Source organism: Gossypium raimondii, chromosome 2, assembly GCF_025698545.1.
Source record: "Gossypium raimondii isolate GPD5lz chromosome 2, ASM2569854v1, whole genome shotgun sequence".
Classification (NCBI taxonomy): Eukaryota; Viridiplantae; Streptophyta; class Magnoliopsida; order Malvales; family Malvaceae; genus Gossypium; species Gossypium raimondii.
In genome coordinates, this window is record NC_068566.1 from 24,976,940 (window position 1) to 25,049,028 (window position 72,089).

General features: G+C 33.4%; 1 protein-coding gene across 2 annotated transcripts; it reads right to left on the reverse strand.

Moving 5' to 3' along the window:
* Positions 1 to 5,482: 5,482 nt before the first annotated feature.
* LOC105788308 (pentatricopeptide repeat-containing protein At1g71210, mitochondrial) lies at positions 5,483 to 11,434 on the reverse strand. Of its 2 annotated transcripts, XR_008192852.1 has the most exons (3): positions 8,632 to 11,434; positions 5,591 to 5,692; positions 5,483 to 5,498 (listed from the first exon to the last, which is right to left on the reverse strand). XR_008192852.1 is itself a non-coding variant. In XM_012615132.2 (2 exons), the coding sequence occupies exon 1, from the start codon at positions 11,291 to 11,293 to the stop codon at positions 8,648 to 8,650; it is 2,646 nt and encodes an 881-aa protein (XP_012470586.1). In that variant the 5' UTR covers positions 11,294 to 11,434; the 3' UTR covers positions 5,502 to 5,692; positions 8,632 to 8,647. The 2 variants fall into 2 exon arrangements, 1 of the variants encoding a protein (XP_012470586.1); XM_012615132.2 differs by lacking the exon at positions 5,483 to 5,498 and having other exon boundaries at positions 5,502 to 5,692.
* Between the last annotated feature and the right edge of the window lie 60,655 nt (positions 11,435 to 72,089).

Here is a 72,089-nt window from a genome sequence, read left to right on the forward strand (position 1 = left end):
TTAATTAAGTAAAAAGGACTAAAACGTAAAAAATGCTAAAGTAGAGTTCTAGTAGCTAAAGGTGTTAAATAGCTATGGAACTAAAATGTACGAGGACTTAGATGGTATAGATGATTTATAATGTTAGTGGAATTATATGGCAAGGTTTTATGGAAATTCTTAAAGTTTTTAAAGGTTATTTTAGTAAAATGGTAAATAAGTCATAAAACAAATAAGTAAACAAATATCATCTTCTTCCATTTTTTTTTCTTCTTCAACCAAAATTATCAAAGAATCCATAGCTAGGGTTCAGCTACTCCATCTTTTCTTGCATGGTATGTACTTCGATTCTGTTTTCAATGATTTTTATGTTTTCGATATCGTTGTACCTTAATCTAGCTAGCCCAGGGACTAATTTTCAATACTGTTAAAGATTTAGGGTTTTTCCATGAATATTTTTGTATGGTTTTTGAAGTTTAATGAAAGATTTTGTGTCATTGTTGTTAAATAAACAAGTTTTGTAAAGGAATTTTTGATGAAATTGTCATTTAGGGACCTATTTATAAAAGTGATAAAAGTTTAAGTTAAATTCTTGAAATGATGATTTGTTTGGATTTGTAGAGGTCTCTAATGCATTCGACTAGCATGAAATGTGGATGAAATTTCTTAAATTTCAATTTTTGAGCTTAATGACTAATTTGTAAAGAAGTTAAAATATTAGGGGTAAAATTGTAATTTTTAAAAAATATGAAATTTGGACTGAATTGAATAGTATAAGTATTAAATGGATTGAATTTGCCTATTTAGATCAACATAGACCTCGTACGGATCTGGATCAAGGAAAAGCTAATGCCTCAAATTAGTTTATCTCGTTTCTACATCTTTGTCATCTAGGTAAGTTCGTATGATTAAACAACATTTTAATTTTATATTGATTTATATATTCATGTATTATTTTTCATGAAATGGTGGAAATCCAACGATGTTACGATGATTATCGAGCCTCGATTGAACCTTAGGAATACCTAGGATACAAATGACATTTCATTAAGGTTTTCATGTTTCGGGTGTTGGTCTTAAATGTCCTACCGATGGCTGAGGTCTTGCATTTGTTGCGGATACTCTACAGCTTGTGTAACCAGCATCGTGTAGCTTACATTCCGACCTACAGTTTGTGTGAGCAGACCCATTTCACAAATCATGTGAGCAACGATGTAAAGCAAAAGGAAAGGAAAGGTTATATGTTTAGCACACTTTGTGTGAGCTTTCCCGGGTATCCTATGTTATTTTGAATGGTTCTACAGGCATGAAAAGGGAAAGGAACGATAAGTGTTCAAATTACTTATGTCATGTATCTATGAAAAGGGTTGAAAAGCAAATGTTCAATGAAAGTACATCTATGTTCATGAAAATGATGATTTCAAATGATGTTGTTCATGTATAATGACTTACCTTATGTTAATTCAAGTGAATTATGAGTGGATGCACTAGCATGTGTTGTTGATGATGCTTAGGATTGTGCCAAGCTTATGGTTGGATTGTATCATGTTTAAATTTTAAAGTTATGCATTGAAATGGTAAGTTATGTTCATGATTTACGAACTTACTAAGTATTATATGCTTATGTAGTTTTCTTTCCTATGTTTTATAGATAATCAGAAGCTCGATTGGTTTGGAAGTTCATCAGAGATCTATCGCACTATCCAACGGTTATATCGGTAGTTTTTGATGTTTTGGCCAAGGTTATAATGGCATGTACAGGTGGACTTGTGTTTGATGATTTAGTTTATATGTTTGGCATGTAAATGTTATTTTGGATTGAGGTACTTTTGGTACTTTTGATACCTAGTTGGTATGTGTTAAAATGACTAAGTTTGATGCATGTTTGAATGGCCAATATGGTATATGAGGAAATAGTTTTAAAATGGTCGAGATAGGTTATGCTTTGGAAAGGTATTGAATTAGATGTGTATAAACGAAATATGGTCAAATATGCTTATGTTTATGTATGTTTGATTGATTATGATTGAGGTGGCTTGTATGGCATATTGGTTGTATTTTAATGGTCTATTGAATTGGTCATTTTATGTATATTTTGGTATGTTTTTGATTCCTTGGTCATGTGTTGAAATTGCTTGTAGGTACATGCTTGTAACGGTGATGGAAATGGCTTGAATTTGGCCAATTTCATGTCCACACGGCCTAAGACACGAGCATGTGACTCAACTGTGTGTGACACACGACCATGCGACACGGCCGTGTGTCCCCTGTAGGTTTTAAGGCATATAATTCAGGCAGTTACATGGCCTAACACACGACCTGGCACACGGGCGTGTGGCTTGGCCGTGTGACCCAACTTCAAAAGTTACAGGGGCACGAACACGGGTTGGGGCACGGACACGGGTTGGGACATGGCCATCTGTCCCTATTTCGATTGTTACACGGCCTAAGACACTAGCGTGTGTTTCATCCGTGTGAGTCACATAGCTTGGCCGCATGGTCATGTGACCCTTGCAGTCCAAATTTTCTAACTTTTTCATGAACTTTTAATTGATTCCAATTTAGTCCCGAATTGTTTTTAAAGTGTTTTAAAGGCCTCGAAGGCTCAATTAAGGGACAATATGCATGTAGATGAACGTTTTATGTCATGTTTATATTGAGGTACTAAATGTATATTTTAAGGTTACAATTTTACGGTAATGCTCGGTAACCCTATTCTGACGATGGATACAAGTTAGGGGTGTTACATATATACTTACCTTTAGAACTTTGGTTCGAACCTTATACAATAGCTTATATAACATTTGGAAAATAGTGTTCATAACATATATTCAACATTTCAAAAATTAGAAAAATCATTTAGTTTCCAAAATGGTAGTGTGTAAATGATAGCATCTATCAAGTTCAAGAAATAATTTGTACAATAACAAAAACGGTTTGTGTTCAGCCCATAGTAAGCCTAGATAAATAAAGAGAGGATACTATGAACTAGTAGCCAAAGCCAAAGTAACTGAGACACTAAAGCATGGATGTTTAAAGACCATATTAAAATTGCTCCGAAGTTCTAGTAACAAAAGTACTGAAGTACTAATAACAAAAGTCCCGTATTTGCATGCTAATCGTATCATAACTATTTATCTGAGTTACTACATCTTTGTTTAGTTTCTTTCAGAATATCAATATTTTATTAACTAGATCAAATAACTATTTAGAAAGAATTCTTAGCATTAGCCACTAGATAATAAAATCAGTAGTTTAGTAGTAACAATAATTTATTATTTATAATTTGAGAACTTTCATTAACATCTCAATAAAGAGATTTTAATCAAAAATCAATTTACCTTCTAGTTTTCATGCCATTAACAAACTTTAACATTTTTCAACATATTTTCAACATAAAACAACTCTTACAAAGAGGTCTAAAACACATTTTAACTACGTATCAAATGCCCATATTCAAAATTATATTTATTTATTAAATATCTATTAAATCAATTCTTAATGACTTCCAATATAGTCAAACTTTTTCATACAAGTTTGAAACCACATTACGTGTATATTCAACATTAATATACTATAACTTATTAAATTTACTAACAAGAAATCAATTAAAAGCAATATCAGTTCAAAATAAATATCTTTAGTGATTGTTCATATATCTTACCATACAAAATTACAAAAATAGATGGATGAACTTCCTTTCTAACTTCACACATTAACTTTTCCTTTACCTTGCTTGATCTCTTTCCTTCTTCTTTATAATCTTTCATGACTAACAAAATATCATAAATATCATAACATTAAATAGCCATTAATATGGCTCAATAACACTAAAGTTTGTTATAAACACGAATTTATGCTTGAATGAGATAAGAACCCATTTAATTATTATTTTGTTCATCTCCTTTCTCACTCCTAAAATTTCTCACTAGGTTTTAAACCCCCATTTCATGGGTGATGGAGTTGATAGATAAAATGACTCAACAAAGGTTTTGGTAAGTAAATTTTTCAAGGAAATAATGAAAAATGGTGAAATTTTAAAGAAGAGTGTGTAGAGATGGAAGGAAAATGGAGAAAATAGAAAAAAATGGAGAAAGTTCTTCGCAGTTCAATAATCGACTGGTAATGGGAGAAAATGGAGTCGATACAGGCTCTTTACCCCTATTAAAAGATCAAAAATTGGGCCCATTGCGCAAACCCAACCTTTACAAGTCTTTGTCAAATTATGATTCTTCGCAGTTCAATAGTCAACTGGTAATGGGAGAAAATGGGGTCGATACGGGCTCTTTACCCCTATTAAAATATCAAAAATTGGGCCCATTGCCCAAACCCAACCTTTACAAGTCTTTGTCAAATTGTGGTTCTTCGCAGTTCAATAGTCGACTGGTAATGGGAGAAAATGGGGTCAATACAGGCTCTTTACCCCTATTAAAATATCAAAAATTGGGCCCATTGCCCAAACCCAACCTTTACTAGTCTTTGTCAAATTGTGGTCTAATTCTTTAAAACAAAATCCCGATGATCCAAAATAATTTCAGATACAAAATATCATATTGAAATATTATTTCCATCATAGAAGTCTTAAAAATTAACTAAATTACCCTTTTATGAAAAAATTACCTTTTTACCCCTTTTAGTCGATTCTTCTGAAAATTCGATAATATACCAAATCAAGTTCATAATTCATCCAAAATCTTTGATTATATCTTTGAACAATGAAAAGTGCAGTTTAGCTCTTTTCTTGATAAAATGGAAAAATTACAATTTAATATCTAAACTATTCATTTTATTTCATCACACCAAATCACCTTCCAAACCACTTCATGGAATAGAATCGGTAATAATTAATAATTTTATTTTTGAATAATTTTGCACATTAGTCCTCATGCTTTTCAAATTTTACAATTTCATCCCTTTTTTTTTTGTCACATATTCACTTTTCTAATTCTTTTCACCTGTTCCTGCCTCCAATATCAATTTCCTTTCATAAAATTTCTTATCTAAGTCATCCATAAATCTTCTTTCAATTTTTCAATATTCAAACATAAAATTATGTCATGTGTCAAATCAAAATAACTACTAAGATGATTTAGTATTTATCTTTTTCGGTATAAAATGGCATTATATTTTAATCATACTATTTCAATTTTTTATTTTTAATTTCAAAATATTATGACAAATTTTTCATAAATTTCATTTACATTAGTTAAAAAACTCTTAAAATCATATGTTAAATTAATTAAATATTGTAACAGTATACATTCTTTTAAAAACATTTTAACATTTTTAATGTTTTTTTAATTTCATGCTTAAATAGTTTTTACAAATCAGTATGTTTTAAACTTAAAACAGCAAGAATTATTGTATAGAAAAGATATTTGGAATTTTAAAAGTTAAATTGTATATTCTAATATTAAAAGGTGTTGATTGGCGAGTATACTCCCCCTTCAAACAAGCATCAGATATCATATCGTTTCGCGGCAGTGGCAGAACCATAACATCACACTTCCTAATGTCCACTGTTATTAGAAATAGAGTACATAAATAAATTGGAGCTGGACTCTCCAAAATCAATGTATATATAAACATGCATACAATATGTTATCCTTACCTGAAAATTTTGTTTCGGATATTAATTTGATGAGACACGACCACTTTTTCTCTACGCCTTTGGTTTAGGCTTCTGGTTAGAAGCTACGTTTCACAGAGTAATCTGTGAATGATTGAGAGAGAGGGAGAATGGTAAAACAATTTTTGAATAAACAAACTTTATATAATATTGTTTGCATTCAATTTCAATTAGAATGTAAGTCTATATTCATGGACTTTATTTCTTAAAAAGAACAGAGGCAACAAATCAATCACCCATACCCTTTCTATCACCCAAGCCTAAGATAGTATCAAATTCAACCTGCTCCTTATCATAAGATCATCTAAACAGCTAAAGCCTAAGAAATTAAGATATACTTACATATTAGCAAATAAAAGAATAATCAAATAAACCAAAGAGTTGATCTCTACTTTGAACTGAAATCTCAGAAGTTCAGTTGTTTAGACTAAAACCCTCAAAACTAATTTACTAACTAAATGTTTGTATTTTATTTGCTATATAAATTGTAATAAAGAAATGCGGCTTTTTTTATCAAAATGACCCAATTTTTTTTATTATTTATAAAAATGACTTGCTTTTTCAATTAAGTATGTAAATTACCTGAAATGATTAGTGAATGGCGTCACCACCTTACCACGACAGCCAATGATTGGCCGGTAAAATAAAATAATAAAAAATTTTGGGATGGTACCAATGTATTTGGCGTCACCCGTTATTTCATATAAGGGAAAAAAATTTGGAGGTCACCCATTATTTCATATAAGGGAAAAAAAAATTTGGTGGTACCAATTAGATTGGCATCAATGGTCCTCAGCCTTTGCTTCTCCGTCTTTCTCTATTTTTACTACCTTATATCTCTTTTGCCATTAGCCTTGACTTGAAAAAGCTAATGAAAAATGAAAAGAACAAAAGAAGAGAAGAAGGCAAGGCAAATTAGAGAAGAGGAAAAGTTTTTCAGAAAAGTTGTAGGGAGTAGGGGTGTTCATTCAGTTAACCGACCCGAAATAAAATTAACCGAATTAACTGACCTTTCAAAATTTTTAACCGTTAACCGAACCAAAATTTTTTCAAAAATAATTAACCGAACCGAAATTTTTTCGGTTAATTCGGTCGGTTAACTGAATTAACCGAAAATTATATTTTTTTATTTTTGGTTAAAAATTAACCGAATTAACCGGATTACCCAAATTAACCGAATTACCCGAATTAACCGAATTAACCGGATTGAATCACTACATAATTAAATTATTTTTAGACTTTTAGACTTTAGTTTTAGTTTTAGTTTTAGAATTTTATTTTTATTTATTAAATTATTTGTAATTTTTATGATTGGGTTGGGTTGAGTAATTGGGTTGGGTTGAATACTAGGGTTTGGATTGGGTTTAGGTGAATAGTGGACCTATTTATATATTATAATTTTATTTATTAATTTTTTCGGTTAAACCGAAAAAATTCGGTTAACCGACTGGTTTCGAATCAAATTAACCGTTAACCGAAAAATCAAAAAATAATTAACCGACCCCCTACCGAAAAAATTCGGTTAACCAACCGATTAACCGAATTAGGTCGGTTAACCGAATTTTTTCGATTTTACCCGAATTTTGCACACCCCTAATAAGGAGAGGGAGAGTTTTCTAAAAAAAAAATCGTTGTTTGAATGAGAAAGGGAAAGGTCTCGAAGGAAAATGAAAAATGAGAGAGAGAGAGGGAGAACTTTCCAAAATCATGAAAGAAAACGCTTTATTTCCCGAGGCACCTTCTATGGAAAATAGAGGATTAATTAAATAGAAAAGATATTTTTTATGGACAAATTATGTTTGCCTGCTAAGACTTTTTATTTTCCCAGGCACTTTTAATTAATCCTAAAAAAAAAAAATGTTTCGGCATGCAAACAAAATTTTCCATAAAAAATATCTTTTCTATTTAATTAATCCCTCTCCTTCCCTCATTTGTCTTACCTTCTTCTTTTCATTTTTCATTGGTTTTTTTGAATCAAAGCTAATGACAGAGAAAAAGATATAAGCAGTAAAATGGAGAAAGACGGAGAAGGAAGCGATGACGCCAATCTAATTGGCACCACCAAAAAACTAATATATGAGTATTTATACGGGTGACACCGAATACATTGGCACCATCCAAAAAAATTATTTTTTTATTCTATTGACCAATCATTGGCTGACGTGGTAAGATGGTGACACCAATGAGATTGGCACCACCCATGTTCACTGTTCATTTCAGGTCATGTACGTACTTTATTGAAAAAATAAATATTTTTGTAAAAAATGAAAAAATTTGGGTCATTTTGGTAAAAAAATCCAAATGCACATATTATACACAAATTCAACTAAAATTCACTATGTCTACATATTTCAAAGGGTATACCAAGGCAAATTTCTAATTTACAAATACCTATAGCCTATAGGTATTTCAAATTCATAAATAAATTGGACCCCGATAAGTCAATGAATTTGGAAACAACAATGAAAGTGATATTTACATGTTTTTATTACACGATTTATACAAATTTGAAATCAAAACTCCTAAATTCAAGTTACCAAATGCAATCTAGCTGTTTTTCAAACTAAAATGTTACAACTAGGAAGTGCACGGTAGTAATAACTCCCAAACAGAAATCCAATAATATAGTAGAACATGAAATGAAAATCAAAACAAAACAAAAGGTAGAACTTGAACAGAGTCCAGTGTTGGACACATGTTCAAGTCTACATACAGTAAACAATACAATAATATAGGACACAACGTACAGCCAACTAACCATATCATTTTAATTTTTTGCATCTCTTTAGGAGAACTCAATTATAAATAGTAGCAAAGCAAAGTTCTGAGTAGTGACATTAGAAATTATATTTCATTCTTTTTCATGCAATGAGCAACACCACAATGAAAAATAAGGTTTGATAAAAATATTTAGAGCATATTTTCCACATAATCAATCAAATAAAGGTCTCGAACACATTCATTTCTCTACAACGTAAAAAAAAAGGTCTGAATTTTAGAAATTTCTCGCTACTATTAAATACCTGGCTTGTGGCTTTATCAGATTAACAGTTTGGTACGCTCCGTTAGGTCAAAACCTTTCTCAAACATCTCCTCCAACCATCTCTGAGCTTCAGCTCTCCTACCCTTTCTGAGAAGACAATGTATTATGATGTCATACGTCCATCGATTTGGCTCATACCCTTTCTCGCATATCCAGTCATACAACTCAAAAGCAAGATCCACTTTGCTTTCACTCAGTTTCCTCAATAGTGTATTGTATGTGTAGACGTCAACTGGAAAACATTTTGCAATTATTTCTTCCAAGCTCTTGATATCTTGGTTTGCTTCCATGCAACCAGAAAATATTCCAATTAGTTGTCCAAGCAACGAAATATCTGATGTCTCATCTTGCCCTTCTCTAAATTGAACCCAAGCCTTATACAACTTTTTAGTCTTTAAGGAGTGTAACAGAAGTACATTACCAATAAAAGATGTAATATAGCCCCTAGTTTGCTCCAGCTCATTAACAAGACTTACAGCCAAACTGTAACTTTCCTTCCAGCAGAACAACTGTATAAGATGCTCATAGCATTCCATGCCCGGAAAAACATTATTATTCCTCATTTCTCTCATGAAATTCAAAGCGTAATCTACCTTGTCTGCTTTGCAAAGACCAACTACGATGGAACTATATAATTTTCTCCCTATTTGTCTTCTCTGGCGTACATCATTAAAGAAGTTTAAAGCATCAGAAATTCTATCATTCTTTAGGTAACTATGCAACATAAAGATGTCAGATCTTAAGGAAGGTTTAATCCCACTTCTTAGCATCATCTCAAACACTTCTCTTGCTAGTTCAGGCTTTTTGGCATGACCAGCTCCAGCAATGAAGAAGTTAAAGACATGAGAGCTTGGTTCAAAATGAGACAACTGCATCTCTAGCAATTTGAAAAACTGGTTTTCCAGGTTTTGCATATCGCACAGGCAACAGATAACATATCTAAACAATTTTCTGGTTGGTTTATGACCCTTCTCCTGCATTTCAAGTAGAAGTGCTGCAGCAATATCTCCCCTATTTGACTTGCAAAAACCATGAATCAAGTGAAAGTAAGTTTTACTTGACATGTCTTTATTTATTCTACTAATTTCACCGTGTAATAAATAGGCATCTTCAACCCTATTTGCTTTACACAAAGCTACAATAAATGAGTCACAGACATCATAGCAGGGCCTAAATTTCTGCTCTAGGGACGAAACTACCAGCTCCTTTATTCTGTCAAATTTTTCCTCTCTGCACAAAGCACCGGCAAGAATACTGAAGGTCTTTTTACTAGGGAAGTAACCTTCACGAACTGAATTTCTTAACACACAATAAGCTTCATCAATAACTCCATTCCAACATAAGTTATTGATTAAATCACTATACGTCATTCTATTAAGAGAGAGTCCAAACTCTGACCTGGAGTTATACAACTCAATGGCAACATCCACCATCCCAGCCTTGCAAAAGAAACACAAAACAGCATTCATGGTGACCTTATCAGGGGAAATTCCATCATTCTCCATTTCAATTAACAAATCAAAAACATCATTCAGCCGGTACTCTCTTAACAGTCTCAATACCAAAACATTGTACTGAAATAGGCGCGGAACATTCCTACTGAATAATTTCTTCCTATTGATAAAGTTCAAGTACCAGTTTAACTTCCCACGTTGCACAACATTCTGAAGCCAGATACCATAAGCTTGTTCCATAGGCACATTAAGCTCCGTAAACTCCTCCAACAAGGTGGCGGCATGTTGGAACCTGTTGCCCTTGCAAAGCGCACTCACAATAATACTCACGGCATGCCCACCAACTGGCTTCCTGCTTTCGGCCAAACCGCGCAAATAGGCCTCCGCCTCCTCCAACTTGTTCTGCTTGCACCAGCACTTGACCAGGATGCAGTGGGTGATGCCATTGTCAAAACCCCTCAATGAAATCTGCTTAGCTATCATGTCAACGGCGTCAAAGCAACTCTCGTCTACAAGAGCATTCAAAAGCACGTGGTAGGCAAAGGTATCCAAGTCAAGACCCTGGAATCGCATTCTACCGAACATCTGGAGTGCCATCGCCGATTTCCCTGCAAGGGCATAACCCAAAACTAATGTGTCGTGGAATCTGACCCTGTAACTGCACCTATGCTTCATAAAATCCTGCAAGAACTCAAGCATCAAGGGCACTAGCTTCGCTTTCGAGAGAATCTTGAAGATGGCATGGAAGGTGGCTCGGGTGTGGTGGAATCCCGGCTGGCGGCCCGCCCAGTCGAAGAACTTGAGGCATGAGAGAACGTCTTTGGAGGAGGAGCGGCCGTAGGAGAGGACCTGGAGGACAAAGGTCTCGGAGAGATGAAGATTAAGGTGGGAGAGAGCAAGGTCAGCGGCATGCCTCGAAGATTCATCGTCCCGGGCGACTTGGTCTTGGGAGCTTAGGATGCTGAAGATGCGGTCAAGAAGATATGTGTTTGGGGCCTTGAACCAGTCTTTCAAAGAGGCCACCACGTCCTTGGCGCTTAGATTAAGGCGATGAGCTGATGGGGAATCGATGGCAGATGGTGAGATAAATAAACAAGAGTAGGAACATGAATTACCATTACGATTTTTCAACAGGAGAAATGGACTGGATTTGGCTACATGTTTAATTGAACTTAAAAGCTTGATCATATCTTTTTATTTCGCAGGGATTGGATTCGTCTCTTTCAAACTCACACCCCGACCCCAAACCTCCAACAGCTGCCAATGGCGTCAGTTCTGTTAAAACTTCAGTACGAATAATTTACTACCGGATTCGGACTTTTGCTCTAGAGCCCGGAAACACACGTGAACGTCATAGGCCTTGCTTAGTAATGGGCTTATACTTGGCACCTCAATTATATCAAATTTGTTCTTTTTAAAAACAAAATTCCATTTCTCAAAGATATGAAAGTTGTTGACACTTAAATCAAATACCAATGAATAGAAGGAATACTAAAACTGGAGCTAGCAGGATTATCTAATATACTCTTCTTAGAACTTCAAATTTATTGGTATTGCTTGAAGAAGCATCAAAATCTAAAATAGCAGAAAGATCTTAAGGAACAACATTCCAAATTGAACAATTTGCTTAAAATTAAGATTGTCTATATACAAAGCTCGACGGATTTAAAGGAATGACAAATGCTGGAAAAAATATTTCAACAATAAGCAATCGTAAATCAATATGTCAAACTCATAAATGTATTTAGTAAGTAAAACCACGTGACCTCCATGCAAATCTTATTCAATTAAGACTTTATCAAAGTTCAAAGATTCCAAATATGATAAAGCTATTAACGTAGGAATATAATATATAATCCCATTTACAAAGCTGTCATTTTTGTTACAAATAGATGCTTACATTACATTTTAACCAATCAACATTGGCTTTACCTAGTTCATATGTAATAATTCAATTTTTCGTTGATGTCAAAAAGTTCGGTTTTAAGGTCGAATTACTTAAATTAAGTTAGTCAAAATTTTAATAGAATGGTTACAAGTCGATCCGAATTAGAAATTAGAATTTCTAAGAGATTAATTAGATAAGTTGTTAAAATAAAGTACAAGACTAAATTACAAGGTGGCTAAATTAGAGAATATTAGATGGGAGATTAAACCAAAGACCTAAGTACTAATAAACCATCCTTAAATCAAGGTTAGTGGCTTGTGTTGATCGTTTCCATTCATGTCCATTAACCATTCTTTAACACAATAATAGCCATTAGATTAATATTATACATATATATGAATGATAATGGGAAAGAGAAGGAAATATCATCGTTCAACTACATCCTTTCTGAACCGTACAAAGAAAGAAATAAATGAAAATTCCTTTGGTTTACTTTCCATGGCCGTCTACTAATTATCAAGGCGAGAAGATTAATTCTTTATAATTTTGGTTAAATTCTCAACATATGATGGTGGATCTTTATGACTCAGTATAAATTGATAATTACTTAAGTTTATGTGATGAATACGGAATTTGAAAATTAGAATTATTAAGCAAATGTCTAGATAAATTAATAATTAGTATAAAAGAGGGTTAAATTGCAAAGAGGATAGAACTTGAAAAATTAGGTGTGTATTTTAACAAGTCCTTAACTGATATTAGTCCATTGTTAAAACATGGTTAGTGAATGCTTATGATCCCATCCATTCAATTCCATTAACTTTTCTTAAGATAATCTCAATCATTAGATAATTATTAATTAAGTTAAATTTAGCTATATTAAAAGAAGATTTCATGAAAGAAGAAAACCATCTTTATCATTTCTTTTACAATGAAAAGAAGTTCCATGCTCTCATCCCCTTGTGCCGTGAGCTCTCCATAGCAATTTAGTGTGAATGTCTTTGAATTTTTGGTAGAATATTAGCTTAAGTCAATAGTTAAGTAAGAGCCATTCAATATACATGAAATTATTAAAGTTTTTGCTTAATTCATATTGCTGGAAGCTTAGAAAACTAGGAGATAGAAAGCTTGAATTACGAATATAAATTTGTTTTTAAGCTTGATTCATAGAAGAAGCATGTTGGCAAGGTAGTGGGTTTAGTAGAGAATGAGGTTTTATTAAGGTTATTCAAGTAACCATTTATGAGTGTTTTGCATGCTTGAGAGAAGTGATACAACTTTGCGAAATTATATATGTTTTAAATAATTTGGGACTCTTAGATTATAGTAATAGGGTCAGATCTCGGTTTAGCCCAAAAAGCTTTCCAAGGATGAAATTATTTAAATTATAGAAATAAATTAGATGTAAGACGAATAAGTATGTGTCAAATGAGGCTCTGCTGAAATTTTTGGAATTCGATTATGCCTGAAAAATAAGATCGAAACAACCATAAAAATAAATGTAGTGGAAAATGAAAACATACAATGAATTGGATTCCACCAAGAATCAATTATAACGATTTTATTACGTCATCATACATGAAATAAAATAAAAGAATTTATACCTTGAAAAAGGTTCGTTGTCATGCTCGTTTAATTCTTTCTCCGTTTTCGTACAAAACCAAGCTTAGTTGTCGATCCAAGCCTCAATTGGTAATTCATTCCAGGTTTTAGAGTATCTTTATAAGATCGAGATCTACTCTATCAATATAGTGCTACTTATCTAATCACGCGGATCCATATCCTTTTCTGTCTCAATCTTAACACCGAAAAGAAAATTAGAAGCAAAAATTTAAAGAATATTTTTTTGTTTTGTTTTTGTTTGTCCATGAAAAAAAGAGACAAAAAAAAAATAGCAACTACTAGAGATTTGTGGCTAAGTTAGAATATACAAGCTAGGGTTTTAATTAATTTTTAATTAATTACACTTTAACTCTTAGACTTTGTTGAAATGTTCAATTTTGTCTTTTCTCGTTTTAATTTTCAAATTGCATTATCGTGTGTGACCCATTATGCTTCCAATTATGTTGGTATCAAATATAATTTATTTCAATCAAGAAATAATTATATTTGTTTATTATTAGCGAGATCTAGCAGCTCATTATGACCCCAAATTATTGGAAGAGTCAATGTATACTTTTGACAAACCCTTTTAGTTTTCAATATGCATGTGTAATTCGATCCTTCCATGATGCGTCTTGAATATGTTAAAAGTCATTGCATGGTGTCTACCTTTACTTATCCATGTTAGTCTTGCAACTCCTTGTATTAACCCTGACTAATTGCCTTGACCAAGGACTTGCGGTTAATACAAGTCAACAACATATAGGTGTTCTATTTGATGCCCTAAGTGTAGTATATTCGTCTATGTACACTTGTATTTTTAAAGCAAATTGGTTTAAAAAAATATCCATAAATTACACTTATACCCTTCTATTTTGTTCTCAATGGTTTTTTCACACAAATCAAAATGAAAGCAGCTATTGGCTCACTAGTTATCTAATGTTTAACTAATACTAAGTAGTATTACGTGGTAGGATCATAATACAAAAAGACAACTTATATTAGTAGATGAACTAAACATGTCCTTTGTCAAGTCAAAAATGAGTAAATTAATTGAAAGACTAATATGTGAAGTCTAATTGGGGAGATGCTTTGTCTTGAGTATCGGAGCAAATGACTCCTAGAAGATAGAAACATATATGTGATTGATTGGACTGATAGTAAATCGGATAAGACTCAATTAGAATAGATCCAAAATCTGTTTATAGATTTATTCACTTATAACGTTCATAGTGTGACATACCTAAATCCTGAGTGGATGACGGACTATGTATGTGTGACTCGTATACTTTGATGTAAGTAAAAGCCTAAGTTCAAATAAATTAGGAACTAAAAGATGGTGCGTTGGGTATATTACTTCTACAGTATGTAGCATCATTCACAATAGTGGAATTCAAGCCCAATACATGAGTAAATGATATCCTCTCATTGGCACTACATGGTTGATGAAAAGTAAACGTAGCAACGGGTCATTTGACTTTGTGATGAATAACTTGATTACTATTTGATAGTAATTGACTTTTCATGAAGAAAGATGTAATGGTTAACATGAGCTAAAATAGAATCATATTGGGAGAACATGTATTATCCCAAAAAGATTAAGGATATCCTTTGAGGGTAACACACTTATGACAAGGTTATTGGACGAGAACTGATCGAGTTGCTTTCGTAATGGTATGTCGCTGGGGAGAGCTCAGTCACGATACTATAGTGGAATGATTTCAAGACTAGAAGAGTTTATAATTAATAGGCGAAAAGATGAAACTTAATTATAAATCATTTGAGCCTTAATTATATATGTCCAATCAGTCCCTCCATTAGCTCGTTGAAATAATAAATGAGTTGCGCAAAGAATCAAATGAACATAAATGAATGGAAATGATAAAGTTAAAGAAACGAGTCACATTTGGAAATGAATGTGTTTTCTCTCTATGTATGGAAATGACTTGAGAATTAATATAAATTTTTGAAATATTATTTATTTAAAAATTTACGTTAGAAAATAGAATTAAATTAATTAGTCATTATGAATTTTTGAATATAGAAATTAAATATATTTCTCATAGATTCTTTTAGGTAAAGTTGTCATGACTTTAACAAAATTAGAGTTGTGTTGAAATATTATTTAATTAAAATTAATTTATCTGATTAAATTAATATAATAAATAATATTTATTTTGAGAAATAGAAAATCATATATTTTGTTGGATTAAATTATAAAGTGTTGGGATAAAAGTCTAAGAAACACATATAATTGGAGCCAATATAGGTGAGGCCTAAAACCACTCATAATACATATGCGGGGCGACAACCCTATTATATTTAACTAGGGTGTGATGCCCTATTCTCCTAGTTAAACTAGAAGACTAGTTTTTCTATTAGGTATGTATTATTTGTGTTTTACTAATTCAACCAAGACTGTTCTATCTCGCCCTATAAATAGATTGCAATGGTAGAGGTTAAATACACAACTTTGAGATTTTGTTATTCTGCTCGAAAATAGTGAGAATTTATTTTCTAAGTATAAATTCTATTTTTTGGGAATAACAATTCTACAAGTTTCTATTGAGAGAGAATTACTTTCCTACTGAAAGTAAGAAATTGTTTCTTGTTCTATTTTTGATTCATGATTGTTTTGTTCTGTGTTTGATTCATGATTGTTCAAGCAATATTCTAAGTGGTTCGTGGTACGAGAATAGTAGAGAAGATTGATATTTTGAAAGGTTCCTTATGCTTCAGCAGTACAGAAGTCTCATGTATGCTATGTTGTAAGGAAGTATCTTTGGTGAGTCTATATCAGACAAATCCCAGACCAAGACACTAGCAAGCAGTTAAGCATGTAATCAAGTATTTATGAAGAATAAGGGATTATATGCTTGTGTATTTCGGAGGAGATCTCATTCCTATTGGATATACTAATTTTGACTTCCAAAGGTGTCGAGATTCAAGGAAATAGACATTGGATTTTGTTTTGTCCTAGATGGCGAGTCCATAGTATGAATTTTTGTCAAGCAGGGTAACACTGCTAACTTCACCATAGAATGTCGAATATGAGGTATGGAAAAGTTGTGGCACTATAATAGTCCGAATATAGCTAAACCCTAAAAAACCACATAAGGACAAAACACATTTATAGAAAGTATCATAATGAAGACGTTAGTGTTTGACGGAATAATAGTTGTAGTCAAAGATCACATCTGTGGACAATCCCCGGGGATTGGTTTTACCAAGACTCTGCTAGCTAGAGAGTTCTTTGAGAAACATATAGAAGGTATAGATATCTAAAGCATAACTCATCTACTTTATTAGGGTAAGTGGGAGACTGTTGGATCTGGTTCCCTAAGTGTTTTCAATAAAATTGGTTAATAAAATATTTCATCAATTACGTTAATATACTTTGGTTTTTGCATGCAAAGAAAAATAGAAGCAAATATTAGTTTATTGGTTGTCTAATATTTAAACTAATACTAAGCGGTACTACGTGGTCAGGTCATAATACAGAAAAGCAACCTGTATTAGTTGACGAACCTAAACATGTCCTTAGTCTAATAAAAAATGAGCAAACCAATTGAAAGACTAATATGTTGTCTATCAAGTCCAATTGGGGAGATGCTTTCTCTTGGGCATCGGAGCGGATGACTCCTAAAAGATAGAGACAAAGTTGTGTTTGATTGGACTGACAATACATCGGACTGGACTCAAGAAGAATAGACACTGAATTCATTTATGGATTAATCCACTTGTTAAGTTCATAGTGTGGCATACCGAAATTTGAGTGGATGACGAACTATGTATGCGTGACTCATATACTTTGATGTCAGTAAAAAATTGAGTTCAAATAGATAAGGAACAAAAAGTTGGTGTGTTGGGTATACGGCTTTTGAAGTGTATTGTGTCATTCAAAATAGTGGAATTCATAGCCCGAGACATGAGTAAATAATATACTTTCATTGGCATTACAAGGTTGATGAAAAGTAAATGTGGCCACAAGTCATTCGTCTTTGTGATAAATGACTTGATTACTATTTGATAGTAATTGAATTTTTATCAAGGAAGATGTAACGGTTACCATGAGATAAAATAGGAGCATATTGGGAGAATGTCTATGTAACACCCTTAACCCGTCTCCGTCGTCGAATTAGGGTTACAGAGTATTACTGTACAAAACAGAATCTTAAACTTCAAAATAAAATAATAATACAATTTAATATTAATTACTAATAACTCAATACATTCATGGAAAATATACACATTTGGGCATTAAATCGAGTCTTTAGGATCTTGGAAACAAGTTGGGAATAATAAATGATCAATTTGAAACAAATCAAAAAATTTTGGAAAAACAAGAAAAATTGGGAAACAGGGGGTCACATGGCCATGTGACATAGCCCAGACCGTGTGGACATTCGAAGTAGGGACACACAGACATGTGGTTTTTGCATGCAAAGCAAAATAGAAGCAAATATTAGTTTACTGGCTGTCTAATATTTAAACTAATACTAAGCGGTATTACGTGGTCGGGTTGTGATATGGAAAGTCAACCTGTATTAGTTGACGAACTTAAATGTGTCCTTAGTTTAATAAAAAATGAGCAAACTAATTGAAAGACTAATATGTTTTCTATCAAGTCCAATTAGGGAGATGCTTTCTCTTGGGCATCGGAGCGGATGACTCCTAGAAGATAGAGACAAAGATGTGTCTGATTGGACTGACAATACATCGGACTGGACTCAAGAAGAATAAACACTGAATTCATTTATGGATTAATCCACTTGTGATGTTCATAGTGTGACATACCTAAATCTAAGTGGATAACGAACTATGTATGCGTGACTCATATACTTTGATGTAAGTAAAAAATTGAGTTCAAATAGATACGGAACAGAAAGTTGGTGGGTTGGGTATACGGCTTCTGAAGTATATTGCGTCATTCAAAATAGTGGAATTCATAGCCCAAGACATGAGTAAATGATATACTTTCATTGGCATTACAAGGTTGATGAAAAGTAAACGTGGCCACTAGTCGTTCGTCTTTGTGATGAATGACTTGATTACTATTTGATAGTCATTGACTTTTTATGAAGTAAGGTGTAGCGATTACCATGAGATAAAATATGAGCATATTGGGAGAAAGTATATGTAACACCCTTAACCTGTCTCCGTTGTTAGATTAGGGTTACGGAGCATTACTATACAAAACAGAATCTTAAACTTCAAAATAAAATAATAAAACAATTTAATATTAATTACTAATAACTCAATACATTCATGGAAAATATACACATTTGGGCCTTAAATCGAGCCTTCGGGACCCTAGAAACAAGTTGGGAATAATCAAGGATCAATTTGAAACAAATCGAAAAATTTTTGAAAAATAAGAAAAATTGGGAAATTGGGGGTCTTACGGCTATGTTACATGGACATTCGAAGTAGGGACACATGGCCGTGTCCCAGCCTGTGTGGTTATTCGAAATAGGGCTACACAGCCGTATCGCAGGTCGTGTGCCAAACCATGTGTACATTCGATGTTGGGTCACACGGTCGTGTCGCAGGCTGCATGAAACCTACACCTAAAATATAAATGACACACGATCGTGTAGGGTGATCGTGTGTGGCACACAACCGTGTGATAGCCCGTGTGCTCCAATTTTAGCCCCTAAAACAAGCCATTATATGTAACACCCCTTACCCGAGACCATTGCTGGAGTCGAGCACAAGGCGTCATCTAACTTAACTTACCAATTCGGAGCATAAAAAAATTGCTTTTAAAATTAATTTCATTGTTCACAACAAAACTATCCACTTGCGTGACTGTCACTAATTTAATTATAACTCGAGTTACGAAAATTAGAATTTAAATCCGTAAATTTTACCTAAAACTAAACTCATATTACTACGTACCATAAAATTTTTAGAATTTTTGGCTTGACCAATTAGTACATTTTATTCATTAAATTTTCCCCTATTTCACTACTCGACAGTTCTGATCTCCTGGCAATAAAAATCAATTATCTCATTATACAGAATTCATATAATTTTATGGTTTGTTTCTTTTGAAAATATACTCACTAAGGAATCTAGACATATAAATTATAAACCATAATTATTTCTGTATAATTTGTAATGATTTTCTAAAATCGTAACAGAGGACTTCAAAACCATTCGACCATGTATCACTAAAATTCAAATATCTCAAAATATAAATTTTTTTCCTACAATGTTTCTTTTATGTAAAAATAGACATTATAAGATTTAATTATATATCTCATTCACTATCTAATTCCATTTTACTATTTTGGTGATTTTTCAAATTCACATCACTGTTGCTGTCCAAAAACTGCTTCTTTGTATTAGTTACCACGTTAACATACATAACACCAAAACATATTCTTTACTAACCATTTCAATAGATAATCTTAGCCATATCATTTGAACATACTCAAAATGATTAAGACTCTATACATGCCATAGCTTTAAACATTTTGAAAACACATAATACTGAGATAGCTGTGATAGTGTGATACGAGCTCCGACGATCCCCAATTCGAGCAAGCTTAAAACACTCAGATGCAAAACGACTATTTTTGTAAATTAGTCGATAACCTTCTCTTTTCCTCGATCACTTCCACTATTTCTTCTTTCTTGATAATTAAGCTTAGAAAAATCAAGAACCCTAGCTTATAGAACATGAAAGTTTAGGCAGCAACTATTTAATTTTTGAAGAAGATGGACACTTATTTTCACTTTATTTTGAATACCCTTGACCCATTTAATTAGATATTTTTCTAGAATTACCCTTTTGTATCCATAACACTAATTTATGGTCTATTTTCCACATAAACACTTTCAATTTCATGCAATAATTCAATTAAGTCATTTAATCACTAATTAGACACACTTTGCAATTTTCTCAATTTAGTCCTAAAAATTCAATTAGGCACTAAATCATTAAAATTTTCCTATCCATATTTTCACACAATATTTCAATCAATCAGTAATTAATAAAAATTTATAAAATTAAACTATTTCACTTCAAATTTGTGGTTACGAAACCACTATTCCGATTAGGCCCTATTTCGGGTTATCACAATTCTCCCCATTAGGGATTTTTGTCCCCGAAAATCTTACCAGTGAATAAGTTGGGATACTGTTTCCTCATAGCCTTCTCGGTTTTCCATGTTGCCTCTTCCACTCCATGTCGTTGCCATAACACTTTAACTAAAGCAATTTGTTTGTTTCTCAATTGTTTTACTTCTCGTTCTAAGATTTGAATTGGCTCTTCTTCATATGTCATATCCGATCGAATTTCCACTTCAGTCGGTGAAATCACATGCGATGGGTCCGATCGATATCGCCTCAACATAGAAACATGAAACATGAAACACATTATGAATTCTTTCCAATCCGGTGGTCAAGACAATTGATAAGCCACTGGACCGATTCTTTTTATCACTTCATACGGACCAATAAATCTTGGACTTAATTTACCTTTACGGCCAAATCTCAAAATTTTCTTACATGGAGACACTTTCAAAAATATTATATCACCCACTTGAAATTCAATCTATTTTCTTTTCAAGTCTGCATACGACTTCTGTCGATCCGATGCAGCTTTCAAACAATCACGGATTATCTTCACTTTTTTTTATGTCTTTTACCAAATCGACTCCATGTAACTGATTTTCATTAAGTTCAGTCCAATATAATGGAGTCCGACACTTTCGTCCATACAACGCTTCATAAGGTGTCATTTTTATGCTTGATTGATAACTATTATTATATGCAAATTCCACCAAAGGTAAATATCATTCCTAATTACCTTCAAATTCCAGTACACAACATCTCAACATGTCTTCGAGTATTTGAATTACTCTTTCAGACTGTCCATCGGTTTGGGGATGGAATGCTGTACTAAAATTCAATTTAGTACCTAATGCCTCTTGTAATTTCTTCCAAAACCTTGAAGTAAACCGTGGATCTCTATCAGATATAATAGATATAGGCACACCATGTAATCGGACTATCTCAGCAATATACAATCGGCTAACTTGTCAACTGAAAAACTCATTTGCACAGGAATGAAATGAGCCGACTTAGTCAATCGATCAACTATCACCCAAATTGAGTCTTTCTTTTTTGATGACAATGGCAATCTGGAAACAAAATCCATAGTAATTCTATCCCACTTCCACTCGGGCATCATAATAGGTTGAAGTAACCCTGAAGGTACTTGGTGTTTAGCTTTTACTCGTTGGCACACTAAACACTTTGTCACATACTCGGAGATATCTCGTTTCATACCCGGTCACTAATATAATTTCTTCAAATCATTGTACGTTTTTACACTACCGGGGTGAACTGCCAAACGACTATCATGCGCTTCTTGCAAAATTTTCTGGATTAAATCAACATTTTTTGGAACACATATTCTGTCACGAAACATTAAACATCCATCTGAATTAATCCAAAAATCAGAATTATCATCTACTGCACACTGAGTCTTTCTTCTTTGCAATTCATTATCCATTTTTTTATCCTCAAAAATTTCTTGAAGAAACAATGGTCTAGCTTTTAACTCTACAAACAATGATCCATCTTCAGTCAATGTTAATCTCCTAATCAAAGCTCTCAAACCAAAGAGAGAATTTCTGCTCAAAGCATCAGCAACTATATTGGCTTTTCCCGGATGATAATCTATCACAAGTTCATAATCTTTCAACAATTCCAACCATCTTCGTTGCCGTAAATTCAGATCTTTTTGTGTCATAACATATTTCAGACTTTTATGATCCGTATAAACACGACATTTCTCACCATATAAATAATGACGCCAAATCTTCAAAGCAAAGACAATAGCAACCAAATCTAAATCATGGGTAGGATAATTTTGTTCATACGGTTTCAATTGTCGAGAAGCATACGCTGTCACTTTTCCTTCTTACATCAATACACATCTGAGCCCACTTAACGACGTGTCACTATTAACAACAATTCCTTTCCTGACTCAGGTTGCACTAACACTGGTGTCTCAGTTAAACACATATTTAATTTCTCAAAACTTTGTTGACACTCCTTGGTCCATTCGAACTTAACATCTTTTTGCAACAATTTTGTCATCGGTGAAGCTATCATCGAAAAACCTTCTACAAATCGACGGTAATATACGGCTAAGCCCAGAAAACTCCTAACTTCAGATACATTTCTTGGAGGCTTCCATTCAACTATTGCCGATATCTTATTCAGATCCACTCGGATGCGATCTCTCGAGACAATATGTCCCAAAAATTCAACTTCACTGAGCCAAAATTCACTCTTGCTAAATTTAGCAAATAATTTCTTTTCTCGCAGAGTCTGTAGTACAATTCTTAAATGTTCAAAATGCTCAGCTTCACTTCGGGAATAAATAAGAATATCATCTATAAACACCATAACAAATTTATCCAAATAGGGCCGGAAAATCCGATTCATCAAATCAATAAAAATATCTGGAGCATTAATCAGACCAAAAGGCATTACAAGAAACTCATAGTGGTCATACCGGGTTCTGAAAGCAATCTTTGGCACATCTATCTCTTTAACTCTCAATTGGTAATATCCAGATCTCAAATCAATTTTGGAAAACACTGTGGCATCCTTTAACTGATCAAACAAGTCATCTATTCGGGGCAATGGATACTTATTCTTCAGTGTCACTTTGTTAAGTTGACGATAATCAATACACAATCTCAATGTTCCATCCTTTTTCTTCACAAATAACATGGGAGCACCCCACGGAGAGTAACTTTGTCTTACGAATCCATTATCCGTCAACTCTTGTAATTGCACTTTTAACTCTTTCAGTTTAGTTAGTGCCATTCTGTAGGGAGCAATCGATATTGGAGCAGTACCTGGCATTACTTCAATACCAAACTCTACTTCTCTGATCGGAGACAAACCTGGCAACTCTTCTGGGAATACGTCTAAATATTCACATACCACTGGCACTAATTCGATCTTTATTTCAAACACTTTTGTATTCAACACATAAACAAGATATGCTTCACAACCATTTTTCAAACATTTCTGAGCAGACATGGCATAAATCACAAATGGCATCACATTTGACTTATCTGTTTCAACCCGAAGAACTTTACCACTACTACAATTCAACTCAAGAATTTTCTGACTACAATCTATCTTGGCCTTATGTAATGTCAACCAATCCATTCCCAAAATAACATCAAATTCATCAAATGGCAACAACATCAAGTTGGCAGGGAAACACTGACCTTGTATCATCAAAGGACAATTTTTCCATATTTTATCAACTACCACATGCTTGCCTAAAGGATTCGACACTTTAACCACATACTCAGTCAATTCAACACATAAATTCTTATCAGACACTAAGTTCATGCATACATACGAGTGAGTAGAACCAGGATCAATCAATGTAAGAACATTAGTGTTGTAAAGAGAAAATATACTAGTGATCACATAAGGGGAAGATGCTTCCTCTCTAGCTCGGATGGCATAAGCTCTCACTAGAGCTCTCGCTTCGGGTCTTATGGTAGTGTCTTTTGTTACACCTTTACCACTAGTTCCAGTCCCTACATTTCTCGGTGGTCTTCCTCTAGTAGTCATACTGCTCGATCTCACATTCTAAAAGTTTTCTATCTCTTCTCTTTCTGGACAATCTTTCACAAAATGATCTTGAGATCCACATTTAAAACATGCTTGGCTGATTAAATAACATTCCCCCAAATGTCGTTTTCCACAATGTTGACATTCTGGTCTAGTAGGTTTAACACTACCTATACTTGCCATAGAAGTCGCTTGAGCTTTAGAACTTGAATATTATTTTCCTCGATCTCTTTGAAAATTCACACTAGAAGCATTCGAGTGAGTATTCATTTCTCTAGACTTCTTCGCTTGAGACTGAAATGATTTACCCATTGATCTTTTTCTTGCATCTCTTGCTTCACTTTCCACCTTTCATTTCTCTTTGCTCAATTCTTCAGCCTTGATAGCTCTTTCAACTAGTACCACTAACTCTTTAATTTTAAGGATTCCTACTAACAATCGGATATCCTCGTTTAATCCATCTTCAAACCTCTTACACAATGTAGCTTCATTAGATACACAGTCTTGAGCATACTTGTTTAATTTGACAAATTCTCGTTCATATTCGGCTACTGTCACGCGCCCTTGTTTCAATTCAAGAAACTCTTTTCTCTTTTGATCAATGAAACGCTGATTACATACTTCTTCCGAAATTCCTCTTGAAAGAAATCCCATGTAACTTTCTCTTTAGGCACCACTGACACTAAAGTTTTCCACCAATTATAAGTTGAATCCCTCAACAATGAGATAGCACATTTGAGACTTTCTTCTGGAGTACAAGATAATTCATCCAACACTCTGATAGTATTTTCAAGCCAGAACTCTACTCTTTCAGGATCATCATTTACATTAGCTCGGAACTCTTCGGCTCCATACTTTCGAATTTTGTCCACTCAAGGCTTTGAAAATCTTAACACTTCAGTTTGTTGAGGAGTCATGGGAACAGCTTGAGGAATAGGAGGGGACGGAGGAGGTTGAGCATTAAGATTAGTTCTAACAAACTCAGTATACCAATTGCTCATCATATAGAGAAAAGCTTCCCTAGCCTCATCTCCTTGACCCTAAGTCTCGGGTCAACTTTCAACTGGCACCATCCCTTGCGCGAAAGCATGTGCATTACTTTGAGCATCATCAGTTGTATCTCGATTAGGATCCATTACTATAAAAAACATTTTAAGATGTCAAGAGTCGTCACACTATCATTATTCAATTATGGCATGTATAGATAGTCTATTACAATCGCTACGTTAGTCAGAGAATCGACTAAACTGTAGCTCTGATACCACTAAATGTAACACCCCTTACCCGAGACCATTGCTGGAGTCGAGCACGAGGCGTCATCTAACTTAACTTACCAATTCGGAGCATAAAAAAAATTGCTTTTAAAATTAATTTCATTGTTCACAACAAAACTGTCCACCTGCGTGACTGTCACTAATTTAATTATAACTCAAGTTAAGAAACTAAAAATTTAAATCTGTAAATTTTCCTTAAAACTAGACTCATATTCCTACTTACCATAAAATGTTCAGAATTTTTGACTTGGCCAATTAGTACAGTTTATTCATTAAAGTTTCACCTATTTCACTACTCGACAATTCTGACCTCTTGGCAATAAAAAACAATTATATTATTGTACAGAATTCATATAATGTTACAGTTTGTTTCTTTTGAAAATAGACTCACTAAGGAATCTATACATATAAATTATGAACCATAATTCTTTCTGTACAATTTATAATGATTTTCTAAAGTCAGAACATGGAACTTCAAAAAGCATTCTGACCTTGTCTCACTAAAATTCAAATATCTCAAAATAGAAAATTTCGCTTCCTACACCGTTTCTTTTTTGTAAAAATAGACTTGATAAGATTTAATTATATATCTCATTCACTCTCTAATTCCATTTCTACTATTTTTGGTGATTTTTCAAATTCACGTCACTGCTACTATCCAAAAACTGCTTCTTTGTATTAGTTACCATTTAAACATACATAACACCAAAACATATTCTTTACTAGCCATTTCAATAGCTAATCTTAGCCATATCATTTGAACATACTCAAAATGATTAAGAATCTATACATGCCATAGCTTTAAACATTTTGAAAACACATAAAACCGAGATAGCTGTGATAGTGTGATACGAGCTCCGACGATCCCCAATTCGAGCAAGCTCAAAACACTCGGATGCAAAACGACTATTTTTGTAAATTAGTCGATAACCTTCTCTTTTCCCCGATCACTTCCACTATTTCTTCTTTCTTGATAATTGAGCTTAGAAAAATCAAGAACCCTAGCTTATAGAACATGAAAGTTTCGGCAGCAACTCTTTAATTTTTGAAGAGGATGGACACTTATTTTCACTTTATTTTGTGTTTTATTCACTTTTGACAAAAATACCCTTGACCCATTTACTTAGATATTTTTCTAGAATTACCCTTTTGTGTCCATAGCATTAATTTATGGTCTATTTGCGACATAAACACTTCCAATTTCATGCAATAATTCAATTAAGTCATTTAATCACTAATTAGACACACTTTGCATTTTTCTCAATTTAGTCCTAAAAATTCAATTAGGCACTAAATCATTAAAATTTCCTTTCCATATTTTCACACAATATTTCAATCAATCAGTAATTAATAAAAATTTATAAAATTAAACTATTTCACTTCATATTTGTGGTTACGAAACTACTATTCCGATTAGGCGTTATTTCGGGCTATCACATTATAAAACCAATTCTTGCACAGCAAGACACATCATTTGCTCATACATTGCCATTATCAAAACACTTTCCTAACACACAAAAAAAAATAGCAAGTCAATCAACCTATAAGTTCTAACCAATATGTGATTAAAAAGAACCACAATTCATACCAATTCAAAATCACATTACGCTAAACATACATCACCACATCCACACACCATTCAACCATTTCAATCACTTATAAACATGTCACAAGTCATATATTTACAATGCACTTAAAAGTGACAAAAAGAAACATACTTGCTAAAGCATTACAAGTCCAAACAAACATGTACACAAAGCATAAGCATATCAAGTTAACCAAATAGCTTATTGAAAACACCTATTACATTTAACCCTATACGTTCCATTTATAACCATAGCCAAAGCAACAAAAACTACCAAAGTGATTGCTGGATAGTGTGATAGGACTCCGACAAGATTACAAAATAGAGAAAAAAAAACAACTACATAAGCAACTAATGCTTAGTAAGCTCGTATAGGAGAAACTTAAACTTACCAAACATTAAACAACAAATCATTCAACCATGCTCACTAAATCATTTAGACATTACGCTTTCCTATTCAATGCAATCGACATAATTAGTAGATAACTTGAAAATATAACATCTATGTACCATAAGACATAATATGAAATGAATTCCATACATCTATCCTTCATCAAATGATAAATTCTCTTTCTTTTAAATTCATTTACACATACCATCTTTCCATCTCGTATGATCATTAGTAACAATAAGTTTTCAAACATGCCTTTCCATTAACCTTAACTTACCCGTTGAACCATATAGAATAACAACAGATACTCGAGAATGCTTACACAAAGTGTGTCTTTTTATGTAATCATAACCTTTTCAATAGTGCTCACGCGAGCTATGACATGGCATTGTTCACACGAGCTATGGAGAATCCACAACAAATGTAAGACCTTAGCCATCGGTAGAACATCCAAGACCAGCACTCAAAACCATATAACCCCTACTGACATGTCATTTTTATACTAAGCATTCTCTAAGTTCAAATGGGATTATTAAACCGTCAAGTATTCAAGCCATCGTAATATTATCGAATCCAATTATATCTAACATATCATTAACTAATAATCAATCCAGAAAATGATTAATAACCATATCACTCATACGAGCTTACCTTAATCACCACGGTTGTTACAGCTAAGTCAAAAATTAATACGAGATTTTTGCTTTCCCTCGATTCAAGTCTGGTTGATTCTTTTCTTGATCTAAATATTAATTTAACTCAATTAAGTATTTCAAATAGTCAAGAATCATTAATTCTAGTTCATAACTCATTTTAATGTGAAATTACAAAATCACCCTTAATATTTCACCCTTTGTGCAATTTAGTCCTTAAACCCGAAACTCGCAATTTAACCATTTCTTTAACCAAAACCATGATAACCAATTTTATTAAACATTCCATACAACCCATTTTTACCAATGTTTCACATTAATACCAATAAATTTTACACTTTCAACAATTTAATCCCTAATACTCAAAATCACCAAAAATCTCTTAACAAAATAAACTTATTCAACAATCAACCTTAATATTCTATCAATCAGCTTCACAAACACATCAATTTTATTCATGCAAAGTCCCTTAACCTTTAACATTTTTGCAAATTAACCCCTGGACTAACTAGACTAAGCTAAAACAAGCTCAAAAACAGAAAAATACTAAAAGTGGGGCTCAAACACATACGAATAACCCTAGCCAAAACTTCAAGCTCCTTCTTTAATGGTGTTTTCGGTTGAAACAAAGTAAAAGAAAGAAGATGATAGCATTTTAGCTATTTGTTTTGTGTTTATTTAATTTAATTACTATTTTACCCTTAGTTTAAAAGCTTATAAAATAACTAAATCATGTCCAACATTGTCCACCATTAATATATATATATATGAAATAATTACCATCTAGATCCATTAGTTTTTATTTCCAAAGCCATTTAATCCATTTAACTAATAGAAACAAACTTTTTATCTTTTAAGATTTGGTCCTTTTACCTAATTAACTATTTAAACTTTAAATTTTCTTAATGAGAATTTAATAAGACCCTAATATAACCCTATAAACATTAAATAAACATTAAAATCTAACTCACTTATGGAATCGTGATCCCAAAACCGCTGTTTCTAACACCACTAAAAATGGGTTGTTACAGTATATTATCTTAAAGAGATTAAAGATATCCTATGAGGGTAACACACTTATGACAAGGTTGTTGAATGAGAATTGATCGAGTTGTTTTCATAATGGTACACCATTGGGAAGAGCTTAGTCACAATATTATAGTGGAATGACTTAATGAGTAAATAAGTTTATGTAACGACCACAAACCCAACCCAATTCACCAAGCTGAATTTCGGGTGGTACTACATAAAACTTAATCAATAACGATTTTTTTACGATTTCCTATTTCCTTAAACATGTTATTTATCATTCTAGATTAAAAATTTATTATAAGAAAACAAGGGAAGTATTTAAAATATATTTGGTTACATCAATCTTGATACTTATATTTACAAGTTGAAAGTTTATTCCAGACAGACTCAAAAGGCATATTCAAATACTACGCCACATATCCACTGTATACATAATAGCCCACTCCGCCACCACCTTGGCGTACTACTGGCGTTGTCCTTCCAAGCGAAGTCTCATCTCAAATACGTTAAAAGTAAAAATAGATCTTGTAAGTACAAGGATACTTAGTGAGCTTATTAACTATACCTTAATGGATACTTTGCAATCTTGCTCGATTTACTATGTCAACCATCATTCTACAACATTTATTCCGGTGCATACCACCTCAATTTTATCATTCTCTTATACACCAGTTATCATGCTCTTATCATACTAAATCTTCCTTATTTATCTAATTGAGGAATCCGTCCAATCATTTCATAAATATCTTATCCCATAATAAATTCTTAACAGTACATACCCTCAGAAACCACTTCTAATAATCCTTGCATTAATTCATACTTTTATCTCAAGCAGTTGTTCACTGATATTTATCATGGGTGAATACATATATGTTTGTAAAATTCTTACGTACAATATAATACTATCAATTCATACTCAATCATATCCTGATTCAGTATCACACATATCCATACTGATAAACCATTGTATATCTCACTCTGACGAATTCCAAGTCGTGATACATCAGGATCCCATAATTTAAGATAACATTAACTCTGGTTCAAAATAATTTTAAAATACGATACAATACCCCTCACTTTTCACATTTACAGATCATTATAACGGATACCCTTCTTGACATATAGATACACATATCTTTTTCATGGAAAACCTTTAAGGCTTAGTCCCTTATAACCTAGAACATAAAAATACTTCACCTCAGTTGTACTTATTACAGAACTAAAGAATTTACTCATATCTTACCATAATGATAAACTTTTAGATTTAACACTTAAGATTTAACACTTACTAGAAATTCCCTATAGTTCATGCCATAAAGGTCTAACAAAACACGCCATGCTAGCAGTCATGCAAAGTCTCTTGTTTACTATCCTGGCGAACTTCGTAGAACACATCAAAGGCAGACAAACAATATACCACACACACCATAAGACCTATTACAAAATATGCCACAAAGGTTATTCATTCATAGAACGCCATAAAGGCTATTCATTCAGAGTACGCCACAAAGGCTATTCATTGCTATCGTGTTTACGATATGGATTTGCCTAAACTCACATTACGTGAGGTTTGCCCATCGTCGTCCTGGGGCAAGCAGAGAACTCCATTTGGAAATCACCATTCATTAGTTTCTTTTTACAGGGTGCCACGATCATTAAATTTTCCTTCAGAGTTTCATATCAGAGTTCGTGTTTTCTGTCCCAACAGACTCCATCAGATACCCCTTGGTGACTAGACACAGACTCTTCATGCACTGACACAATCTAAGCCCAATATTTTAATTCACTAACATACACCCAACAAAACATACATCTCATAGCATACATTTTATGTATACATATACAACTATAGTTTAACGTTTCAATACTCATACACCAATCATCACATACTTGAATTTATCAGATTAATTACCAATATACTTACTATAATTTTCATAGTTTCATATTCATAGTTTAATCGATTTCCTACAGTTGTACAATTTGTATACAATTTAATATCAATTCGAACACTGAAAAATCTTATGCAAATCCTTATACTTACATCTTACTATTCATGCACCTTTGCCAGACTTAATATTTTAAAATTTAATAGAAAAAATAGTAATACTTACCCTTGAATGGAATAACCACTGATCATAATATAACCATAGACTCTAAATTATCGGAGTAGGATACATTTAGATATAAAGAGGCTTTCAATGTAACACCCGTAACCCGTATCCGTCGCCGGACTAGGGTTACAAAGTATTACTGGAGTTTACAATTCAAACGAACACATATTTATAAAAATTTCATATCATATCAATAAACATATTAAACCAAACCAAAATCATTCATATTGTCCATTATACAAGCCATTGAGGACCTAAAAACACGTTAGAAATAAGTTGGGACTAAATTGGAAACTCAAAGAAATTTTCAAGAAACAAAGAAAATTTTTAAAACTGCAGGGGTCACACCATTCGAAGTAGGGACAGTTAGCCGTGTCCCAACCCATTTTTATGCTCGTATAACTCACTGGCTTGGGTCACACGGCCAAGCCATACGCCTATGTGCCAGACCGTGTCTAAGGCCGTGTAACAGCCTAACTTGTAACCCTTTGAAAGCTATAGGGGACACATGACCATGTGTCACACACGGCTGAGACACATGCCTATGTCTCTGCCCATGTGGGCAAAAATAGGCCACTTTACAAGCCATTTTTCTCACCCATCTTGGCATGTACCTACACCCAAAATTGCACATATATACAAGCCATAACAAGGCACCAAAATCATGCATAAACAAGTTATATACATAGGGTATAATAACATACAACCAATATGCCCATAGGCACCTCAGATGACAACATGTAAACATGTATAACCATGTACTCAATTTGGCCAAATTAATCAACTAACTTCTAGGCATATTGCATCAATACATACTATTGAATTTACTTACTAAAACATACCAAACGGTACCAATTATACCATTCAATCACTAGCATCAATAGTCATACAAGCCATTCAAACCAAAGTACCAATTCACAACATCTCTAACAAGTTACAAGCCATATATAATATGCATATTCAAACTATCATTTCATCTTCCATAATTCAAACATATTAAGCCAAACATCAACCATATCAAGGCTAATATTTACATACCAAAACTAAATTCATTTCATCACCAAAATACCACAACACAACAAAAACACATGGGCCAACATTAACCAAAAACCTATACATGTGATTATAACAAAAATTAAACCCCCGAAAGTATTGATAGAGCCGATGGATAGTGTGATATACCTCTGACAAACTTTCAACCCGAACGAGCTTCCGACGCACTATAGACACAAAAAATAACATAAAGTAAGCATTTAAGCTTAGTAAATTCATATAACTTAAAGCATAACTTACCATTTAATCACATAATAGGTAAGATAAACATGGCATAATCCAACACAATTTGGCCAAATCCCTAAGCATATCAATCAAACATGTAACCCCCCGAATTTTAGGCCTAGAAGAAATATGTTTTGAACAAGGGAACAGTTAGGAGACTGCACATAAATATTTAGTTGTGCAAGGAAGTGACATAAGGGAATGTCTGCTTTAGTAGTTAAGTGATTTAGGAGTGTTTGGAAATTTCTGAGAAGTCAGGGGTTCAAGCCTTAGCTTATGCAAAATTTTTATTTTAAGTGAATAAAATCCTTGGATCTAGATAGTAGGTTCTTAAAGTATTTTGGTTAAAATATGATACAAAGGAGTTGTTGGTCTAGTGGTAAGGGGTGTGTGGAGTGTACATGGGGTCTAAGGTTCGAGTGGTGGCGCATAAAAAAAGAGAGTATTTATTTTGCTGCCTAATTCATGTGGGTGGTAGAGGTGGATTGAAATACTGCTAAATGGAGTTTGAATTGGTCATAGAGAGATTTGAGGAGGGAGATTTGGAGAGATTTGAGGAGAGAATATTGGGATTTAGGGAGGTTGTTGTTGTGGAGAGATATATATCATCTCATTTGTTCCTTGTTCTCGATGGGAGATCGGCGAGGTTTTCAAGGTTTTCGTAGCTTTCTCCAACCTGTATTGCTTCCATTCCTAACTGGTGGTGGTCTAGAACGATTGCCACATTGCCTGGGAACCGAAGGTGCAATGATCATTGATTTTCGGAATAAGAGTGTTCGGAACGAAAGGAATCTGTAAATCGCATCAGGTGTGTAACCACCCCATTGTAACTGTAGAACGACAAAAGTCGAAAAGTCGAAATACTATGTTTGAGACCACACGAGCGTGTGATAGCTTGTGTGGTAAGCCAAACCTGCGAACATGGGCGATAGACTGTAGAGGCCTCCATGAGCATTTTCCGTGGGCTTAGGCCGTAATGGGCCATGTTAGGCCGAAATGAGCTGTGTGGGTTCAATGGGCTTGTGGGCCCCACATAGATGAAATCCACGATTTGTGGTAAATTCTTGACTGGGTTGTGTAGATCTCATAACCGTGGCAAAATTTGGGCTAAACGGGCCACACGAGCATGTGGGCCCCCTTAGGCCAAGTAATGGGCCTTGGTCCCATTTACACTGTTATGACTAAAATACCCCCACAGGGTAGAATGACCGAAGGACCCCCATAAGGTAAAATGACCAAAATACCCTCATAGGATAGAATGACCGAAACAGCCTCATAAGGTAGAATGACCGAAATACTTTCATAAGGTAGAATGACCGAAATACTTCTATAGGGTAGAATGACCGAAATACCCCCATAGGGTAGAATGACCAAAATACCCCCATAGGGTAAAATGACCGAAATACCCCCATAGGGTAGAATGACCGAAATACACCCATAAGGTAGAATGACCGAAATACCCCCATAGGGTAAAGTGACCAAAATACCCCCGTAGGATAAAATAATTGTTATACCCCTAGGAGATGAAATGACTGTTATGACCTTATGTTATGTATGACTAATTTGCTTTATGATATGTATGACTATGATTGAGCATGACATTTTGCACACACGTATGATATTATGTCACGATATATTACATTGGGATGGGTTGTTATATTTGGAGAAAGTGTACCGTACTGATAGGGTTGCACGGGTCACCCAAGACGACTGTGGATCTACTGATGGCTATATGCCGTTTATTTTACTAGAGCCTTTGTTGCAATACTGTTTAGTGCCGCAACCGGTGCTAATCTTGGTGTGTCTGGCTGGGTGGGTCGATTTTATGCCCACATGATGTGTTTGGCGGGACGAAGTGATGTGTAGAGGCTGGATTGGGTAGGATTTCTAACGCATATCGTCACGATTAATGATTTTGTCTTTATTCTTGCATCGATTAATGATATTACATACTGTTCACTACATGATTGATATCTGTTACTGTTATGGGCCAAGGCCCCACTGATAATATTTCTGAAATTGGGAAAATGCCTTACTGATTACTGGCATTGTGATGGGCTCAAGCCCAATCGTTTACTATTACGAGAAAGGGCTTAGGCCCACACTAAAATGGACTGCTACTGTAACGGGCTCAGGCCCAAACTGCCTTTTCTACTATTTAATTGACTGTTTGCTTATTAGGGGATTACACACTGAGTTTTCGTAAACTCACCCCTCTGTTTAACTGTACAGGTATTCCCAAGTTGTAGGGGGGTCAGTGTTGCGAGGGACTTTGAGATGGCCACACAACTACAGCTATTCTACACTTGCTTTTATTTAAAATTAAGGTTTGTGTTGGGTTTTGTTTATGTAATAAGGCCATTTATGTTTGTTTAAATTTTTAATTGGGCTTTTGCTTACTTATTTTAAACTGCTAGTATAGCAGAAGATGAATTTTCAAAATAATTACTGTTTTCAAAGACATGCAATTTAAACATTAGAGTTTTCAAAAGCTTCCACAATTTTAGATCAACCTTTTATAACAATATCAGATAACAAGGTAAACATTTTTGACTAGATGATTTGTTAAATAATAATAAAGGGGTTTTTAAACCTAGAAACGAATTTTTACCAACGAGTTCAATTTTCGCTAAACACCTCAAAGTGACACCACCAGATTCGGCCATAACTCCTAGGCCGGGTTTGGGGTGTTACAAAACATGTTAGTCATGTAAATGCATGTATAACCAATATACATGCATGAGCACAACCATTGGTTAAGTTTCCTATACATGTATCATCCATTTCATTTCTCAATATACCTAGTATCATTATTTCAATGTCATGTATCCCTGTAATAGTTCGTATCAAATTGTCACCATGCTATATCAGAGTAGTGCCCGTTGAACCATTTAGAATATCGTTGGATACCCGAGATAGCTCACACAGAGTGTGCTAACTCATATAATTGTAATCCGTCAAATCCTGTACATGTATGCTCACACAACCTGTAAATTAGAATACTCACACGAGTTGTGAAAATGGGTTTGCTCACACGAGCTGTGGGTCAGAATGTAGCATCACAATGCTACTCACATGAGTTGTGGAGTATCCGTAACACATGCCGGACCTCATCCATTAGTAGGATGTTCAGGACCAGCACCCAAATCATGTAAACCCTAATGACATGTCATTTGTATCCTTGAATTCCTAAGGTTCAAACGAGGCTCATAATAGTCGTACGTCATTGGATATGCATTTGGTATGTATGTATAAAAATTCACAATACAAGTATAATTCAATTAAAATATACATGCATGATTTAATTACACGAACTTACCTCAACGTGTATACGTAGATACGAAGGCGATTAATCCGAGACTTTCTCTTTGCCCCAATCTAAAGCCGTACGAGGTCTATCTTGATCTATACAGATAAATTTAACTCAATTCAATATATAATTTATTTAACTTGACCCAAAATCATATTTTGGAAAATTACCATTTTGCCTCTATACTTTTAATTTTTTTACAATTTAGTCCCTATCTCATAAAAGTGGAAATTTATGCAATTTCACCACAACCTACCACAGCTAAATATCAATTAGGTCTCTAGCAAGCCCTATATTTCATTTATTTCACAATTTCACCATAAATAATTTTCTATTTTTCAATTAAATCCCTATTTGACATTTTCATCAAAAACCTCTTTACAAAAGTTGTTTATCTAACAACAACTATCCATTTTCTTCCATCAAACATAAAAAATAACCTATATTCATTCATGGAAAAACTTAAATCCTTTAACAGTTTTACAAATTAGTCCTCGGGCTAGCTAGATTAAGCTACAACGATCCCAAAAACATAAAAATCATTAAAAACGGGACAAAAATCACTTACCTATGAGCAAGTTGAAGTTACCGAAAGATTAAGCTCAACAATGGCTTTCCCCAAGCCCTAATTTCGGTTGTAAGTGAAGAATAAAGATGAAAGCTAGTTTTTATTTTATGTAATTTATCATTTAATTACCTAATTACCAGTAACCTTTAAAAAACTTTAAAATTTACACAAATGCTAAGTCATGTACATCCACTATCACTATTTATGGTCTAATTACCATTTAAGGACACTTACTTTAAATTTCTATAGCTATTTAATACCTTTAGCTACTAGAACTCAACTTTTGCATTTTACGCGATTTAGTTCTTTTTATCAAATTGAGCATATAAACGGTAAAATTTCTTAACGAATTTTTTATATGATACTACTATCATGCTGTAGGCAATAAAATAATAATAAAGTAAAATTTTCAACTTCGAATTAGTGGTCCCAAAACCACTGTTCTGATTTCATTGAAAACGGGTTGTTCTCTCCCCCTAAATAGATTTTCGTCCCCAAAAATCTTACCAGAAAAAAGGTTCAGATATTGATTTCTCATAGCTTCCTCGGATTCCAAGGTGGCTTTTTCTATTCCATGTCGCTGCCAGAGAACTTTTACTAAAGCTATGTTCTTGTTCCTCAATTCTTTCACCTCTCATGCCAGAATCCTGATCGGTTATTCACTGTACAATAAATCAGGTTGAATCGCAACATCTATCGGAGAGATAACATGTAAAGGATCAGATCGGTATCGTCGTAACATAGACACGTGAAAGATATTATGAATCTTTTCTAATTCTGATGGTAACGCTAATCGGTACGCAACAGTTTCAATTCTTTCAATAATCTCATACGACCCTATAAATCGCAGACTTAGCTTTCCTTTGCGACCGAACAGAAGAACTTTCTTCCAGGGCGATACTTTCAGAAATAATCTATTGCCGACTTGAAATTTTGTGTCTTTACGTTTAAGATCCGCATATGATTTTTTTCGATCTAAAGCTGTTTTCAAACAATCTCGGATCACTTTTACTTTTTCTTCAGTCTCACGAATCAAATCAATCCCGTGTATCTTTCTTTCACTGGGCTCAATCTAGTATAACAGAGTTTGGCATTTACGACCATACAAAGCTTCATACAACGCCAACATTTTGCTCAATTGAAAATTGTTGTTGCACATAAATTTGACCAACGGTAAATATTTCTCCCAGTTGCCTTAAAACTCTAATACCAACAACGAAGCATATCCTCAAGAATTTGAATTACTCGCTCTGACTGACCATCGGTCTGAGGATGAAATGTAGTGCTAAAATATAACCATGTACCTAGAGCTTCCTATAACTTTATCTAGAATCGTGATGTAAATCGTGGATTTCTATCCGAAATAATGGAGACTGGCACTTCTTGTAATCTAACAATCTCAAAAACATATAACTCAGCTAATCTCTCAAGAGAGAAATTTGTACGTACCAGAATAAAATGTGCTAAGTTCATTAAACGATCAACAACAATCCAAATGACATCTTTCTTCCTTGGACATAAGAGTAAACCCGATAATAAATCCATAGTAACTCTATCTCATTTCCACTCTGGTATCGTCACTGGCTGTAATAATCCAAAATGTACCTGATGTTTAGCTTTAACTTGCTGACATACTAAACATTTAGATACAAAGTCAGAAATCTCACGTTTTATTCCTGGCCACCAGTACATCTGTTTTAAATCCATGTACATCTTATTACTTCCAGGATAAAAAGAAAAGCTACCACTATGAGCTTCGTGTAAGATTCTCTAAATGAGCTCTGGATTCTTTGGTGCACAAATTCTACCTTTGAATAATAAGCAACCATCGGGTCCTATTTGAAATTCTGAATCAGAAGTTGACTCACACTGTTCCTGTTTAGCTAGCAACTCAACATCACATTTCTTAGCCTCGCAAATCTGTTGTAAAAACATCGGTCTAGCTTTTAACTCGGCTAAGATCGAGCTATCATCAGATAAGGTTAGACGCGTATTCATTGCTTGCAAAGGAAATAGAGACTTTCTACTCAGAGCATCTGCAATTATGTTTGCTTTTCCCAGATGATAATCAATGATCAACTCATAATCTTTTAATAGTTCGAGCCATCTGCGCTATCTCAGATTCAAATCTTTCTACGACATAAGATACTTCAAACTTTTATGATTGGTAAAACTATGATATTTTTCACCGAAACAAATTGTGTCGCCAAATTTTTAAAGCAAACACAATAGCTACCAACTCTAAATCATGTGTCGGATAATTCTTTTCATGTGGCTTTAACTATCTTTGCAATTTAGTGATTATCTCATAAAAGTTGAAATTTATGCAATTTCACCACAACCCACCATAGCCGAATATCAATTAGGTCCCTAGCAAGCCCTATATTTCATATATTTTACAATTTCACCACGTATAATTTTTTAATTTTCAATTAAATCCCTATTTGACATTTTCATCAAAAATCTCTTTACAAAAGTTGTTTATCTAACAAAAATTATCCATTTTCTTCCATCAAACATCAAAATCAACCTATATTAATTCATGGAAAAACTCAAATCCTTTAACAATTTTACAAATTAGTCCCCGAGCTAGCTAGATTAAGCTAATTTGATCTCGAAAATATAAAAATCATTAAAAACGGGACAAAAATCACTTACCTATGAGCAAGATGAAGTTACCAAAAGCTTAAGCTCATTAATGGCTTTCCCCAGGCCCTAATTTTGGTTGTAAGTGAAGAATAATGATGAAAGCTTGGTTTTATTTTATTTAATTTATCATTTAACTACCTAATTACCATTATAACCTTTAAAAAACTTTAAATTTTACACAAATGCCAAGCCATGTACATCCACTATCACCATTTATGGTCTAATTACCATTTAAGGAGTCTTTCTTTAATTTTCTATAGCTATTTAATACCTTTAGCTACTAGAACTCAACTTTTTCATTGTACGCGATTTAGTCCTTTTTGTCAAATTGAACATATAAAACAGTAAAATTTCTTAACGAAATTTTTATATGGTACTACTATCATGCTGTAGGGAGTAAAATAATAAAAAAATAAATTTTTTGACTCCAAATTTATGGTCTCTAAACCACTGTTTCGATTTCACTGAAAATGGGTTGTTACATTCAATAAATATCACTTAAGGAAGAGGAAGAAGAAAGAAGAACCCTTTTGGAACTCATCTCTCACACTTATATATATAACTTAACTTACTTAGTAGAGTTTAACAAGTGTCATATGTTTTACAACTTTCCTTCTCAATGGCCTACAGTTTCCGAAAGAAGTATAAATAAATACCTTGAAATCACCATTACCCAACTTAGCTATCTCGTTTATTTCTGAGCAAAATACTTAAAATCTAAGTAGCATAGTATTCCAAACAAATAAGGCGTAGTTTGCCTTAGGCAAATACTTATTCCTTACTTACCATTTATCTCTTAACACGAACTTCTCATTAATATAACAAAATACCTTGAAGTCAAGTCATTACTTTCTTATGTGGTAGATATTATATGCCCACACGTATACACCAAAACAATCATTTGGGTGGTTAACACTACGTCAGACAAACTATTTACAACTATACGCCAAAAATTTTGACCCATCAAATCTAGGGTGTAAGAACTCTTCTCCCCTTAATGGAATTTCGTCCTTAAAATTTCCATCTTTTGTGAATTTCAATCGTATAACTAATAACTAACTATCCATGTTAGTCGCGTACCATGAGTTGCACGAATTCAAGATTCGACGATTACTGTATAAATTTAAACGTTAGATACTTACCCCTTATGACAAATGTCAAAATTATATTAGAGAACCTGAACAGTCTGCATTAATTTTGCTTCTAGCATACATTTATCTCTATAAAACGGATACTTAACTTCCCCCCTAAACACTTCCACTGAATTGGTCAAAACCCTAATTTACTTTTTCTATTTAATCTTCATACTCATCGTCTTCTTTAAGCTTCACATTTCCTTAGAGGTAACATTTGCTTATTTCTTTCTTCACTTCATATCACTATTAATCATAGTATGGTCAAAACTGTTACTAGAGGGAGGGGCCAAGGCTAGGCTAATTGAATCATTACTCCCTAATTCCACTGATGTTATTAGAGGCATGTTTCCATTTGCCACTCAACCCTTTCTTTTTTTCTCTACTAAATGGATATGGTATTGCACCAAGGATTATCAGCATTATCCTGGTGGACACTGATGGCATTTTACATCAACTGTTGTATGCACAACGAGTTACCACTGCTGGGTGTAATCCAAAAATTCTATCAACTAAAGACAAAAATTATGTATATACCAAAAATAATATTAAAATAATTTTTTGACCTCAGATTTGTGGTTCTGAAACCATTGTTCCAATTTAACTAAAACCGAGTTGTTACAACTTTCCCCCTTTAGGGATTTTTATCCCTGAAAATCTTACCAGTGAATAGGCTTGGATATTGCTTTCTTATAGCATCTTCGGTTTCCCACATAGCTTCTTCTACCCCGTGTCGGTGCGATAATACACTAATGCAATTTTCTTATTTCTTAGCTCTTTGATCTCACGAGTTAGAATTTGGATCGGTTCTTCACTATATGATAAATTTGACTGAATCTGAACTTCGGTCGGGGAAATAACATGTGAAGGGTCGGATCGATAACTTCGAAGCATCGACACATGAAATTCATTATGTACTTTTTCTAATTCAGACGGTAATGCTAACCGATAAGCCACTGGTCCAACTCGTTTGATAATTTCATACAGCTCGATGAATCTCTGACTTAATTTGCCTTTACAACTGAATTGAATTATGTTCTTCCACGGTGACACTTTTAAAAACACTTTATTCCCGATATGAAACTCAATATCTTGTCGTTTCAAATCTGCGTAAGATTTCTGTCGATCTGACGTCGCTTTCAAACTATCACGAATTAATTCACTTTTTCCTCTGTCTCTCTAATTAGATCAACCCTGTGAATCTTATTCTCGCTTAACTCAATCCAGTACAATGGTGTTTGACACATACGACTGTATAGAGCTTCGTATGGTGCCATCTTTGTACTCCATTGGAAACTATTATTATACTCAAATTCAATCAACGACAAATAATTTTCCCACGTAATTTCAAACTCAAGAATGCAACATCTCAACATATCCTCGAGTATCTGTATAACTCGCTCAGATTGAACATCTGTATGCAGATTAAAAGCAGTACTAAAGTGTAGCTTTGTACCCAATGCATCTTGCAATTTCTTCCAAAAACTCGATGTGAATCTTGGATCTCAATCTGAAACAATGGACATAGGTACTCCGTGCAACCTCACAACCTGAGAGATATACAACTCATCTGATTGATCAAGTGAATAATCCATGCGTACCGAAATGAAATAAGCCGACTTAGTCAGTCTATCGACAATTACCCAGATCGCATCTTTCTTACTCAGTGACAGAGGCAAACCCGATACAAAATCCATCGTGATTCTGTCCCATTTTTACTCGGGAATCATAATCGGCTGCAGTAACCCAGATGGTACCTGATGCTCAGCTTTGACTTGCTGACAATTTAAACATGTCGAAACAAATTTTGAAATATCATGTTTCATGCCATGCCACCAATAGAGCTGTTTCAAATTATTATACATTTTCATGCTTCCCGGATGAACAGATAAATGACTACTATGTGCGTCATTTAAAATCATTTGAATCAACTCTAAATTTCTCGGAACACATAATCGACCTCTAAATCTTAAACAGTCATCGGAATCAACTTGAAACTCTGAATCAGGGTTTGAATCACATTGAGCTTGTTTTGCTAATGTTTCATTATCAACTTTCTGAGCTTCACAAATCTGCTGCATAAACAACAGTCTCGATTTCAACTCAACTACAATCGAGCGGTCATCAAATAGAGTCAACTGTGTATTCATTGCACGAAGAGCAAACAAAGATTTTTGGCTTAATGCATCAGCAACAACATTTGCTTTTCCCGGATGATAGTCAATTACTAACTCATAATCGTTTAGCAACTCTAACCATCTTTGTTGTCGCAAATTCAAATCTCTCTGAGTCATTAGATATTTCAAACTCTTGTGATTAGTATACACATGACATTTATCACCGAACAAATAATGGCGCCAAATCTTCAATGCAAACACAATGGCTGCTAACTCTAAATCGTATGTCAAATAAATTTTTTTATGCGGCTTCCACTGTCTCAAGGCATAAGCTATGATTTTGCCTTCTTGCATCAAAACACAACCCAGGCCATTCAACGATGCATCACTATAGATTACAAATTCTTTACTCAATTTGGCTGTACTAACATTGGAGCTTCAGCTAATAGGGCTTTCAATTGATTGAAACTTTTCTGGCACTTTCCAGACCATTCAAATTTTACATATTTCTAAAGCAATCTCGTCAACGGAGTCGCAATCATTGAAAAGCCTTTCATAAATCGTCTATAATAGCCTGCGAGTCTTAGAAAGCTACAAACTTTGAATACATTTCTCGGAGGTTTCCAATCCATTATTATAGAAATTTTGCTCGAATCAACTCTCATACCCGATGCTGACACTATATGTCCCACAAAAATAATTTCTCGTAACCAGAATTCACATTTACTAAACTTTGTAAATAACTATTTATCTCGTAGAGTCTGCAACACGATTCTCAAATACTCGGCATGCTCAGTTTCATCTCGTGAGTAAATTAATATATCATCAATAAATATGACAATAAATTGGTCTAAGTACGGTCTAAAAATTCAGTTCATCAAGTCCATAAAGACTGCAGGAGCATTCGTTAATCCAAAAGGCATAACTAAAAATTCATAATGTCCGTACCTCGTTCGGAAAACGGTTTTTGGCACATCGAATTCTTTTACTCGAAATTGATAGTAACCAGATCTTAGATCTATTTTTGAGAACACAACAGCCCCTTTCAACTGATCAAACAAATCGTCTATTTTAGGTAGAGGATACTTATTCTTGATTGTCACTTTATTGAGCTGTCTATAATCAATGCACATTCTCATAGTTTCGTCTTTCTTTTTCACAAATAATACCGGAACACCCCAATGAGAGAAACTCGGTCATACAAATCCTCTATCGATTAATTCTTGCAACTGAGATGTCAATTCTTTTAACTCGGTCGGAACCATTCTATATGGATTTATTGATATCGGAGTAGTTCTCGACACGAGTTCAATACCAAATTCAACTTCTCAAATCGATGGTAATCCTGATAGCTCTTTGGGAAATACATCTGGATATTCACACACAACTGGTAGAGATTTAATATTCTTTTTAGTCACTTTTGTATCAAGAACATAAGCAAAGTAAGTTCCATACCCTTTTCTCACATAACTCTGAGCTTTCATCGATGAAATCACAACCGAAAACCCATTCAGATCATCTGACTCAATCTGAATAATCTCATTATTCTGACATCTCAAATCGATCGTCTTCCGTTTGCAGTTCACAATCGCATCATGCAACGTTAGCCAATCCATATCCAGAATTATATCAAATTCATCAAATGGTAACATCAAATCAGCTGGAAAATAATAATCTCTTATCATCAATGGACAGTTCGTACACACTTTATCTACCAATACACACTTGCCTAAAGGATTCGATATTCTAATCACAAATTCAGTAGACTCTACAGGAAAAGTCTTACTAGATACTAAATTCATACATATATAAGAATGAGTTGATCCTGGATCTATTAATGCAATTACAATAGTATCATAAAGAGTGAAAGTACCGGTAATAACATCTGGAGACGAAGCTTCTTCGCGAGCGTGTATAGCATAAGCTTTGGCAGATTCGCGAGCTTCAGATCTAATAGCAGTGTCTTTAGTTCCCTTTTGGCTACTACTCACATTACCCGTGTTTCTGGGTGGTCTACCTCTAGTTGCCATGTTACTCAGTCTCGTATTCTGCACAGTGTCTTTTTCAACCAACTCGAGACAATCACGAATGAAATGATCTAACGATCCACATTTAAAACATGTCAGATCATTCAATCTACAATCACTGGAGTGACGTTTACAACAATGTCTGCACTTGGGTCGATTAAGTCTGATGTTATTAACACTAGCTATTGAGGTCGCTTTCGAACTCATAGGTGGTCTGTCTCGATCTTGTCTAGAATAACCCACAGTAGCCTTTGAACGGCTAAAATCATCTTGGAACTTCTTTGATGTCAACTGAAATGACTTACTCGATGATCTTTTTCATGAATCTCTAGCTTCAAAGTCAGTTTTTCTTTTCTCTTTCCTGAGTTCTTCAGCTTTGTATGCTCGCTTGACAAGTACCACAAACTCTTTGATTTCTAGAATCCCGACTAATAACTTGATGTCTTTATTTAAACCATCTTCGAACCACTTACACATGATTACTTCGGTCGGTACACATCCCCGAGCATATCTGTGAGTCTCACAAATTCCCTATACTTTGTCACTGCCATACGACCTTGTTTTAACTCGAGGAGTTCTTTATGTTTCTGATCTATAAATCTCTGACTGATATATTTCTTCTGAAATTCAAACTGAAAGAACTCCCAAGTAACACGTTCCTTAGGAACCACAGATACTAAGGTATTCCACCAATGGTGCGTGGTATCTCGAAGCAAGGAAACATCACACTTGATGTATTCATCGGGAATGCAAGATAATTCATCAAACACTTGGATAGTATTATCCGACCATAATGCAACTCTCTCAGCATCATCATCAACAGTAGCTCTGTACTCTTTGGCCTCTTATTTACGAATCTTATTGACAGGTGGCTTACTCGAGCGTATCAGATCAATATCTTGGGGAGCTATAGGAACTTGCGGGGGTGGAGGTTGTTGAGCAGCTGGATTCGTTCAAACAAACTCTGTAAACCACTCATTCATCATTTGGAAAAATACTTGCTTTGCCTCTCCTTCATGGCTACTAGCAACAACTCTAGAATCATATTTCACTACCCCTTGCGTGGGAGTGGGTGCATTACTTTCAACATCGTCAGCTACCGCTTGATTGAGATCCATTTGCTATACGTAAACACATTTTGAATTGTCAAGAATTCATCACACTATCGCAGTATATAAATATGACATGTATAGCTAAACTCTCACACGCTATTTTAGTCCTAGAATCGACTAAACCGTAGCTCTGATACCAATTAAAATGTAACATCCCTAACCCACGTTGGATTAGGCTTACGAGGCATTACCTAATACAACACAGTCTAATGCAATAATTTATTACAATTCATGTCTACTAATCATATCTCATATACAAACCATACTTCTTTTCTGTGCAAACCAATTTCACAATACAAATCATACTCTAAAATTTAACCAAGTCATAACCATTCTACTATTCAAATTTTCGAACCAACTAACATACGTCTAATCATATTACATTATAACAAAACACATCCACCAACTAAATCATTACTCAAGCTGAATCTTATAACCAATCATTATCATACATATATACCTCGAAACATACTTCCCAAAAGAGCTTATAACATGGCCGAATATACATAAAAATTAGTATCTCTAACAAGCCATTTCGCATGGCAACTTATATACAATTCAAAATTAGCCATAGTCTATACATGCCATATATCATAATATCAAGCTTTCAAATTACCAAAATGGCGATTGATAGTGTGACGATAATCCTTGACGATCCCCGAGCTCGAGCTAGCTTTATATATCTATAATACAATGGAATGATGCACAAAGTAAGCTTTGGAAGCTTAGTAAGCCATAAGCAAATAAATCATCTCGATGATATTTATAATTCAATTCAACTAGGTCGAATTTAAATAAATCTCAAACACATATACATTTAACTGTCTCATATAAATTCATATTATCCCATTAAGTACTAAACTTTCCTTATTATTTCATAAAAATATAAACTTCACACATACCTGAACCATTTAGCTCAAATTCATATTCAGAATTGTTAAGAACACACGGATATCATATAAAACTCATACAATGCCATATCCCAGATATGGCCTTACATGTTAATGCATATCGATGTCACTGCCCCAGACAGGGTCTTATACGAATCATATACGATGCCAATGTCCCAGACATGGTCTTACACGTTTTCTCACTTCGATGCCAATGTCCCAGACATGGTCTTACACGAAGTCACACCTCGGAAGTCCTAATATCATGGCATCAATATCCTATACATTTCTTAAGATTCATCCAGAGCTTTCGACTTCATAATTAAATTAATTCATGCATGAAACTAGTCATGCAATGCTTAAATCAATTTGGTAATATATATGTATACATATACAAATCAATTCAGCAACGCATATATCTATAATTAAATCAATTTGGCAATATATAAAGCATATACATTTGAATTCAAAAGAAATTATTTACTTATGAACTTACCACATACGAAAATGAACAGATCGGATCAACTACTCGTCAACTTTCAATTTCCCCGATCTAAATATGATTTCTTTTTTTCTTGATCTATATGATTTCAAATTTAACCCATTTAATCACCTATTCATTCAATTTCATCTAAAAATACCTATTTGAGCATTTTTACACTTTAGACCCTAAAATTTCATATTTATTCAATTTAGTCTCTGTTTCATAAATACACAAAATTCACACAATTCAATATAACTCAAGCTTAGCTAAATTACTATAGTGCCCCTAGCAGCCCAAAATTTTCATTTATTTCACATTTCAACCACTCAATTTGCATATTTCACAATTTAATCCCTATTTGACATTTTTGTCAAAAATCACTTTACAAAACATATTAATCTATCAACAATTATTCATTTTCCATCATCAACATTCAAAAATATCAAGCTATCATCAATGGAAACTCACAAATTCATCAACCAATTCAAAAATTAGGGTATGGGCTAGCTAGGACATGAAGCAACGATCTCAAAAACGTAAAAATTATCAAAAACTGAGATCAAACCGTACCTTAATCAAGCTATGTGTGTGTCGAACCCTAAGTGTTCATCAATGGTGTCTTTCTTCTTCAATATTCAGCCAAGGAAGAAAAGATGGACAAAATTTTAGCTTTGGTTTTATTTATTTTATCATTAATTTACTTCTTTACTATTTTACCATTAAAAAAACTTTACTAATTTCTCCAAATGCCACTCCAATATCATCCACTAACTCATAAATGTCTTATTTACCACTTAAGGACCTTTATTTTAATGTTCTATATCTATTAGACACCTTTAGCATATAGAACACAACTTTTACGCTTTACGCGATTTAGTTCTTTTTACCGAATTAAACATTCAAATAGTAAAATTTCTTTACGAAACTTTCACACATATATAACCACATGCTGTAAATACTAAAAATAATATTAAAATAATTTTTTGACCTCAGATTTGTGGTTCCAAAACCACTGTTCTGATTTAACTAAAACCAGGCCATTACACGTCTTACCATTCTGACATTACAAAACAATAAGCTTTCGTCTACAATTCACAACAGCGTCCTATAGAGTTAGCCAATCCATGCCCAAAATCACATCAAATTTATCAAACAGTAACAACATCAAATCAGCCAGAAAACTATAACCCCGAGTCATTAAAGGACAATTCTTGCAAAGTTTATCAACTAGCACATACTGACGTAGGGGGTTCGACACTTTAACCACGAACTCAGTGGACTCAATAGGTAAATTCTTACTAGATACTAAATTCATGCAAACATAGGACTGGGTTGACCCCGAAATCAATCAAAGAAGTAACATCAGTATGAAAAATAGAGAAAGTACCAGTAATGACATCTGGCGTAGAAGCATCCTCTTGTGTGTGAATAGCATAAGCCCCAACTGGTGCTCGTGCCTCGGATCTCACTACAGAGTCTTTCGTTACACCATGACTACCACTCATATTTCTGGGATTACGATGTGGTCTACCTCTCCCAGTAGTGTTGCTCAGCCTCGTAGTCTGAACTTTTTCTTTCTCGGATTTCTCAGTACAATCACGAAAATAATGTTCAAAGGAACCACACCTGAAGCACTATCCATTCTTCATTCGACACTCACCATAATGTGGTCTTTTACAGTGCTTGCACTCGGGTCAGACATCTCTTACACTACCCACAGTTGCTACAGATGTAGGCTGAGGTTTAAAACACGAACGTTGGTTGCCTCTGTCTCTACTGGAGCACCCCACTGAAGCTGTAAAATGGTTATGATGTTCTTTTGCTCTCTTTGATGCTGACTAAAGTGACTTCCCAGTCGATCTCTTTCTCGAGTCTCTAGCTTCAAAATTAGCATGTCTTTTCTCTTTACTCAACTCTTCGACTTTGTGTGCTCGATCAACTAGGATAGCAAATTCTTTCATCTCAAGAATTCTGACCAGAACCTTTATGTCTTCGTTCAACCTTTCTTCAAACCTCTTACACATGGCAGTCTCGACTGGAATACATTCACGGGCATATCTACTCAATCTGACAAATTCCCGCTCGTTCAGTCTGAGAATCGACTAAATCGTAGATCTGATACCAATAAATATAACACCCCTAACCCGTATCCGTCGCCGGACTAGGGTTACGGAGCATTACTAGAGTTTACTATTCAAACGAACACATATTTATAAACATTTCTTACCATATCAATAAACATATGAAAACCAAACCAAACCAAACCAAACCATTCATATTATCCTTTATATGAGTCCTAGAGGCCCTAAAAACATGTTAGAAACAAGTCGGAACTGAATAAAAAGGTCAGAGAATTTTTCAAGAATCAAGGAAAAATTAAAAAACTGTAGGGGTCACACGGTCGTGTGGCCAGGCCGTGTGACTCATATGGCCAAGAGACACGCCCGTGTCTCAGGCCGTCCATGCATTCGAAGTAGGGACACACGCCGTGTCCCAACCCGTGTCCGTGCTCATGTAACTCACTGACTTGGGTCACACGGCCAAGCCACATGCCCGTGTGCCAGGCCGTGTACCCTTCCAAGTAACCTTACACGCCCGTGTGTCAGGCCGTGTGTTAGGCCGTGTAATAGCCTAACTTGTAACCTTTGAAAGCTACAGATGACACACAGCCGTGTGTCACACATGGCTGAGACACACGCCTGTGTCTTTGCCCGTGTGGACGAAAATAAACCATTTTACAAGCCATTATTCTCACCTGGCAAGTACCTACACCCAAATCCTGCACATGTATGCTCACATGAGCTATAAATTAGAATGCTCACACGAGCTGTGGGTCAGAACGTAGCTACATGATGCTGCTCACACGACCTGTGGAGTATCTGCAACACATGCCAGACTTCAGCCATTGATAGGACGTTCAGGACCGGCACCCGAATCATGTAAACCCTAATGACATGTCATTTGTATCCTACGAATTCCTAAGGTTCAAACGGGGCTCGGTAATAGTCGTATGTCATTGGATATGCAATCGGTATGTACATATAACAATTCACAGTACAAGTATAATTCAACTAAAACATATATGAACAATTTAATTACACGAACTTACCTCGACAAGTATACGTAGATACGGAGGTGAATAATCTGAGATTTTCTCTTTGCCCCGATCTAAATCATATGAGGTTTGTCTTGATCAATACGGAAAAATTTAACTCAATTGAATTGGTAATTTATTCAATTTTACCTAAATTCATATTGTCGCAAATTACTATTTTGTCCCTACACTTTTAATTCCTTTGCAATTTAGTGCTTATCTCATAAAAGTTGAAATTTATGCAATTTCACCACAACCCACCATAGCCGAATATCAATTAGGTCCCTAGCAAGCCCTATATCTCATATATTTTACAATTTCACCACGTATAATTTTCTAATTTTCAATTAAATCCCTATTTGACATTTTCATAAAAATCTCTTTACAAAAGTTATTTATCTAACAACAACTATCCATTTTCTTCCATCAAACATCAAAGTCAACCTATATTCATTCATGGAAAAATTCAAATCCTTTAAAAATTTTACAAATTAGTCCCCTGGCTAGCTAAATTAAGCTACAATGATCTCAAAAATATAAAAATCATTACAAATGGGACAAAAATCACTTACCTATGAGCAAGATGAAGTTTCTGAAAGCTTCAGCTCATCAATGGCTTTCCCCAAGCCCTAATTTTGGTTGTAAGTGAAGAATAATGATGAAAGCTTGGTTTTATTTTATTTAATTTATCATTTAATTACCTAATTACCATTATAACCTTTAAAAAACTTTAAAATTTACACAAATGCCAAGCCATGTACATCCACTATCACCATTTATGGTCTAATTACCATTTAAGGACTCTTAATTTAATGTTCTATAGCTATTTAATACCTTTAGCTACTAGAAATCAACTTTTGCATTTTACGCGATTTAGTCCTTTTTATCAAATTGAACATATAAACGGTAAATTTTCTTAACGAAATTTTTTTACGATCCTACTATCATGCTGTAAGGAATAAAATAATAATAAAATAAATTTTTTGACTTCAAATTTATGGTCTCAAAGCCACTGTTTCGATTTCATTGAAAATGGGTTGTTACATTCAATAAATATCACTTAAGGAAGAGGAAGAAGAAAGAAGAACCCTTTTAGAACTCATCTCTCACACTTATATATATAACTTAACTTACTTAGTAGAGTTTAACAAGTGTCATATGTTTCACAACTTTCCTTCTCAATAACGTATAGTTTCCGAAAGAAGTATAATAAATACCTTGAAATCACCATTACCCAGCTTAGCTATCTCGTTTATTTTTTTAGAAAAATACTTAAAATCTTACTAGCATAGTATTCCAAACAAATCAGGCGTACTATGCCTTAGGCAAATACTTATTCCTTACTTACCATTTATCTCTTAACACGGACTTCTCATTAATATAACAGAATACCTTGAAGTCAAGTCATTACTTTCTTATGTGGTAGATATTATATGCCCACACGTATACACAAAAACAATCATTTGGGTGGTTAACACTACGTTAGACAAACTATTTACAACTATACGCCAAAAATTTTGACCCACCAAATCTAGGGTGTAGGAACTCTCCTCCTCTTAATGGAATTTCGTCCTCAAAATTTCTATCTTTTGTGAATTTCAATCGTATAACTAATAACTAACTATCCATGTTAGGCGCGTACCATGAGTTGCACGAATTCAAAATTTGACGATTACTGCATAAATTTAAACGTTAGATACTTACCCCTTATGACAGATGTCAAAATTATATTGGAGAACCTGAATAGTCTCCATTAATTTTGCTTCAAGCATACATTTATCTCTATAAAAGGATACTTAACTTCCCCCCTAAACACTTCCACTGAATTGGTCAAAACCCTAATATACTTTTTCTATTTGATCTTCGTACTCATCGTTGTCTTTAAGCTTCACATTTCCTTAGAGGTAACATTTGCTTATTTCTTTCTTCACTTCATATCACTATTACTCACAGTATGGTCAAAACTGTTACTAGAGGGAGGGGCCAAGGGTAGGCTAATTGAATCGTTACTCCCTAATTCCACTGATGTTATTAGAGGCATGTTTCCATTTGCCACTCAACCCTTTCTTTTTTGCTCTACTAAATGGATATGGTATTGCACCAGGGCAATTATCAACACTATCCTGGTGGACACTGATGGCATTTTACATCAACCGTTGTATGCACAACGAGTTACCACTGCTGGGTGTAATCCAAAAATTATGTATATACCAAAAATAATATTAAAATAATTTTTTGACCTTAGATTTGTGGTTCTGAAACCACTGTTCCAATTTAACTAAAACCGAGCTGTTACAACTCTCCCCCCTTTAGGAATTTTCATCCCTGAAAATCTTACCAGTGAATAGGTTTGGATATTGCTTTCTCATAGCATCTTCGGGTACCACATAGCTTCTTCTACCCCGTGTCGGTGCCATAATACACTAATGCAGTTTTCTTATTTCTCAGCTCATTGATCTCACGAGTTAGAATTTGGATCGGTTCTTCACTGTATGATAAATTTGACTGAATCTCAACTTCGGTCGAGGAAATTACATGTGAAGGGTCGAATCGATATCGTCGAAGCATCGACACATGAAATACATTATGTATTTTTTCTAATTCAGAGGGTAATGCTAACAGATAAGCACTGATCCAACTCGTTTGATAATTTCATACGGTTCGATGAATCTCTGACTTAATTTGCCTTTACGACCGAAACGTATGTCATTTGGATAATGTTATGCTTCATGAAGCTTTATGAGATGCATGACTGCTATTTTTGCCCACATGTTGGAATAAGGGCTTGATGTATTCATGGATGATTTTTTAGTATATGGGGACTCCTTCCGAGAATGTTTAGATAACCTTAAGAAAGTTCTGAAAAGATGTGAAGAAACCAACTTAGTGCTAAACTGGAAAAATTGTCATTTTATTGTAAAAGAAGGATTGATTTTAGGACATCAAATATCAAGAAAAGGGTTGGAAGTGGACAAAGAAAAAAATTAAAGTCATAAAGAACCTTCGCAATCCCACGACAGTCCGGGGAGCACGAAATTTATTGGGACATACTGGGTTTTGCAGATGGTTTATAAAGGACTTTGCTCATATATCCAAACTGTTGAATCAGCTTCTTCAGAAGGAAACACCTTTCGTATTTAATCAAGAGTGCATTCAAGCTTTTGAGGTAATAAAAGAAAAAAAATCATTTCTGCACCTATTATCTTTACTTCTGATTGGTTGAAACCTTTTATTATAATGCACGATACTAGTGATTATGTTGTAAGAGCAGTGTTGGGAAAAAAAGGAACAATATATTTTGTGTCATTCATTATGCAAGTATGTCACTGAATTAAGCACAATGTAATTACATTAAAACTAAAAAAGAACTGCTTGCTATTGTGTTTTCATGTGAAAAATTTTCCTTATTTAATGGCAAATAGATTTTATGTCTACATCAATCACTCTACACTAAAACAAGCGATGAAAAAGAAGGAAACAAAAGCTAGATTAATGAGGTGGGTGCTATTGCTTCAAGAGTTTGATCTGTGGATAATGGATAGGAAAGGAATGAAAATTTAAATTACAGACCACTTGTCTAGAATAGAAAACGAGCTGGAAGAAAAAAGCTCTAAAGAAATAAAAGAAACCTTTATAAATGAGCAGCTATTCTGAGTGGACATACATTATACAGTGTGTAGGGATAATAAGATATCGTGGTATACAGGCTATGTGAATTATACTGTCAAAGGATTTTTCTCGATAAATGCATCATGGCAACAAAAGAAAAGAATCATGCATGAATCGAAAAAAAATATATATTTGGGAAGAACCATATGTATTTCAAAAGTGCGCTGATCAGTTAGTACGAAGATGTGTAGCTGAAGAAGAAATAAACAACATATTACAAGGATGTCATACTTCACCATGTGGTGGATATTTAGGAGGAAAAAGAACTACCCAAAAAATATTGCAATCGGGATTTTATTGGCCAACAATGAATAGAGATGCTTACGAACTTGAGCAGGGGTGTGATAGATATCAAAGGACCAGAAGTATATCTAAAAAAGATGAAATGCCACAAATGGGAATCCTTGAAGTAGAGCTATTTCACGTTTGGGGAATCGATTTTATAGGACCTTTTCCAAGTTCTTTTGGAATCAATACATCTTGTTAGTTGTAGACTACGTTTCAAAATGGGTGGAGGAAATATCACTACCTACAACGGATACAAAGTCAATGGTCCTATTTTTAAGAAAAAAATACTTCCGCTAGATTTGGAACACCTGCTCTGGTAAGTGATGAAGGGTCCAACTTCTGCAGCAAGCAGTTTGGAACAGCCTTAGCCAAATATAGTGTGAGAAACCAAATAACTACAACATATAATCCACAGGCTAACGGCTAGGAAGAGGTGCCTAATCGAGAGATTAAGAAAATACTAGAAAAAATTGTCAATCCAAATAGGAACGATTGGGAATTAAGATTAGATGATGCATTATGGGCTTATAGAACAACATACAAAACCCCTTTAGGAATTTCCCCTTATAAATTGGTATACGAAAAAATTTGTCATCTGCCAATCGAGATAAAAAAGAAAGTATATTGGACAATAAAAGAATTTAATTTAGATCTTGAGCTGGCAAAGAAAGAAAGATTATTCCAGTTGTAAGAATTGGAAGAATTTTGATTTATGGCCTACGAAAAGGCAAAACTATATAAAAAGAGAAGCAAACTCCAGCATGACGCTAGAATAAAAAAAAACGAGAGTTCTTACCAGGACCAAAGGTACTCTTGTTCAATTCAAGATTATAGTTATTTCCTGATAAAATAAAATCAAGATGGACAGGTCCATACATTATAAATCAAGTGGCACCTCATGGTGCAATTGAACTTAACGGAAACGGCAGGCAAACTTTTCTTGTAAATGGTTAAAGAGTTAAACATTATTTCAAAGGGATGGCTAAAGAAATAGGCGAAACACAAATGCTGCAATGCATGGTTATAGGTGTTAGAACACTGGTGCACCCCATGGCGCAGTGTAAAAAAATAAATCCAATGATCACATCTAGGGATCCATGTGCGAGTAACAAATCGGGATGAGAATGGTATGAACGGTTGACTTTAATCATCTAGAAAAACAAAGATAACTGTTGTGAAACTGATTATGCAATTGTATGTCAATTCCAAGCCGCTACGAAAAGTTTTGGCCTTTACGTAATCCACTCGGTGTGACAAGGAACAACAAGAACTCTCTTAAACTTTTTCAAAGAGAAAAATCTATTTAACGACTGCTAAACCTCATTCTATATATATCAGGTATATTTTCTTAAAAACCCTATATTTCCTAATTCAAGAATAGTTGATGTTTTTAATATGAATAAAAATTCATTATAATAAATAACCGAATATAATAATTATAATTGCCATAATTATAATAATGTTTGACCAAAAAATTACAATTACAATAATTATAATAATATTCGATCATAAATTATAATTACAAATTATAACAAGGATTTTGCTAAATTATGTTTAGTTAAATTTTATACGAATCAAATTCATATATATTATGTTCTCATTATGTGGACAACATGCTTGTACATATAATTCGTTCGATATTTAACTGCCCAATTAAATAAATTCTATAATCAATTTAATTGTGATAGCTAAAAACAATACCAACTATATTTGGATTTGGTTCGTTTCAACCATAGGGTGTGACCCTGTAGGTTCTTGTAACGTTAACAATAGTACTAGAACGATTCTAATATTACAAATAATGAGTGGCATCTAACAATCTAGCAATTCATCATTGCTACCTAAGTTACAAGAAGTCATGATTCGACGTAACCTTTCTGTGATTAAACTTTCATGTATTAAATCATTTTGTCCTTTATATCTAGAATGGACACAAGTCATGGAATAGTCACACTTGCATAGTCCATCTAATGTTTCTTGATATCCTGAGTAGACTATGATAAACAAATAAGTATTATATCTCATATCAACTTATTCAAGCATGGCCATGCATTTCTAGTCTCACACAATCAAGTTGCCTAAGATATTGCTCCCATTATGTAGGAGGGACAAATCCTATATTGATCAACCATATCCCACTATATAGATTGTGGTATATCCAACATCAGCCTTTATAGAACAATCAATTACGGTGGACGTTTGAGTTTATCAAAATATATGACTCATGATGTTGGGATAATGATGATCTCAAGTCTAAGGATCGTATACATAGTAATCACTATGAGTAATGTTGTGACTATTACATAATAATCCAAGAAACATACTCATAACGGGTCATTCCAATATGTTGTTCTCTAACACACATACTCATGTATTGATTTTGACATCTCATGTCAATGACAACACTTTGTCATCAATAAACTACACATTAGTCTTAATGCATTATTGTTATCCAAGCCCACAATAATATTCAACTAAGGACCTTTTAAGAATAATCATATTATTCTCTGGACATTATTATAAAATAGTTTATTTATATAAATAGAAAGGAAATTGAAATAACAATGGCAATGCCTTATATTAATAAACGAGGTAAAACAAGTATGTTATTACAATCATCTCATGATTGGTCTTTAGGCATACTCTAACAATATAGACTCAACACAAATAAGGAAAGACTATGGAACAAGAGTTGGAGACAGATGAAGAGATTGGAACCAACTGGGAAATAACTGAATTAAGGAATGAAAGCCTAACTGCAAAAATAAATCAAGTCAAAAATTGCTCACTGTGTTGTGACACTAACATTGCCTCATCATGTTGCGACACTAACATTGCATGTCACGAAACTGAACAAAAATCGACACAATTACTTTGCCCTCGATGTCACGGAACCCCTACGCAACCTGCCGATCCAAGTCTACTAACTTAGGACATGTTTGTAGTACAGTTTTAGTAGAATTAGGACTAATAACTTAATCTTCCTTTATAAATAGAACCTATAACTCACCCTTAACCCTTGACTCATATTATCACTCATCCATAAGAATTTGTAGGGTACAAAAAAAGCCCCTCCCCTTTTTCAAATTTGTAAAATTTGTAGGTATTGAAACCAAAGTTTGTAGCAAATCTTCAAAAGAAATATCGCAAGCAATTTAGCAACAACAAAAGAATTTACATCGAATTTAGGTTTGATTCTATTACAATTTTGTTTACAATTATGAATACATCTGTTGAATTCCAAAGAAAAGAGGTAGACAAATACCTACAATAGTTGCAACCCAACACATTAATCCAAGAATAGGGTTTTGATCCTTTAAAGAGAAATTGCAAAGAAGTGTGGAAAATTACAACCGAACACGAATGGACTACCTTCTTCTTAACACTAGAAGAATCGTCAAGCATACCAGCTGTGCTGGAATTCTATCTTGCATTAAAGGAAAGAAAAGCAATGAGACCATACTAGAGATGCAAACACATGTTAAAGTTAGAGGGGTAGATGTTTGAGTAACTGAATGAAGTATTTGTCAATTTTATGATGCTCCATACTATTAATGTGATTTCATGTTCAAAACAAACCCCAACCAATTTAAATACATAGACATGGAGGAAGTATTCGGATCATTAATTGAAGGAAAAGAGGAATAGACCTATCAGTCAGGCACCAAGCTCCCAATAACATTCAACTAAGCACTAATGACACCAATGGAAAAAAATTTGGATGAAGTTTATTTGCTCAAGAATTTTACCTACAACAGATATCTCCAATATCAGTTCATCACAGGCTATTCTGGTGTACACAATTTTACATAAAAACATATATGCATCGGTACATGGATCTATCATGTATGCTTGAATGTGTATAGGATCAATCAAAAGGGACATTCTTCCTACATTTAATAACAGTATTATGCAAAAAAAGCATGAGTACCTATGAAACCAATGGAAAAGCAAATGAGTCCTCCAAGAAAAAATTAGAAGACAAAATATACAAAAAAAATTGTAATAGTCCATAGAAAGTAAAGAGAATAAGGGAAAAAATGGGGACTACAAGAGGGGGATGAACGAGTTAGTTCTTCTTTAAAAAAATTCCTGTACATATATTGTTTTGGAATTGTAAATTAGGAAAAGTTATTTAGGATTAAGAAAAATAGTAGATTTAGGCATAGTTGATATTATTATTTTTTGTGTGAAAACCTCACATGAAAGAAGCATGACAATTACGAGGTTACAACGAATATGGAAGGAAGCACCCACCATTAGACTACAACAATGTCACAATCAATCGGGTAACTTCTTTCCTTGTATATTTATGGGTCGCACATTAGGGACAATGTGCTAGGAAATTTTGTTTTTTGCTTTTTTTCTTGTTAAAGTGTGTTTGATCTTGTAGAAATACAAGTGATTGGTTAGGAACATGTATATAGGTTAATTGTGTTTACTGTAAAATTAGAATGATAATGAACGCTTTTGAATCCTCAATTTTTAGACTAATAAGTTCTATATTACACTGTAAATAAGCATTAATTAATTGAATATACCAAATAACATAGAAAATATAGGGAAACGAGCATGCAAGTATTAATGGTAAAGAGTTAAATTTGTGATTACTTGATTGATTAAATTTATCAATATTGAGATACCTAGGGATGCCCTAAGGTCTTGTCTGGTATAACCCAGAGCCAAAAAGCTAACCCTATTCATCAATCCTTAGAACCAATTTGAGCCAGAAAACTCTTCTTGATTAACCTTCATACAAAAATTGAGCCAAAACATCAATTTGTACTAACCTTATTTCTTTGGTCCTAGAACCGTACGAATTTAGACGCCTGGTCATATGTATTGAGGGTTAAATAGATTCATCATGACAGGTTTTGTAAAAATTAGAGTGAAATAGGAAGAAGTAGTTTTATATAGTGGCTATAGGTTAACCAATATCTGTAAAACAAATGAAAAATTCACAAAAAGGTAAAACGAGTAGAAAAAGTACTTGAGCAACAAAAGCATTATACGTGAGACGTGTTGAAAAAGTAAAAATGTGAAAAAGTCACAAAAGTGGAAACACTTAGTCATTAGTACAAAAAAACTATTTTGACAATGTGACTTCCTATGTAGAGAAATAAGGAAGATGAGAGAAGGAGAAATAAGCCGATGAGCGGGCAAATGTTATTAAGAAGAGAATATGGAACAATACGATGTGTCAAACTACTTTCATGCTTCAAACTATTTTGACCCTTCATGTTCTTGAATTCCATACTTGTCCTAAGCCTCAGAACGTTAGAAGCGGAAAAGACTTAGGTGATCTAGGTAAATCTATTCATGAATTGACCTCATATTGAGTAAATACAATTAATTTTTTGTATTCTGTTAGGATAATCAAATTACTGATATAATTTATTAATGGATTTATATATTTCAGGACCTTATTGTTAGTATACTTTGTAATATAATGAACTTCTGTGTTTGAGATTGAAAATAGTAAGTCGTTTACATATCATGCTAGAATTATGTGTAGATATGAATATGCCTAGTTATGTGCTCCAAAACTAATCTTTTTATCACACTTGTTCAAGGGTCATTTTATTTTTCATTTTTATCTTTCTTTACTTAAGGACAAGCAATGACTTAAGTTTGGGGGAGTTTGATCTATCGTAATTCGTTGTAGAAAATTAAACTAGTTTTCATACTTAAGGAGCTTGAATACAAGCAATTCTATTATGTTTTAGTTTCAATTCAATAAAAAGTGTAATTTGTGCCGTTTTATGACCTTAAGGGATGAAAGACGCCTAATGGACGACTAACGTACTTAGTAAGTGTGTAGGACACCATTTAAAGGCATAAGAGCTCAAGGCTAGTCACAATGTTGTAACACAAGAGTCTAATGTTGCAATATAGTGGACAGAATGGGAAAAATTCCAAGATTGCCTTTGGTGTCGTAATACAGTCAGTGGATGTCGCGACACACCCTTAAAGCTGAACCTGAAGCCAAGCAAATTGCATTTGATGTCATAACACAAGCACTAAATGTCACGACACCGGCCTTGTACATGAAAGTATTACCGAGTTGAATGTAAAAACGTTACTCAACATAGAGTTAAGGACAACAGCCAACCCTAACACTATAAATAGACTTATAAGACACTTAAGAAGCACAACTTTTCATAACTAAGAATTTTATTTGTAATTTAGTTTTTAGTTTTCAGTTCCTTTTAGGCTTAGGATTTATTTTTCAATTGTTTCATTCGTGTTCATCGAAAGATCTAATTTGTAGATCAAACACAAACTCTGTGGATTTCTAAGCATCAATTATTAAATACAATTCAAGATTCTTCTTAAGCATTTACTCTTGATTTGTTCTTTATGTTTATCTTATTTATCAATTTTATTGTATTTTTGGAATCCATAAGGAACTAATCCTCTTATGGGGAATTAGTGAGTGGAAACGTGACTAATTAATTTTTTTGTAAGGTTTTTTTAGCAGATCAACTATTTTGGATAATAAGAACTTAATCCCTAGGCCTAATAACCCTAGGAAGTCATCTAGGTAGGAATTAACCCAAAATTGGTATTGCTTATCAATGAATCCCTTACCCCAATCCGGTCTGGATTGGGAGATTAAGAGATAAGTAGTTCTTGTCGACTCGTTAGTTTAGTGGAAGATAGGAGATCCTACTAGGGTAATAACTAGTTGATTGAGTAGAAACCCAAAATGGGAATTAGTTATGATCACTGAAGCGAGCTAATCACCCATGCCTTAGATTTGGTTTATTTACATTTTTGTTTTCAGTGTTCACTTTATTTTGCATATTTATTTATTTGCTTGTAAAACCTAAATTCTTTTTATTTATGTTTAATATAATATAATTTATTTAAAGTACTAATTAGATATATTTTAATTTAGGTTAATATTAATTTAGTAGTCACCTACCTTGGGTAAGTTCCTCAGAGTACTTACCGACTCCGTTGTAAACTAGATTACAACCTGACCCGTATACTTGTGGACACCAACTCAAATTTCATCTATTTAGTTGCAGTATTCACACTTTGGACATTAGTATGTCCAAAGGCAGTCACCCACCACTGTTGCAAGCCAGCGAGGAATAGGAGGAGGAAGAAGACAACGACGAGGAAGAAGAAGAAGAGTTGGCCCTCAAAGATGATCTTGATGAGATGTTTCCACTGGTGCTACCATCAGTCAGAGAAGTTCAGATCTGCACCCCGCACCGCACGAGCCCTACTAGTTTTGCAGGTGTGAGGGCTGCCACACCTGATATGGGTTAAAGGAAGGACTCGATGATTGATGAGAGTAGACCAAATGCCAATTCTGATTAAAAACTTCCAAAATTTTAAGTTTAATTTTTTGGGGGGACTTGTAATTTTTTTTACTTTAGGATGATTTTATTTTGTTTCGACTTCATTTATTTATTTTTCTTTAGTTTTCTTTTTGCTAATTTCTATGTAGGAACCCCGTATGATATGAGGCACTACATTTTGGAGCTACATCGACACGAGGAAGACCATCTGACCACATCGAAGGACCTTTAACACTAAAACTAGGTAGTTTCTTCACCTATCTTTGGGACGCACATTAGGGACAATGTGTCAAATAAATTTTCGGGGGTAACATAGAAATGTTTCAAAATGTTATGCTTTTATTAGTTGTTTTTCGTTCATTTTTTTTATTTTTTGTTTTTGTTTTATGTGTGTTTGTTTGTGCTCAAGCTTGCAGCAATACAAGTGATTGGTTAGGAGCATGTAAATAGGATTGTGTGCTTGGACTGTAATCTTAATTTGATAGCAATTGATTTTAGGTTGTTCAATTTTACACTATTAAGTTCATTTTATTATAATTTGAATAGGTGATAGTGTATTAGGTGCATCAAGTGATTAATAGGTACATGAAAAACATATATGTTTGTTTGATATGTCACAATTCGTTATGACAAATTCAAGTCTTTCTAGCACTTAACGAGGTTGTTTTATAGTGTGTTTATGTGTTTTTATTTCATTTTTAGTTTTTATTGGTTTGTGTTTCATTTATGTTAAATTAGTGTTTTTATGTAAATTTTAAGTTATGTTATGACCTAATGGGTCATTATGGGTTTAGAGATGATCTAACGACTCTAGCTAGTGTGTAGGACACTATTTTTAAGCTTAGAAGATGAGGGACGATTGCAATGTCGTCGCACTGAGTGACGAGCATGAATTTTTAATTAAGGATATTTTAGTCCTCACAATGTATTTTAATTAGAATTTTGGGTTGTTTAACAACCCTACTTAGGTCTGAGCATAAACTATATAAATAGGCATGCTAAGTCTCATTTGGAGGAGGCTTGGTCAAGTGAGTCGTTTTAGAATTTTATGTTTTTAGTTTAGTTTTATTTTCTTTTCAGTGCAGTCCTTTTATATTTTTTGTTACTGTTTTAACTTCGACTCGATTTCGATCTAAGGATTTAATATGTTACTTTTTAATTATTTTGGTGTTGATTTCAATTGGAATCGAGGAGATCTTTGCAACTTTTAAAGGAGATTTCGCTTTCGAGTTTCAATCGATAATCGAAAACATTTTTATTTTTATACTCCTTAATTTTATTTTTTATTTTTTTTGCATGTTAAATATGAGTTTAGGAATTGTTGTATTTCAACCATTAGTAGCTAATTTCTTCAGGGAGTTTAATAATCGGATGTGTCAATAATTAACGAATGAACAAGGGTTGAAATTGGAGTTAGTTGGTTTAAATTATGTGTGATTAAACCTAGGGTGTGACGTCCCTAGGAAGTAATTTAGGATAAACAAGATCGAGAGATAAGTTTACTAAGTACCTCATAATTTATCCCGGCCTAGAAAGTGAGGCTGAGAGGTAAGCGTGTATTGGTCAATTAATTAATTAGTTAGAGGCCAAGAGATAATAACTAGTTAATTAATAGCTAACTTGATAAAACCCGAGTTCTAAAGCTAATCACTAAAGTGAGTTAAACTTCTACCTGTTTTATTGGATTATTTTCGATTGCTTATTTGGTTGATTTTTAGTTTAAATAATTTTTAGGTTAATTATATTAATTGATGTTAATTTGATTTTTTTTTCTTAATATAATTTTAAATCGGGACTATTTAGACTTATTAGTGTAGAAAATTAATTTCAGTTTAAGTCAACCTCCCTTGGGTACAATCCTCGAAATACCTCTCGAAGTGTTTCATTGTAACATTCTTCTATATTACAATTTGACTCGTATACTTGCAAAAACCGCTATTCAATCTTTTATCTATTTTGCTGCAATATTTCCAATCCAGAATTTTACACGTCTAGCGGTGGTCAGGCACCCCATTTGTCGGTTATACCAACCAGTGCTGGGAAAATATATTTCTCGATTTTACTGACCAGCTTAGGTGCAACTTATGATTTTCGGATTTATTTGACAAGCACTAGGTGCCAAATTGGTGTGTTGGTTAGATCTGCGTATCTGTCCGAGTCCAAGTCAGGTTAAAAGGGACATGTATAATGTAAATGAAGTAAATGATATTCAGATTGATTTGATATAATTATCAGATGATACATATACATATTGAGAATTGATTATACAATCCTAGGTCGTCAATATGGAAAAATGACAAATCGATGAATGTAAATCGGAATTCATATTATGAAACGAAGTTGTAATTAACATTAAATTTGTAATTTATATATATTTGATATATAAATGAATTAATATGAAATAAGAATAAATTTCATATGATTTAATATGAACATGATTGAGAATTCAAACTATGAAATGAAAATAATGTTTGGCATTAACTTGAAATAGGATGTATTGCGGTAAATAGATTGTATGATATGATTAAGATAGTGAATTGATTAAATGATTATTTGTTTTATGAATGATAATGAAATGTTTTATTAAGTGAATCAAAATTTTATATGATTGAGTTACTATATGGTATGCTAAATGTTCAACTCACCTTTTTTATATTTGATTTGCGATGAAAGGAAAACTTTACCAAGCTAAGTAGCATGTAGTGTATTATTATAAGCTGAAGTAAGTTGTTTGCTTTTATACCTATGAACTTATTAAGCATTGTATATGCTTACCTCATTTGTTTTCCCTTTCCCTGTAGATTGTCAACTTGTGGAACGTCTAGCAGATCGTTTGAAGCTCACACTATCCCGGTATTAATTTATTAGTCTTTTTATTGTTTAAAACTCGATTTTGTGGCATGTATATAGGTGATTCGTTTTTGGTCAATCTTGAACGTTGGTACTTTGGTTCTTGATTGTGGTTTGTGTTTTGAATAGTTATATGTTATGTACATAGGTTGTGTTTTTGAATCATGAGTTTTGAAGTTATGTTTTGAAAGTTGTAAAGTTTGGACTTGTTTATTTTGTAATGTTGTTTCTAAAGACTAATTGGCATGTTTGATGGAATGAATGATATAAATATGTGTAGTTGAGGTGTGCTTATCCTTGAATCATGGTAGATTATGAATTGGTAATGCTTGTTGATTGGTTGATTATTAGATATATGATATAAGGTTAGTTGTTGGCTTGAGATTTATATGTTCTACATTGATAAGTGTATGGCATGTACCTAAGACGGACATATGTTTATATAATGTTATGTTTTGGATGAAATTGACATTTTGAATGTTATGCATATATGTCTATCTATATAACTGTTGATAATGATATTCGCAGTTGAGGATCTTGATGAATTGTTTAGTGTATATGTTTAATTGCTTGTATGGTGATTAGGTAATGTGTATTGAAATAAGCTTGGTAAAATGAACGGTATGCACATGCTATCTTGAAGGATTATGGTAACGTTTGATTTATGTTTGTGTGGTTGATATTGATGCCATCTTAAAATGTTTTGAATGGTTAAATGGTGTGTGTCATGTTGGTTGTGTTGAGGTGTAATATTGTGGCATAGTGGAATGGTTTGAATGTGAAATTTGGTTGGTATATTATTCAATTACATGCAAGTTATAAGTAAGTTTGATTATGATTTGAACCATGCTTGTATATGGAAAGATGTTTAAGGATTGTTTTGAGGTTTAAAGGTCACTTTTGGTTCCACACATGGTTCTAGGGCACAACCACAACCTTGTTACACATCTTGACGATACAGTCGTGTGACAACTTTTGAATAATTAAAATTTTGACCCACACGGTCACAGTGAGCTACACGATTTGTTCACACAGTCGTGTGACTCCATCTCCACACGGTCTCAACTTTTCACACAGGCAGGGGACACAACCGTGTGACTCTTGCTTACAAATTTTCTCATCTTTTTGTAATTGTTTAAAATTTATCCTAGATTAATGTCAAGTTAATTTAAAGCTTTTGTAAGCTCAATTTAAACCTTAAATTGGTTGTATTGCATGTTATACTTAATCATATGTGATTAATTGATATTGAATTGAAATTTTGAACTATGAATTGTATGTAAGTTTTGTATTTGTTTTTAGCATTCTATTACTCGGGTTAAGCAACCGGACTGAGTAAAAGGTGTTACATTCATTATATATATTTAATCAGTCCCTTCCTTAATTCGAGATAACCCAAAATGATTTGCATGTAGAATCGATAATATGAAATGAATGAAAATGACAACTAAAAGAGATAGATTTCATGTAAGACTATCCGCGGTGAATGTGGTTTCTCGCTAGGTGCAAAAGATGACTTGGAAATTAAATTAATTTCTTTGAACTATTATTTTCAATTAAATAATTTAAGTTTGAAGTTAATTAATTTAATTAGTCATTGGATAAGGCAATTAAATATATTTTCTCATTGTTTTAATACATTAAAGTTGTCATAACTTTAATAGAATTAAGATTGGTTTAACAAATAATTTAATTGGAAAAAATAATTAATTAATATATTGGGAAATAGAAAACAACTACTGGGTTTGATAAATCATAAGTTTTGGATAAAATTTCAGATATCACATAAAATTTAACTCAATATACGAAAGGCCCAATAGACCCAGTTCTATGAGAGGGGCAACAAACCTTAGTATTCCTTAAGGACTACCACCCCATTGTATTCCACTTCTAGTGGAACACTATGCTTTCTATTAAAATATTATTACTTAATTATACCTTATTTAAGTAGAACTCTTGTATCGTTTCTCTATAATTAGGAACTATAAGCTAACCTAAAATATACCTTTTGAGACCATTATTATTTTATCAAAAAATAGTGGTTAGTTATTTCTAGAATAAATTATATTTTTTTGTGAAAGCTTGTAGTTTCCAGTACCTATAGAGAGAATTAAATTTCCCACTAAAAGTTAAGAAATATTTTCATTTTGTGCACTTGGATCATTTTGTTTGAGCCCACACTCAAAGCAATTCGGGGTTTAAGGATAGTGGAGAAGGTTATTCGGTAGAAAGTCATGAAATAATTTGGACCGCCACATACAAAGAGCAAGTACTATTGAGGTTAAAGGTTTATTACTATAAATATCGCACAGCTCGATTTAAAAAAAATTAAACTTTCGTTGTGTCTAAAATCATTGTTTTCTAAACCGACTTTTCCAACATTAAATTGGTATGAAAGTGTTCGAAGAATTAGTGCATCATTCAAGTTGTATAGTGATTTAAGTGGAAATTTTTTGAAGAACCTTGTAGTATATTGGTTAGTGTTTGGACATGGATAAACTACATGATGTCTTTAGTGGTGTTTTACGATATTTTAATGTATAAGAAAAGTTGAGAGTGATTGGAAATTATTAAGGTGTTTTAAGGTATGCTTTGGAGTGCATCTAGGCCTAAATTTGGCTCACTAGCATTGTGGTATTTATACTTAAAAGGACTCATATCGGTACAACTCAGACAAAATGTAAACATTTAAGTACTATGAAGAGATACTGATACATGGGAGACTTGTACCAATACCTCTAGCCTGTTTTACCCAAGTTTAGTTGTTTTGCACTTGAAATGCCCCTAATGACTTCCGATTACAATTAAATCATAAAGGAAGTTAAGAAATATTTTAAAAAGCCTTAAATGACCTCAAATAGGTTTAAAAAGATGAGTGGAATATAGTGATGTGTTTAATCTTTAAATATAGTATTCTTTACTTGAGTTTATATTTGAGATGGAGTAAATTGTGTTATATTTTTCTTATATAAACCATGTTTTAAAATAAAAGTCTACTTGTATATTTAGTATAAACAATTTTATATAACTTTTGGAAAATTTTAAAAATTAAATTAAGAGAGATTATTTTTCATTTTATTTTTCTTATATTTTTAAATAATTTTATTGAAAATTTGAATATCTTTAATGATTTTTACATTTTATAATTTTGGAATATATTAAAAATAATAATTTTATTTTATGGTTTTTAATTTATTAAAAAATTAATTGTTAATTATTTACTAATATGACATATAAGACAAAATAATGTTATATTAGTAATAAAATATTAAGAGATCATTTGCTCCAAATAAGATAGAGGAGCTAGATTAACTAAATGTGTAAGACTTGAAGATTAAATGTGTTATTATACAATATATACAACACAAAATAAGCTTTTAATCAACAGAATGACCATTTTACTTCATCTAAGATAGAAGGACTAATTTGTTATTTTTTTAGCAGGAGAACCAAAATGCAACCGGAGATGTAGTAGAAAGAAATCTATGATACTTTTACCAATTTAAGAAGGAAAAATCACATAAGATGGTTTTAATGGAGCCGAAAATGGTTGATATGAAGACTAAGAATTTATATTTTGGAAAGTAATTTTTAAAATCATGGTGGTCGGTTCTGCACCGATTTCGGTTGTATTGGTTGGTATGCACCGTCCCAATGATAAAGCAAAACAAGTAACACCCTTTTCTGCACTGGTGAAAAGTTCAGTCCATACTAGTCACACTGACTTGTTTTGATCAATTTCGGTCACACCGATTGTGCAAAATAATATTTAAAAAATTATAAACCTTTTAATTGTTTATTATTATCCTAAAGACTTTGGAATCTATTTATCAATAAAAAATATTGCACTCAAAAGTAAAATTTAACATATTTTAAAAACATTTTTTTGACATACCTTCACATTTAAAATATACAAATTAAAATATAATAAAAAAACTCAATCACCTGATTAATAAAGAAAATCATCACTCATCTTTCATCTTCTTTTATCAAAAAATCCCTCACCCTTCGACCTTCTTTTTTTTTTAATTTAAATTTATTGAATGATAAATTTTTATATGTAGGTTATACTAATGACTATTTTATATAATTGATAATTATTTTATATTTAATATTTTTTTAGGATATGATACATCTAAATTATATAGGTTTTTTAACACCTTTTACTTATCATCTATGCAAAATTTTTGAGTATATGGACAACTAATTGAGTCATTTTAGTTCATATTAGGACATTTGGGATAATATTAGTAAAGTGAGTAATTTTATGAAATTAAGTATTAATTTTACATAATTTTACTATTTCATACTACATATAATTTTTGTCTGCTCAATTTACTGCAATTGGACCACTGAATTAAATAAATGTGGGAGCCAAGACACGCATGAACATGAGCTAATATCCACTACATGTGGATAGAAACACAACAATTTTGACCCAGAAAAGTTAATCAAGCCCAGTTGAAAGTTGGCTGCTAAGAAGAGCTAGTTTGCTAGCTAGTTGGGTTGTCAAAACCCCAACAAATGGGGAGAAGAGCCCAATTCGGCTAAGGAATGAAAAGCAGCCCAAACTAGTTTTGAAATAATTGAATTGAAGGTTATTGCATGTGTGAAAAAAATCAGAAATTAGCTCCCAACTAAACCCTTGAAAACCGTCCAACCCTTTGCATGATTCATGCATAAAATCAAGCATGAATCAAGCAACCACTCAACTCTCTCTCCACATTTCAAGGCCGGCTAAGAAAGGGAGAAAACCAAGGGATCTCTATGCTATTTTTAGCAAACTCCCAAGCCATTCCTCTAGTATAAATATCACCTCCCATCTCCCATTTCAATCATCCCTTAATTCACATTTCTATCATCTTTCTCTCCTCTTTTCCACGCATAAGCCATCCATTTCTCCACTTCCCTTTAGCTAGAATTTCCCTTGAGAAAACTCTCTTAGCCGGCCACCCTGAGGAGCAATTTGTGAAGGGGTAATCACGAGAATTTGAGGAAGCCACCACGATCGATCTTTGGAGAATCGCAATCATCAAGAGTTCCTTCTTCCTTCTTCTATATTTTTGTTCTTAGTTATTCAAATATGTTTGCAAATTGTTTAAATGTTTTTATATTAAGGATGATAAATTAATTTTGTTGTTCAGTCTAATTTATGATGTTCTGTGCCTTAGTCGTTCATGCTTCCAATTAAAATCATTCATGTTATTCATGCATTAAAATATGTTTGGATGCATTAGAATTAGTTTATCAATCCTAATCAGATGGGGATTACTGGATATGATAATTGAAAGGTGCATGCTTAATTTAGATCCTAATCTGATTAAATTAAAGGTTCGTAATAACTCGAGAGAGCTCTATTACCTTACATAAATTTAGGTTTGTGTCATTAAATTGTTTCAAACCTAATCCATCCCTGTTATTTCACATAAATTCTAAGGAATCCTTAGTTAAATATGGATATAGAAATATATATGTTTTTCTAAGTATAATACTTTGAAAGAACTTATGTTAGATTCCAAGTTAATGAAAGATCGAGTTGCCATGGAATATTTGTAACACCTCTAACTCGTATCCGTCACCGAAACAGGGTTACGAAGCATTACTGGACTAATGAAGTAGTAAACCATTCAATTCATACATCAATGCAAACATAATCTAATTAATTCAAATACATTCATAATGTCCCTTAATCGAGCCCTCGAGGCCCTACAATTACTTTAAAAATAGTCCGGGACTAAATCAAAAATATTTTGAAATTTTAGGAAAATTTTGAAAAATTTGGACTGTAAGGGTCACACGACTGAGACACACGCCCGTGTCTCAGGCCGTGTGGACATTTGAAATAGGGACACACAGTCATGTCCCAGCCCGTGTCCTTGCCCATGTAACTCACTAACTTGGGTCACATGGCCAAGCCACACGCTCGTGTGCCAGGCGTGTACCCCTGGAAATGACCTCACACGCCTATGTTCCAGGCCATGTACTAGGCTGTATAACGGCCAGACTTGCATGCCTTAATCAACAAGTTTACCATTTCAAACTTACTTAGAACATAAGTCAACCATTTACCAATCAAAATACCTATCCAAATTGACTTTAATCATGCCAAAAACATACTAAAATCAACATAATTCAATGCCTAACCAGTGTACCCTCATTGGTACCACTAGTATATATATTTCTATCAAAACATAACATCAATTCAATCTATTAATTCATTCAAGATATCACCCATAATCACCAACTCACACATACCATTTCTTAGCTACTTAACAACCAATGCATCACATACACTATTATCCATTCCAACAAGTATCAAATGGACATACTAACACATATTGCTAAGATACCAAAAAGTACCCAAAAGAAGATCAACCAAAGCAATTTGTACAACCAAATTCATACTTAGCTAATTACAAATCCAAAACATTTGTATCATCATTCAACTTATTACATGCCATATAATTTGAAATAAACGTTCAAAAGCTACCAAATTAAGCTGGATAGTGTGACTTGAGTGCTGATCCGGTTGTCCAACCTTCTGAGAATATACAATGACATTAAACAACACAAGTAAGCTTAATGAATCTTAGTAAGTTCGATGAGTTAAACGATAAATCTTACCGAACTAACTATAATAATTCAAACAATAATAATCATCCAAGAGAACTCCCTGTCATTCACAATTTCAATCGATAAATACATCCATATTTAGATCAATACGAAATAAATAACATATCTTTCAAATTTATTAAAAAAATTACCTTACCAAGATTTTCCATTTGAAGAATGATTTACAGGTAAGAGTACATCGTCAACAGAAGCTCATAAGAGTTGGTCCTCCCGAATATGCCAACAAAATCTCGTAAGAGCTAATCCACCCGAATCATGCTAAACAAAAACTATAACGCGAGAGTTCGCAAAAAATTCTGAACCTCGATTTACTTGGGTAATATGTCGATATTTCCCTCCAGTACCATCTCCACTCCAAACCCCCGTCATACACCGAAACACGAATGTACTCAAATCTCGCGTTCAATTCAAACTGAATATCAAATTCAATATTATAATTCATACAAGAATTCATTTCCAACAATAGAATATATATAATATCAATCACCAATTAATACAAATGTTAAATTTTAACCGTACAAACTTACCTGGACTGAATTGTAGTAATTGCAGAAGTCTAGGGACTATTTTACTATTTTTTCTTTTTCACGAGTATCTAGGGAATCTTGATCTAAAATGTAAAATTACTCATTTATTAGCATATATTTCATTTCCAATCCATTTTACAATTAACACCCTTTTAAATTTACACAATTACCACAAACTTTTATAATTTTTGCAATTTAGTCTCGAACTCAAAATTCATCAAATTAACCATTTTCTCAAATCAATATTTTATCCAAATATACTAGGCCCTTAAAAGCCCCCAATGAACCTTAAATTCACTATCAAACCCTAAAATTTTGACATTTTCACAATTTAATTCTAAAATCAAAATCTAACAAAAATCACTTTACAAATTCATCAAATAACATAATTAAAGCTCCAAAGACATGGTATTCATAAAAAAACGTTCAATATTCATCAATGACAACTTCTAAAATTTTTAATAGAATCAAAAACGAAAGTACGGACTAGCTGAACCTAGTTGCAACGATCTCAAAAATATAAAAATTACAAGAAACAGGTAAGAGAATCGCTCACATGCAAGGAGATTAGTTTGGCCGATCTTCCTAGCTTAGAAAACCATGAACATTCGGTTAAGAAGAAGAAAAAATGAAGAAGAACACTAATTAATTCTATTTGTTTTATTTTAATTTTAACTTAATTACAATTTTTCCATTAAAATCATATTAATTAATCATTTTCTATTAGTTTGCCGTCCCACTATACCTATTAAGGCATAATTGTTACTTAAGTCCTCCCTCATTTATTATTTAAACCATTTTATTACTTAATTACTATAATTACTATATTTTGCACCTTCTACAATTTAGTCTTTTTTCTTTAATTAACTATCTAAACGTTAAT

Bases quoted from the DNA above. Each gene is read 5' to 3' on its own strand.
- LOC105788308 (XM_012615132.2), bottom strand. From the start codon at position 11,293: ATGATCAAGCTTTTAAGTTCAATTAAACATGTAGCCAAATCCAGTCCA.